At 40.1% G+C, this 72,089-nt stretch overlaps 5 protein-coding genes across 6 annotated transcripts; all 5 read left to right on the forward strand.

Moving 5' to 3' along the window:
* Positions 1-26,845: 26,845 nt before the first annotated feature.
* On the forward strand, positions 26,846-27,398 carry LOC122055127 (the record flags this gene model as incomplete). The annotated part of the gene is made up of 3 exons (XM_042616542.1): positions 26,846-27,079; positions 27,175-27,252; positions 27,351-27,398. Coding segments are annotated over 3 exons (360 nt in total), but the record flags the coding sequence as incomplete, so codon positions are not given.
* Positions 27,399-27,542: 144 nt separating this feature from the next.
* Positions 27,543-29,671, forward strand: LOC122038158 (protein NEDD1-like). The gene is made up of 5 exons (XM_042597789.1): positions 27,543-27,716; positions 28,644-28,901; positions 28,998-29,102; positions 29,210-29,275; positions 29,417-29,671. The coding sequence occupies exons 1-5, from the start codon at positions 27,543-27,545 to the stop codon at positions 29,663-29,665; spliced, it is 852 nt and encodes a 283-aa protein (XP_042453723.1). The 3' UTR covers positions 29,666-29,671.
* Positions 29,672-41,560: 11,889 nt separating this feature from the next.
* On the forward strand, positions 41,561-46,811 carry LOC122056062 (methyl-CpG-binding domain-containing protein 11-like). Of its 2 annotated transcripts, XM_042617843.1 has the most exons (4): positions 41,561-41,813; positions 45,562-45,712; positions 45,821-45,955; positions 46,139-46,811. In XM_042617843.1, exons 1-4 carry the CDS (start codon positions 41,703-41,705, stop codon positions 46,573-46,575), a joined length of 834 nt encoding a protein of 277 aa, XP_042473777.1. In that variant the 5' UTR covers positions 41,561-41,702; the 3' UTR covers positions 46,576-46,811. The 2 variants fall into 2 exon arrangements, with proteins under 2 accessions (XP_042473777.1, XP_042473769.1); XM_042617835.1 differs by having other exon boundaries at positions 41,563-41,813; positions 45,821-46,811.
* A 2,846-nt stretch (positions 46,812-49,657) lies between these two features.
* Positions 49,658-50,113, forward strand: LOC122038166. Its single transcript, XM_042597800.1, has one exon. It carries the CDS (start codon positions 49,658-49,660, stop codon positions 50,111-50,113), a length of 456 nt encoding a protein of 151 aa, XP_042453734.1.
* A 14,965-nt stretch (positions 50,114-65,078) lies between these two features.
* LOC122055226 (zinc finger protein GIS-like) lies at positions 65,079-66,301 on the forward strand. Its single transcript, XM_042616627.1, has 2 exons — positions 65,079-65,199; positions 65,350-66,301. The coding sequence occupies exon 2, from the start codon at positions 65,444-65,446 to the stop codon at positions 65,960-65,962; it is 519 nt and encodes a 172-aa protein (XP_042472561.1). The 5' UTR covers positions 65,079-65,199; positions 65,350-65,443; the 3' UTR covers positions 65,963-66,301.
* Positions 66,302-72,089: the final 5,788 nt, after the last annotated feature.

The following is a 72,089-nucleotide window of genomic DNA, read 5'->3' on the forward strand; positions in this document are numbered from 1 at the left end:
CGATTTCCTATTTGGAACTTTTTCGAATAATTATACCTTCATTTAAGGTAAATATGTATCTAGATTGGAACTTGGAATCATCCTTGTTCGTTTGAAAACTGGCATTAGTATACCCTCGTATAACCATATCACCTCCTCTATATACCAAGAATAAATCCTTTGCTTTTCTTAAGTATTTAAGGATTGTCTTGATAGCCACCCAATGATCCATACCTAGATTCGACTAATAATGGCTTATGACACTCAGAATGTTGAAGCATGTAGCAATTTGAACCAACTTTCTTTTCACCAAACCACCATCCAAAATAAAGTATCAAATAATGGCTTATCAAGTGTATGATACATTAGGTCTAGTATATAACATAGCATATATGATCAATCCTAAAGCTGATGCATACATGATTTGACTCATGCTCATCCTATCATCTTGTGTACTTAGCCACATAGACTTCAAATGGTGAATCTCATGTCTCATAGGAAGTAAATCTTTCTTGAATTCTTCCATGCTAAACTATGTTAACACATTATCTATATATGTAGACTGCGAAAGGCTAAGAAACCTTCTTTCTCTATCTCTATAGATCTTAATCCTAAAGCTATAGGCTACTTCTCCCATATCTTTTATGAAGAATATTTTTAACAATCAAAATTTAACTGACTGTAGAACAGGCACATCATTTCCTATAAGCAATATATCATCAATATATAACACTAGGAACACGACAACAATCTAACTAATCTTCATGTACACGTAGGTTTCATTTGAATTTTATGAGAAATCAAACTCTTTGATTATCTCATCAAAATAAATATTTCAACTCCTGGATGCTTGCTTCAATCTATAAATGAACTGTTGAAACTTGCATACTTTATTTTCGTTAACTTATGTGAAACCCTCGAATTGTATCATATATACATCCTCAAGTAGATTTCTGTTAAGGAAAGCCATTTTCATATTCATTTGCCATATCTCATAATCATGATAAGATGCTATGGTCAGGAGTATCCAAATGGATTTAAGCATGACTATTGGTGAGAATGTTTTGTCATAGTCAATATCATATTTTTTAACAATAGCCTTTCACTACCAATATCTTTTTATAGGTAATCAGATTACAATCCATGTTAGTTTTCTTCTTGAAGCCCCATTTGCACCCAATAGGTATTATACCTTCGGGTTGGTTTACAAAGTTTCAAACTTGGTTTTCATATATGGAATCTATTTTTAACTTCATGGCTTCTAACCATGTGTCCCTTTCTGAACTTTTTGTTGGACCGTGATCGTTCGATAGAGGGGGGGTGAATATCGATTCGAAAACTCGAGTCTAAAAGTACGCAGTGAAAAAGTAAATGAACATAATTGATTTTACTTCATTCGGAGCCTGTGACGACTCCTACTCGAAGGCCCGTGGTCCTTGACCACTTTCGTTGGGAAATCACTAGCAATTCGAATGTGATTACAAAAAGAGTACAAGAAATGCTAATGAAACAAAACACAAAGCTATACCGACAGAAGAGAAAGCTTAAAGAGCAAGGGCGCGTTGTCGGAGCTTTGTTAGCGTCGCTGGAGCACAGAGCAGCAAAGCAATCTGGGAATTCTGAGATGATATTGAAGCTCCACCCCTGGGGCTTCTTTTATATGCTGCTCCGGGCGCCTGGATCCCTTCCGGGCGCCCTGGTGTGACGTGGCAAGTCCAGTCAGGATGCTCCACGTGACGAGGCGACGCAGAGGATAAAAATTGACTCCGGGCGCCCGGATCCCTTCCGGGCGTTCGGACCTCTGGGCGCCCGGATCCCCTCCAGGCGCCCGGACCACCTTTTTCCAGAGATTCTTTCTCCTGCAAAACAAGGTTAGTCCGAGGCAAAATATATCCTGCAACACAGATTGTTAACACAATTTATAAAGTATGAATTAACAGAAAAAGTATGACTTAGATTCCGTCTTTCCGAGACCGGAATCTAGTCACGATCTCGACTTAGATATCCGAAATGGATCTAAGTCGGATCGACGCCTAATGTTCCCTTCCTGGGAACGCGTCCTCGCAGTCACTCCCCTCCAGTGACTTACCTCACTTACCTGCCAGACGTCCGGTCAGCCCGTCGACCCGTCTGAACTTCGTGCCAGCTATCCGGTCAGCCCGTCGACCTAGCTGGGCTTCGTGCCTAAGCGTCCGGTCAGCCCGTCGATCCGCTTGGACTTCGTGCCAGCTATCCGGTCAGCCTGTCGACCTAGCTGGGCTTCGTGCCAGACATCCGGTCAGCCCGTCGACCTGTCTGGACTTATCCTGCACACTCGATCAGAGTGTTAGATCAACAATAAACCTAACTTAACCTATTTGTCATTCATCAAAACCTAGGTTAGACCGTTAGTGCTACCCGCATCAACAATCTCCCCCTTTTTGATAGAATGACAACCTAGTTAAGTTAGTGAAAAGACGCAAAAATAATTAAAACAGGTACATGGTTTTTAAAGTTAGTTTTTAGTGTTTTCAATTTGGTTTAGCTAAATTTAACCACCTAACCCTCCCCCTTTGGCATTCATCAAAAATAGGCAAGGGTAAACAAGCATAGTGTAGAGTTACTGTAAAAATTCATTAAGAAACAGCTAATTTTGGAAAATATCTAAGTTTGATTCAAAATTCAAAGATACTGATAAAAGTACAATTTTTAAAAAGATAGTCAAGTTGACTTGGGGGAGTCAAGTTGAAAAAAGTATAAGTTTAAAGTGAATTTAACTTTTCAAACGTGTAAAATTTTCAAATCAGGTTTTTCAACTTTAGATTTTAAGTAACATTTACTTTTCAAAAGGTAAATTCTAATTTTCAAATTCTAATTTTCAAACACTAAGTTGAATCCAGTTTTTAAATTTGATTTTTCAAAACAAAGCAAAATTTTTAATTTTTCAAAAAACAAGTAAAATTTTAGCCAAAGTAAATTTGTTAAGGCTAATTTTATAAAAGCTAAGTTTGGAAAGTTTAATTTTCAAGCATATGTTACAAAACTGAATAAGTTTAAATTTGTAATAATTTTCAACTTTAAATTCAAGTTTAGAAATTAGGTGAGATTTTTAAACTTCCAATTTTTTAAACACTCAGTTAAATTTAATGTTTTGAAGATTGGTGTTCAAAAATGAGTTAGTTTTAAAATAGATGTACAAAAACATACAAAATTTTAATTAATTTCTCCCCCTGAACTTGACACTTAAAATTAAACAGCTGTCTAACCAATTAGGTACTAACTAACTATCAGAAGATAGTAGCTTTCACTTGGTTAGTCAGATTAAGTTGATTATAAGCAGTCAGTGTTTGACTTGACTGATGAACTAAATCTGATTAATGTCTGATTTGTATTTAACGTCCAGACTTATGTTGATGCACTGAAATAAGCATCTTAAGTCCAGACAGGTGGCCTATGCATCTCACCCCTTTCTATGTTTGTCAAACACAAGCAAGGTAAACCTAAGGTGTGGTGAGATGCTCAAAAACTAGTCCTATGGGTACATGCTTTCTAAGGATTCAAAACTAGTCTAAGGCCAAAACTGTTTTTGAAAATCTAAAAATGGAAAGTTTTGAAAACAAACAAGTTTAACTTATAATTTGAGAGAACCATTTTTGAAAATATTTTTGAACTATGAAACCCCTAGTCTATTAAGATTGAACATGATCAATTCATACCATAAGGAACACTAGGTAGATCAATAAGTATACTACAAGTGATGTAAATGTCTGAAATGTCACAACTAGAGTTACTGAGATGAGGAAGGGGGTGGTCCAGATCCCCAGGAACGGAGTAGTGTCATCAGCTCCGTGTGTCGAGTCTGTCCGGCAGCTCGTAACTCGGCAACCTCTCGTCGTATGTCCTGATGAAAATCAGAGTTCTCCTGCTGGAGACTCGCCATAGCTCTCTCTAGTCCGGTCATACGGTCGGCTAGAGTGCGGGGAGCGTGACGTGGTGCTCGAGCTGGGGGCGGTGGTGGAGCCGGTGCGGCTTCCTCTGGAAACAGTGCAAGCATGAACTCATCCCCCTCTGCGTCTGGATCGGGCTGGTGCTGTGCCCCCCTCCGCCAAGACATAGTCCCGTCATCCCTATCTACTTGGATACCAGCTAAGGAGAAGTTCCTAGCTGCTATAACATCGAACTCGGTCATATAGGCAATGTCTCCTCTAGTGACATCAATGTGCAACGAGGACTTATATGCTGTCAGAATGTGACAGAATGGCATGTGGACTCGTCTATCAGTCACGTATCTAGCCGAGTAGATAATGGTGGAGAAGATATGTAGGCTGATGTCAATATCTAACCGATGACTCAGGGCATAGAGTAAAAATGAATGGAATGGGCGCATCACAGCGATGTCCCGAGTAGTCAGTGGTAAAATGCAATAGACTAAGACCCTATAAAGAGCGTAGTCCTGGACTCGAAGTTCTACCGACCTAAACTGGGTCACAGTGGGATCTCGCTCTCCCCCAAAAAAATACGAGTAAATCGTATCGAGAGTAATATGTGAGTAGGGATCTCCGACTGGTAGATCCCTGGGAGGATAGCACAAGAAAGAACAAGTAGATGGACGTAACTCTAAAAACTCTCGGATAGTCGTAGGGGAAAACGTGATATCAGTACCCGCTGCCCTAGCGGTATAGGTGAGGTCGTCTACTTTCACTAGGTTATTGCAAAATTCAGCACACAGACTTATGTTTACTGGACTGGTACATTCGACAAGGTTCTTTAAGTTATAGTGGTTTATAACCTCTATAACGGGGGCACACGAACCTAGAAAGAACGATCTATTTATACATTTAGTCCTAATGGCCTTATAAATGGTTGACTCAAACTTAAGCCTTAGTTCATCTGTGGGAAACCTAGGGTCAGTGCTAGCATTAGAGGGTCCAGCACCAGTATTTGTTCGTTTCCTACTGTATATAAAAAAGATATTCTAAGAAAAAATGAGAAGACAAATTCTAATAAATTTTCAGATAGGGGAAGAAGTTTTACCGAGGAGCCATCGACAAATATAAATCTGACGACCTCGGTTGAATCGCAGCAGCGACTTCACCGCAAGAAAATTTTGATTTAAAATACTCTCGCACTGAGGTTCGGAGTGAACCTTGGCAAAAGTGAAGATTTTGTGGGGCAAGGGTTGGGGGCGCCCGCTGCCCCTTATTTATAGGGAGCTCCGGGCGCCTGGAGCCATTCCGGGCGCCCGGAGTTGATTTTAGGCGGGGCGCCCGGATTCCCTTCCGGGCGCCCCGGAAGTGAATACCAGGGGCGCCTTTTTTTTTTTCAAATTAATTAAGTTTTAAGTTTAAAATTAAAAGTTCGAAACTAATTTTTAAGTTTAAAGTTAAAATTTTAAAATTAATTTTTAAGTTTTAAAATTAAAATTTTGAAACTAACTTTTAAGTTTAACATTAAAATTTTGAAATTAAATTTTTAAGTTTAAAATTAAAATTTTGAAATTAATTTTTGAGTTTAACATTAAAATTTTGAAATTAATTTTTAAGTTTAAAATTAAAATTTTGAAATTAATTTTTAAGTTTAAAATTAAAATTTTAATTAAGCAAATTTAAGCCTTATTCATCTCACCCGATCTATATTATCAATCAGGGAATCCTACGATTTTATGAGATGAAATTATGGAGTCTTGGTTTAACTTGTATTAGATTTAGGTTTAGCTTTGGTCTCTACAGACAGGCATTCTTCGGATAAACTTCTAAGCTTGGTGAGTCACATGGACGTCATTAGAAGTAACCAACCTTTCGAGGTTTTCCGAATAGTCCTATCCACGGAGCTTAGTACTAAACCTTGGTCTAACTGGTTAGGATTCATTTAAGGGTAGCTTCGGTCAGTTCCACTTGTCCAAATGCACCAGATCGAAATCATATCTTTCTAGACATGCGATGCCCAAGTTTCCCTAACGTACTATCATCCAAAATTTTCACCAATACCATGATTCAAGTTAAACTTGGTCTCTAATCCTAATTACCCTGCCGGGTTAGTTTCTTTTAGGTTACCCTATCGGGTAAGTTAGTTTTGGAGGTGCCAGCTATTCTGGAGCCTCCCCCTGAATTATTGGCCATTAATTTAAATTTTGGTTTTAGGTTTGTGTCGATTCCTTTTATAGTTATAGTTAACTTGGTGATAATTTTGTTGATTTTTAAAGTGTTTAGATTTTGGATTTTGGTTTGGTTTATTCAATTTTATATAATGTATTTTTTCTTTAGGTATATAATATTGATTAAGTCCTATTTGCGTGGTTAAGCACGCTTTCGGAACCCAAGCTAGATTGGTTGATTTGTATTGGGTTATTAATGATTTGAAGGTTTTATTTGAATTCGACTTATATCCTAGTCCGGTTTTATTATAGCATGCTTTTTGATTATTTAGGATTAAGTCTAGATTTTTTGATCTTGTTGTGAATTTTTCTAACATTTCTTTTAAATTGTTAATCTCATTTTTTAATGATAAATTCTCCTCCTCAAGTGTTAGATCTTGAGTTGGATTTGAATTTTTGATTTGTTCTTTGAGGTTTTGATTTTCCTCAAGAAGTGATTTGTTTTCATTTTCTATTTTAATTAATTTACTATTTAAACAGGAAATAATTCTAAAAAAAATTTTGTTTAAATTAAAATCTACCTCATTCGGGCCTTCTGAAACGAGTACAGACTCGTGACTTGTTTCGGGTTCAGACCCGTCTTCATCTTCCGACTCGTCTTCGCGGGCCATCAGTGCGAGGTGGCTCTGATGTTTCTGCTCTTCTTCCTCCGATTCGTCCGAGGAGTCATCCCACGTTGCTTTGAGGGCCTTCTTTTTGGTTGGCTTCGGTTTGTCGAACTTCAGTTTTGGGCATTCGTTCTTGTAGTGTCCCTTTTTATTGCAGCCGAAGCAAGTCACGTTCTTTTGTTCTGAGGGAGAACTGATCTTTTGAAGGTCCTTTTTGCTGAAGCTCCTTTTTCTCCCGGTGAACATTTTTCTTACCAAGTTCACCAGGTGTTCTTCGTCTTCGGAGTCTTGGTCGGAATCTTCTTCATATTCAGGCTTGCCCTTCTTTTCTTTGGAGGAACCTGCAAATAAAGCTATACCTTTCTCGGCTCCAGTATTAGTTTGTTCATGTAATTCTAATTCACAGAAAAGCTCATCTAATTTTAACTTGGAAAGATTTTTAGAAATTTTGTAGGCATCTACGATTGATGACCACAAACTATTACGTGGAAAAGCATTTAATGCGTACCTTATTAAGTCTCTATTTTCCATCTGGTGGCCTATCGCATGAAGCCCGTTGAGGATGTCCTTGATCCTTGCGTGGAGCTGATTCACTGTTTCACCTTCTTGCATTTTTATATTAAAAATTTTATTTAAAAGCAGGTCTCATTTTGTTACCTTGGCGTCGCTCGTTCCCTCGTGCAGCTCGATCAATTTGTCCCACAGCTCTTTAGCGTTTTTGTGTGGACCGACTCTGTTCAGTTCTTCTCTTGTTAATCCGCACTGTAGAGTGTTGATCGCTTTATTTTCTGTTGACATCTTTTTCTTCAAATCTGCTGTCCAATCTTCAGGATCTAGTATTTTCCCGGAGGTGTCCTCTGGAATTTTATAGGGTCTCGTAACGCTCATCCACTGGTCGAAGTCTGTTTTGAGGTAAACCTCCATGTGCTTCTTCCAGTACAGAAAATCGTCCCCGTTGAAGAGTGGAGGTCGTACCATGCTGAATCCTTCTGTCTGAGACATTTTAGTCCTGCGCACAGAAGAAAGGAAAGAAAAAAAATCCCAAGACTTGGTCTTGGATTAGTAGTGCGGAAGAAAAAATAATAGAAGTATCTAAATTGGTGTTGCACCAATTTAGATTTAATTGCAAAAAAAATTCAAAACAGGTAATAATACCAATTTGAAATTAAACGTAAAACTGAAAACTGGAAAAAAAATTAATTTTTCACCCCCTGTCTGATTGGTGGTTGCACCAAATCAGAGCGGTACCTGCTCTGATACCACTTGTTGGACCGTGATCGTTCGATAGAGGGGGGGTGAATATCGATTCGAAAACTCGAGTGTAAAAGTACGCAGCGGAAAAGTAAATGAACACAATTGATTTTACTTCGTTCGGAGCCTGTGACGACTCTTACTCGAAGGCCCGTGGTCCTTGACCACTTTCGTTGAGCAATCACTAGCAATTCGAATGTGATTACAAAAAGAGTACAAGAAATGCTAATGAAACAAAACACAAAGCTATACCGACAGAAGAGAAAGCTTAAAGAGCAAGGGCGCGTTGTCGGAGCTTTGTTAGTGTCGCTGGAGCACAGAGCAACAAAGCAATCTGGGAATTCTGAGATGATATTGAAGCTCCACCCCTGGGGCTTCTTTTATATGCTGCTCCGGGCGCCTGGATCCCTTCCGGGCGCCCTGGTGCGACGTGGCAAGTCCAGTCAGGATGCTCCACGTGACGAGGCGACGCAAAGGATAAAAATTGCCTCCGGGCGCCCGGACCACCTTTTTCCATAGATTCCTTCTCCTGCAAAACAAGGTTAGTCCGAGGCAAAATATATCCTGCAACACAGATTGTTAACACAATTTATAAAGTATGAATTAACAGAAAAAGTATGATTTAGATTCCGTCTTTCCGAGACCGGAATCTAATCACGATCTCGACTTAGATATCCGAAATGGATCTCAGCCGGATCGATGCCTAATGTTCCCTTCCTGGGAACGCGTCCTCGCAGTCACTCCCCTCCAGTGACTTACCTCACTTACCTGCCAGACGTCCGGTCAGCCCATTGACCCGTCTGGACTTCGTGCCAGCTATCCGGTCAGCCCGTCGACCTAGCTGGGCTTCGTGCCTAAGCGTCCGGTCAGCCCGTCGACCCGCTTGGACTTCGTACCAGCTATCCGGTCAGCCCGTCGACCTAGCTGGGCTTCGTGCCAGACATCCGGTCAGCCCGTCGACCTGTCTGGACTTATCCTGCACACTCGATCATAGTGTTAGATCAACAATAAACCTAACTTAACCTATTTGTCATTCATCAAAACCTAGGTTAGACCGTTAGTGCTACCCGCACCAACACTTTTCAGAACTTCTTCATAGTCAGTAGACTCCTTATCCTTAATGAGCAACACATCTTTTGATTCACTTATGAGAAATTCATATCTCTCAAGAATTTGGCGTGTTCTATTAGACTTACATAGAGGTGGTGTAACAACAGGTTTAGTCGTTATCTCATCTTCATGAGTAATTGGTTGTGGTTCATGATTAGGCACCTCTTTTATGCCTACTGGAGTTTCTTGAACTGCACTAGGTTCAACCTTATCCCATTGTTTTCTTGTAAGAGAAACTCTTTCTCCGGAAATACAACATACCTTGAAACAAACACCTTTTGTTCCAAGGGATGATATAATTGGTAACCCCTAGTTTTCTTAGGGTAACTAATAAATATATACTTACATCTAGCTTATCTGATAGTTCTCTTTACATAAGCAGGACAACTCCATATCCTCAAATAAGACAAATGAGGCTTCTTACCAATCCATATCTCATATGGAGTAATAGAGGCTGCCTTAGTTAGAACCTTATTTAGCACGTAAACAGTTGTCTTGAGTGCATTGGCTCAAAATAATTTGGGAAGACTTGCATGATTCATCATTGACCTAGCCATGTCCAACAAGATTCAGATCATCTTTCTAACACACTATTGTGTTGTGGTGTGTAAGACAGAGTCTATTGAAACAATATGTGATTGTCTCTGAGATAATCTTGAAACTCTTAGCTTATGTATGCACTACTTTGCTCTGATCAAAGTGTTTTGATATTTTTAGCTAGTTGTTTCTCTACTTCATGTCTATAGGTCTTTGAACTTTTCAAATGCCTTAGACTTATATCTCAAAAGATACACATACCCAAATCATGAGTGATTATCGGTGAATGTAATGAAGTAGCTATAACCTCCTTATGCATGAGTTGACATAGATCTACATACATTAGTATGTATAAGGGCTAAAACATCATTCTTTTGTTCACCATTTCCCTTAAAAGGCAACTTAGTCATCTTGCCTTTTAAGAATGAAGCGCATGTATCGAATGAATCCAATTTAAAAGATTCCATAATGTCAACTTGTTACGAAGCCACAAGTACATGGCTACATCATTAGTAATAAAAAGATATTGATCCTATAAGGATTGGATATAAGCTCTAGAGATTTAACACAATAAATTAGCTAAACGATCAATATTTGTGAATTTTTACACTTAAAGTATAGAGAAATAAGAGAAGAGAGAGAGAGAGAGAGAGAGAGAGAGAGAGAGAGAGAGCAAGCAAGGAGAGTTGGTTGAGGAAGCTTGGTCGAGGAAAGCGTTCTAGGAGTTTAGTTTTATTATGATGCTAATCAATGTATTAAAAATTATTTATTACCCATCTTCTATCCCTATGCGCATCTAGGAAGTTTAATTCAATACTAACACTACCCCACGACGGTCATGACATAGTGCTATCTTTATTAGTATCAAATGCTACTGAGTAGAAGTGGTCCCTAGGAAGTTCGATTAAAGGGATACCCTTGCCACTAGAGCCCCCCGGTCATACGTTTACTAGGGTACACAAGACACTTGATAACATAGATCTAGAAATAACTCATTAAGTCTAATTCAATGCTTTCTTGTAGAGAATCATCCTCCCTTTCAAGGTGATACTCTAGAAGTCCGGTTAATGGGATACCTTTCTCACTAGGGCCCCCCAGTTATACGTTCTAGAGCATCCCCTTTATAGGGTGAACAAAACAATATAATTATTTAATCAAATATAAGATTTAAGCACAAAAATAGCATACACATATAAGATCAAATGAATACAAGGTATAAACATGTCATATGAATATGAAATTGGCAAATCCAAAGAGTATACATCAATTACACATCACAATTACTCCCTTAATCTTAGAACAAAGAGATCTATTCCATGACAAGAAGAGATGAATCCAAAGACATTGAAATTGCAAGCTTAAAACCCAATCTAAAGAAAAGAGGGAGAAAGACTTATCCAAGATGTCAAGAGGTCCTCAGATCCAATCTTATGCTTCTGAGTCAAAGGGATAGAGAATATAGCTTCGAATCTTCAATTGGGGTGCAAAAAAGATATAGATCTGACCAAGATGGCTCTCCCAAGAGAGAGAACCTTCATCCCTTGGAAATGAGAAGAACTCCCCTTTTATAGAGCAGGGCAAGGCCCCAAGGCATGACTCGTGTTACGATTGTGCCTTTTGGCATGATCGGGGCTTGAAGCGACTCTAGAAAGTAGCATGGTAGTGCCTTTTAGCATGGCTAGGGTATAAAGTAATTCAGGTGGAGAAGCATGACTGTGCCAATTGGCATGACCACCCCTTGATTTGGCTCTGGATAATTGGCATGGCTGGGCTTTTTGGCACGACTCGACCTTGCTTCAACTCTAGAAATTTGGCATGGCTATGTGAAATCACATGACCTAGGCCTGCTTGTACTCTAGTGGAGTGGCACGACCATACCCCTTTGGCACGACTGGGGCATTCTTGCCCACGGTGTGGAGCCACGACCATGTGAAACCACACGACCAGGCTCTACTCTTCTTCCTGGATCGCTCTAAAGCCGGTCTCAACTCCATTTTCGCTATGAAAATATATCTTGTCATCAGCAAAGAAAACAAAGAGTAGATCTTCGATAAAGGAAATAATTATACTGAAAATATGACGAGGAGTGAAATAACATAGAATATACTTAAATAAAACAAGTGATTGTGCAGCAAAGTATGCATAAAAGTGTATGTGCAGTCTATGAACATCACAACCTTTTAAAATTCAGTCATTCATTTCTTGCTTATATAACCAAGGTGACAATGCCATATGTAGAAAATTAATTGATCATTTCATTTAGCATATTTACTACTCATTTTGATATTGAAAATGTCATTAAATATATCTAGTGCATAGATACCATTATATAATGTTCTAGTTGCATAAAGAACACCATTTAAAGTTATGTAACAATAACTATTCTAAAAGTTAAATGAAACCTTTTCTATTTAAGGAATAGATAGAAATAATGTTCTTTATTAAAAAAACATAATAACAATTATCCAACTCCAAAATTAGTCTACTAGGGAGCTTTAACAAATAAGTTCCTATGGCTATAGCTACAACTTTTGCCGTATTACTAACTCGTAAATTTATTGTTGGTGTGGTTAGCACTAACGGTCTAACTCAGGTTTTGATAAATGACAAATTATGTTAAGTTAGGTTTGTCGTTGTCTAACACTCTGATCGAGTGTGCAGGCGAAGTCCAGACAGGTCGACAGGCTGACCGGATGTCTGGCACGAAGCCCAACTAGGTCAACGGGCCGACCGGATAGCTGGTACGAAGTCCAAATGGGTTGACGGGCTCATCGGACGTTTGGCACGAAGTCCATCTAGGTTGACGGGCTGACCGGATAGCTGGCACGAAGTCCAGATGGGTTGAAGGGTTGACGGGACGTCTGGCAGGTAAGTGAAGGTAAGTCACTGGAGGGGAGTGGCTGTGAGGACGCGTTCCCAGGAAGGGAACTTAGGCGTCAATCCAACTTAGATCCATTTCAGAAATCTAAGTTGAGATCGTGACTAGATTCCAGTCTCGAAAAGACGGAATCTAATTCATACTCTTTATGTTAAAATTATAAACTGTGCTAATACTTTATTTTGCAGGATATACATTATATATTTGTCTCGGACTAACCTTGTCTTGCAGGAGAAGGAGTTTCTGGAGAAAGGTGGTCAGGGCGCCCGGAACAGGTCCAAGTGCCCGGAGGTCCGAGCGGCCGAAGGAAAATTTTATCCTGATCGTGGCGTCGACACGCGGAACTCTCTAGTTGGGCCTGCTACGTCACACCAGGGCGCTCGGAAGGGATCCGGAGCACCCCGAGCCTCCTATATAAGGAGGGTCAAAGGCGGAGCTCAAAAAAACAACTCAGAATTGACAATCTGCTTCCTCGTGCTCCTGCGACGCTGTGATCTCCGACAAGCTTTCCTTTTCTGTTCTAATTCTTTTTATTGTCGGTAATTTTCTTTATTAGCTATCTTGTACTGGATTTGTAATCTATATTCTAATTGCTAGTGGATTGTCCAACGAAAGTACTCAACAAGTACGAGCCTTGGAGTAGGAGTCGACACATGCTCCAAACCAAGTAAAAAGGTTCTGTGTTAGCGTTGCATTTACTTTTCCACTGTGCTCACTCTTTTCGAAAGATTTCGATATTCACCCCCCCCCCCCTCTATCGACTTTCACGATCCAACATTTATTTCTACCTTGACTATTCTTCTGCTATTTTTCTTAGCCCCTATATGTCATTACATATATGTGTGGCATACTGGTATCCAATACCTAAGTGTTTGAAGAAATAGTAGGGCATTTAATAACGAAGATAGCTTCTTGAGGTGGGACATTGAATGCCCTCTTCTTCTTGACGGACTCAAGATAAACCTTACAATTTCTTCTCTAATGTCCTATTTTACCGCAGTGGTAACATAGACCCTTAGGAGTTGGTACTTTTTGTTAGTGCAGTTGACACTAATAATTAAAATGTAGTTTTGATGAACGAAAAGTGGTTAAAGTTAGATTCTATGTGATATGATATTTTTACTGAATGTACAAGAATTTACGGGTCTAGAGGACCTAATACCAGGCTGAAGCCTAGTTAGGTCTGAGGACCTGATAATTCGTATGAAGTCTAGATAGATCAAGGTATGACCTGATATCTGGCAAAAAGTCCAGTTGGGTCTGTGGGACTTGATAGTTGGCTGAAGTCCAGTTGGGTCTATAAACCTAACAACTAGCAAGAAGATCTGGTGGATCAAGAGGCAAGTCAAGTGACTACTGTTGGATCGTAGAAGTCGCTAGAGGGGGGCATAGCGATCGAAAATTCGAAGAGAGTAAGAAGCAGAAAATAAAAACAAAACACAACACTAACACGAATCAATTTTACTTGGTTCGGAGCCTTCGTCGACTCCTACTTCAAAGCCCGCACTCGTCGAGTGCTTTCGTTGAGAAATTACTAATAGTTCACAAACAGGATTACAATAGTAAGTACAGGAACTATTAAAAAGAAAATACTGACAACAATAAAGAGAACTTGAGCCACAGGTTGTTGGAGAAGTGTCGTCTATCGCAGGAGTAGAGCGCAATAGAGCAGTCGTAGGAAGCAGTTATTTTTGATGCTCCATGGAGGCCTTTTATAGACATGCTCTGGGCACCCATATCCCTTCCGAGCGCTTAGATCGTGACATAGGTCCGGCTAATCAGCGTGCTCCATATCTGCGACGAGATAAGTTTTGCCTTCTGGGCACCCGGATCCCTTCTGGGCGCCCAGATCCCTTCCGGGCGCCCAGACCACCATTTTCTAGAAATTCATTTTCCTACAAGAAAATGTTAGTCCAAAGTAAAATAAAGATTAAGCTACCTTGCAAAACAAAAGTTAACACAAATATAATAGAACAGGGTAATAATTAGATTCCTTCTTACCGAGACCGGAATCTAGTCACAATTTCAACTTAGATTCCTGAAATGGTTCTAAGTTGGATTGACGCCTAAGTTCCCTAACTGGGAATACGTCCTCACCAAGTCACTCCCCTCCAGTGACTTACCTTAACTTACCTGCCAAACGTCCGATCAGCCCGTCGACCCGTCTAGACTTCGTTCCAGCTATCAGGTCAGCCCGTCGACCTAGCTAGACTTCATGCTAGACATCCGGTCAGCCCGTCGACCAGTCTAGACTTCGTGTCAGCTATCAGGTCAGCCCGTCGACCTAGCTGGGCTTCGTGCCAGCTATCCGGTCGGCCCATCGACCTAGCTGGGTTTCGTGCCAGCTATCCGGTCGGCCCGTCGACCTAGCTGGACTTCTCCTGCACACTTCAGCAAAGTGTTAGATCACAACGAAACTAATTTAACCTATTTTGTCATTCATCAAAACCCGAGTTAGACCCTCAATGCTAACCGCACCAACAATCTCCCCCTTTTTGATGCAATGACAACCTGGGTTAAGTTAGTGAAAAAATATGCAAAACATAAGCAATTATAAGAAATGACATGGTTTTTAAGTTAGCCTTGTTTTATGTTTGGTATTTTGTTGCTAACTAACTTAAACCACCTACCCGTCCCCCTTTGATATTCATCAAAAATAACAAGCATAGATAAGTAAAGAAAAATATCAAAGAAAAAGAAAACAAATTTGATAAAATAAAATTTTGATAAAATTTTCTGGTTGACTGGGGGAGTTAACTTTGAAAAATAAGTTAGGGGAAATTTTTTTGAAAAAGTCGTTTAAGGCAAAAATGTAAGCTAAAATAAATAATTTTCAAAATAAAATTTTCTAAGATAATTTTGCAAAATAATAAGGTAAAAATTGACTAACTTTATAAGTTAAAATAAGTTTGCAACATTAAATTAATTTTCAGAGTAATTTTCAAAAAACAAGCATGCACAATTAATGCAATTTTCAAAAATAGGTTTATAAAAGTCAATTTTCAAAAATAAGTTTGTAAAATTAAAGTAATTTTAAAATAATTTTGCTAAAGTATTTTCAAGGAAATGAAAAACACTTTTCAAAAATAATTTTGTAACATATTTTCAAAGAAGAGAAAATAATTTTGTTACAAATAGGTTTACTAAGTATGAAACCAATTTAAATTAATCCTCCCCCTGAATCTGACATTATTTTTGAAATAAGACTTTTAAAAACATTTGCAAAAACAATTAATGTAAGATTTTCAAAATATTTTTTTTTTAAAAAAAGTGAAGTAGGATTTTCAAAAAAAAAACTGAAAAAGAAATTTGATAAGGAGTAATTAAAAAAGAATTCCCCAAAAAACTTAAGGAAAGAATTTTTTAAGTAAATATAAAAAAATTTGATACTCCCATTGAATTTATTACTCCCCTGAATTTATTACTTCTCCTTAATTTATTACTTCCCCTTAAATTATTACTCCCCCTTAATTTATACTAGGGTTTAAGTATGTTAAAATGTGTAACATATTTTTAAGGTCCTTGCACCCCCTTAACCTAACACTTTCTAGTTATCTTTGTTAGCAGCAAGGTTTTTTTTTAAAAATAATTTTTAAAGGATTTTTTTAAAATAACTATTAAAAGATTTAAAATAATTTTAAAAGATTTTTAACTTAATTTTTAAATGAATTTTAGAATAATATTTAAAGGAATTTTAAAAGATTTTTAAAGTAATTTTTAAAGGATGTTTAGAATAATATTTAAAGGATTTTTAAAATAACTTTAAAAGATTTTTAAATTAATGTTTAAAGGATAATTTTTAAAAGATTTTTAAAATAATGTTTAAAGGATTTTTAAAAGAATTTTTAAATAATGTTTAAAGGATTTTTAAAATAATTTTTAAAATATATTTAAAATAACTTTTAAAGATTTTTTAAAATAACTTTTTAATAGATTAATTAATCTGTTAAATAATGTAGGAGATAGGTAGGTTAGGGTTTTTTTTAAATTAAGATTAGGAATTAAATAATTTGTTAAATTACGTTGAAATTTAAGTAACATAGATTAGAATTAATTTTAATTTTAATTTTAATTTTAATTTTAATTGTAAGTTTAGATTTAATTTAAGTTTAACTTAATTTAAATTTAACTTTAATTTAAATTTAACTTTAATTTAAATTTAAAGTTTAATTTTAATTTTAACCTGAAGTTTTATTTTTAACATAATTTAAGTTTTAAGTTTAACATAATTTAATTTAATTTTTCGTTTAGTTAATTTTAAATTTTAGTTTTAGTTTTGATTAAGTTAGTTTAAAATAATTTTTAAAATAATTTTTCAGTTAAACTAATTTAAAAATAATTTTAAAATTAATAATTTTTAAAATAGATTTTTAAATTAATTTAAAATAATTTTTAAATTAATTTAAAATAATTTTTAAAATAAAATTTGAAGTTAATTTTAAAATAATTTTAGAAATATATTTTTAATTTACTTTCTAAAATAAATTTTTAATTTAAAATATTTTTTTAATTTTAAGATAATTTTAAAATAATTTTTGTTTAAAACATTTTTTTGTCAATTTTTTTAAAAATAATTTTTAGCAAAATATTTTTTTGGAAATAATTTTTAGAATAATTTTTAAAATAATTTTTTAGTTTAAAATAATTTTTAATATAATTTTTTAATTAAAATAGTTTTTAAGTTAAGAATAAATTTTAAAATAAATCTTAAGTTAAAATATTTTTTTTAATTAATTTTTATGTTAAAATAATTTTTAGGTTAAAATAATTTTTAACTTAAAATAGTTTTTAAGTTAAAAATAATTTTTAAGTTTTAAGTTTTAGGTTTTAATTTTAATTTTAATTTTAGGTTTAAGTTTTAATTTATGTTTTATGTTTTAATTTTTAGTTTTAAGTTCTAAGTTTTATGTTTTATGTTTTATGTTTTATGTTTTAAGTTTTAAGTTTTAGTTTTAATTTAAGTTAATTAAGGTTTAATTTAATTTTTTTTGTTAAGTTGAATTTTATGTAAATTTGATTAAGCTAGTTTTTAATTTTAATATAAGTTTTTTACATTAAGTTAAATTTTTAATTTGATTTTTAACATTAATTTTTAGAGTTAAAATTTAAAGTTTAAGTTTTGAATTTTCAAAATAATTTATAAGTTAAATTAATTTTTAAAATAATTTTTAAGTTTAAATATATTTTAAAAAAATATTATTTTTTTAAATTAAAATAATTTGTTTTAAGAATAATTTTTAAAGTAATTTAATTTAGTTTGATTTTAACTTAGGTTTAATTTTAATTTAGTTTTGGTTTCAATTTAATTTTAATTTTAATTTAATTTAATTTAATTTAATTTTTATTTTATTTTATTTATTTTAAATTTAATTTATTTTTAGTTTAACTTTAAGTTTTAATTTTATGTTGAGTTTTAGATTTCAAGTTTAAGTTTAAGTTTAAAGTTTTATGTTTTAAGTTTAAGTTTTAGTTTAAGTTTTAAATTTATGTTTTAAATTTTGATGTAATTTAATTTGAATTTAATTTAATATTAATTTTAAGTTCTTAGTCATCTCACCTGATTTATATTTTCAATCAGATAATCCTATAATTTTTGTGAGATGAAGTTAAGTTCAATTTTTAGAGTTTGGTTTAACTTTGTGTTAGATTTAGGTTTAGCTTTGGGCTAAATAAACATGCATTATTTGGATAAACTTCTGGATTATGGTGAGTCACATGGACATCATTAGAGTAATCATATCTTTGAAGTTTTCCAAATAGTCCTATCCGCTGAACTTAATACAAAACCTTAGTTTAACAAGTTAGGATCCATAAGGGGTAGCTTCAGTTAGCTTCACTCAGCCAAATACACCAAGTCAAAGTCATATCTTTCTAGACATGCATAGACTGAGTTTCCCTAACCTACTATCATCCAAAACTTCACCAGTACCGTAGGTCAAATTAAACTTTGTCCCTTTTTATGCTAATCCTAATTACCCTACTGAGTAAGTTATTTTTGGAGGTGCCAACTATTCTGGAGCCTCCCCCTAAATTATTGATTTTCCTTTTAAGATTTAATTTATAATTGAGAAATAAATAGATTTGTTATCCTGAAGTAACTCCTCCATGACCGGGTGAGACTGAGACATACATAATCTACCTCAGAAATAAACAATACCCTCGTCATCTCGTGTAAACTCGGTCTGCTGTCCGGAAGCTATCTGACTGCCAATGAACTGTAAATGCTGATCTCCGGCCTGGGCCTCTCGAATCCTCATCCTGATCGACGACTGAGTAACCATAGTAACAAGAATACCCTGCTCTGTCCGTCCCTGCTCCTCACGACCCAACTCGGAGAATCCCTGAATCAAGTCCGTGACTAAAACTCGGTGACAAGCTAAAGTCCCTCTGGACTTCCTGCTAAGTGCATCAGCAACCACATTAGCTTTACCCGGATGGTAGCTAATAGTACAATCATAGTCCTTCAGGAACTCCATCCATCTCCTCTGTCGGAGATTGAGTTTCTTCTGTGTGAAAATATATTTGAGATTCTTATGATTAGTAAGAATCTCAAAAGTAATACCATAAAGATGATGTCGCCAAATCTTCAAAGCAAAGATAATAGCGGCTAGCTCTAAATCATGTACCGGGTAGTTCTTCGCATGCTCCTTCAACTAACAAGAAGCATAGGAGACTACCCACCATGCTGCATCAACACAGCGCCCAAGCCCTGAAGAGATGCGTCTGTGTAAAGTACGAATCCGTCATCACCAGAAGGTAAAACCAAAACTGGTGCTGATACTAATCTCCGCTTCAGCTCCGGGAAGCAGGTCTCGCAAGCCTCTGACAACGTGAACTTCACGTCTTTCCTAGTCAAACGTGTCAACGACATAGCAATACTGGAGAAACCCTCAACGAATCGTCTGTAATATCTAGCTAGTCCCAAGAAACTGCGGATCTCCTGGACTGACTTCAGCTGCTCCCAGCTAGTGATAGCCTCTATCTTCTGAGGATCTACTGAAATACCTCGACTTGACACCACGTGTCCCAGAAAACCAACTGAAGATAGCCAAAATGCACACTTGATGAACTTCGCATACAGATGATGTCGTCGTAGAGTCTCCAAGACTATGCAAAGATGCTGTGCATGTTCCTCCTCGGAACGCGAATAGATCAATATGTCATCGATAAAGTTTTTCTATTGCTGGAGAAATGGTGTAGACTTCAAGAAAGTTTTTCTACAATTTCTCCAGCAATAAGAGGTATCATAAGACTCCTTGGAGTCTATTTTCAATTAAACAAGCATCCAAAGAGTCCATCCGATCCTACATCAAAAGGTTCAATCAGGTAGCTATCGATGTACCTATTGCTACCACTGAAATTCTAGTAAGCGCTTTCTCTCAGGGTTTAAATAATAATGACTTCTTTAAAGACTTAGTGAGAAATCCTCCTGTTAATTTTGATTCCTTGATTGAGCGTGATACTGAATTCATTAATGTGGAAGAAGCTCAAGTCGCCCGTAGAAAGGAAGGTGTTACCTCTTCTCCTATCCAGGTTAAGGAGAAAGCTCCGGCCCCTGTTCCTCCACCAAGAGGGTCTAGAGCAACTCATACCCCTCACCGACAACCAGAATATCGTCCACAAGCCGTACAACACGTGGAAATACAGCCAGAGGCACCAAGGAGATGGTGCACTTATCATAAAACTAGCAGTCATCATACTGAACACTGTTTTGTTTTAAGAAATAAACGAGCTAATAGGGAGCGTTATTAGAAGCAGAATTATTATCGACGACAGTACCCCAGGCAGCAAAGCCCGCTCAAACTGGAATATCGCCTGGTTGAGCCTCGTCAGGACACATTGCCGACCCCGGCCGGTATAAGCCAAGTGTCGGAAAAAGCTCCTTCTGAAGCCATGACGACTCGACAGGAAGAAAACAGGAGTAATGCTGCTTGGGGCAATATCAATATGATTGCGGGCGAACCCATAGATGGGGATTCTAATAGGGCCAGGAAAGCACATGCCTGAAGATTGGAAATTTATGTCGTGGGATGTAGCATGGAGCGAGCAGCCGGTCCTGAGATAAGTTTTGGGCCTAGGGATCTCGAAGGGGTAGAAATACCTCATGATGATGTCCTAATCATTAAAGCAGTAATAGCCAACTACGCTATTTCTCGTACCTTCATAGACACGGGCAGTTCTGTTAATATTATATTCAAGAAGGCTTTCGATCAATTACAGATTGACCCGAGTGAACTTCAACAGATGGTCACTTCTCTATATGGATTCACATGCAATAAAGTGCAACCACTGGGACAAATAAAGTTAGTCATATCTCTAGGAGAGGAGCCTCTGATGAGAACAAGGAGATCTTATTTCATGGTGGTAGACGCTCCATCCTCTTATAATGTGATACTGGGTCGGCCTGCCTTAAACGAGTTTAGGGCAGTCGTTTCTACTTTTTGTCAAAAAATTAAATTTCCTGGGGATAACCAAGTCGAGGTGATCAGAAGACAGCCCGAAAATGTTATGTAGAAATAGTTCAGGCTGAAGCTAACACTGCCCGAAAAATTCAAAAAATGGAAGTTAATGTCATTCAGGAGAAGCAGCCTGCTCTGGTTTATGAAGAAAAGGAAGAGGTTCAAATCCAGACCGGTTGGCCTGAAGCTACTACGTATATTGCAGCTGATCTTGATCCCACTCTGAAAGACGAACTAGTACAGTGCCTGAAGAAGAACAATGATGTGTTTGCCTGGATGCCCAAAGAAGTCTCGGGCGTTTCTCCTGCAATCATGGAGCATGCCTTACATGTCTTCCCAGATGCCCGCCCGGTCATGCAAAGAAAGAGGAATTTTAGCGTAGAACAGAACCAAATCATCAAGGAAGAAATAACTAAACTTATGGAGGCTAGTTACATCAGGGAGGTACAATTCCCTAGCTGGTTAGCTAATGTGGCGTTAGTCTCTAAGCCGGGAAACAAATGGCGAGTGTGTATTGATTCCCGGGATCTCAACAAGGCTTGCCCAAAAGATTATTATCCATTACCCAGGATCGATCAATTGGTAGACTCCACTGTTGGATACGAGTACATCTCTATGCTAGACACTTATCAAGGCTATCATCAAATTCCCTTAGCTAAAGAAGATCAAGAAAAGGGACGTAGAGGAGACCTGCAAGACATTGAGATAATATGGGCTCAAGTTAAATCCGAGCAAATGTTTATTCGGCGTGAAAGGGGGAAAATTCCTGGGATATATGGTGTCCGAACAGGGAATAGAAGCCAATCCGAGCAAAGTCAAGGCACTTCAGAACATGGAGCCACCGCGCAACATGAGAGAAGCTCAAAAACTGACTGGCCGGATTACAACCTTGTCTAGGTTCATTTCTAGGTCTGCCGATCATAGTTTCCATTTCTTTAAAATACTCAGAAAGGCCAATAAATTTCAGTGGAATGAGGAATGTGATAAGGCTTTCCAAGAATTAAAAGATTATTTGTCTACTCTCCCTGTATTAGCTAAGCCTATAGTAGGAGAAACTCTTTGGGTTTATTTGTCGGCTAATGAAAACACTGTGGGCTCTGTATTAGTCAGACAAGAAGGAAAGAAACAACAACCTGTATATTTTTCTAGTTATTTATTAAAAGGAGCTGAGTGTAGATATACTACACTAGAGAAATTGGCCTATGCACTAGTCTTGACCGCTCGGAGGTTGCGCCCATATTTCTTAGCACATGAAATTATTGTATTAACCAACAATACTCTCGGACGGGTGTTACTCAACCCAGAGGCATCAGGTCGGCTGATCAAATGGACAACTGAACTTGGAGAATATGACATTCAATATCAACCTCGCTCAGCCATCAAAGCACAAGCTCTAGCAGACTTCATTATAGAAGTTCAAGGCCCTGAGGAAGAAAACATTTGGAAAGTTTATGTAGATGGCTCCTCAACTAGACAAGGCAGCGGAATTGATGTTCTTCTTATATCTCCAAGGGAAGATAAACTTCAACTCTCTATTAGATTGAATTATAGAGCTACTAACAATGAAGCAGAGTATGAAGCTTTGATAGCAGGATTGCAGGCTGCTCGGCATATAGGGGCAGCTCGAGTCCTCATCTATTCTGATTCTCAATTGGTAGCCCAACAACTATCAGGTAATTTTGAAATTAATAATGACAGACTCAGGTTATATGCTGAGGCATTTGATAAGTTGAAGTCTCAGTTTCAAGAAGTAAATATATGAAAGGTTCCTCGATCTGAGAATCAGGTAGCAGATGAATTCGCTAAGTTGGCCTCTACTATAGTACCATGGAGTCTAGATCGGCCCGTAGAACAAACTCTGTTAATATCCTGTATCGAAAGACAAGCTGAAGCAGAAATTCAAGGTGACTGGAGGGCTCAAATCATATTGTATTTACAGCAAGGTATTCTTCCAAGTAATACAGAACATGCAAGAGTATTTAAGAAGAGAGCTGCTCAGTACACTATGATAGGAGAGCAGTTATATAAAAGAGCTTTTTCTAGACCTTTGCTCAAGTGTATTGGTACATAAGATATACAATTTATTTTACAGGAAGTTCATCAAGGTTCATGTGGTAGTCATATAGGAGGGAGATCCTTGGCCCGTAAAATCTTATTAGCAGGATATTTCTGGCCTACTCTACACGAAGACGCCAACAAATTGGTAAGAACTTGTATGTCCTGTCAGAAACATCAAAATATTTCGCATCATCCCACACAGTTGTTGAAAACCTCTATAGTCTCATGTCCCTTTGATCAATGGGGCATGGACATAGTAGGCCCATTTCCTATAGCGACTGCACAAAGAAGGTTTTTATTGGTGGCAGTAGATTATTTTTCCAAATGGGTAGAAGCAGAACCACTTGCCCGGATTACTGAAGATGCAGTTATTAAATTTCTGTGGAAAAATATCATATGCAGATTTGACATTCCTCATAAATTAGTCTCTGATAATGGAAGGCAATTTCAAGGGGATAGAATTCTAGCTTGGTGCAAAAGTTATGGTATTACTCAAGTCTTTACCTCTGTGGCTTATCCGCAAAGTAATGGTCAAGCGGAAGTAACCAATAGAGAAATTATAAGAGGTTTAAAAAACAAACTGGATCATGTCGGGGGTAGTTGGGTAGATGAATTACCCAGCTTTCTTTGGGCATACCGTACCACACCTCGAGAAGCTACAGGAATCACACCATTTCAATTAGTCTAAGGGGGAGAGGCAATAGTTCCCATTGAGGTGGGGATAGAATCTGATAGAAGACAATTATATGATGCAGACAATGAGGGTCGACGACTCATGGAGCTGGATTTGATAGAGGAAATTAGAGATAAAGCTGTTGCTCGTCTGGTATCATACCGGCAACGAATGAGACAAAATTACAACAAAAGGGTCATCCCCAGATTTTTCCAAGTAGGAGATTTAGTATGGAAGCGTGTTAAACCTATCAGAGATGTTAGTAAGTTGGCACCGCAATGGGGAGGACCCTACAAAGTGGTGGAAAGCTTGCATTAGGTTCCTATTATCTCCAAGATGCTGAAGGAAGAATACTGGAACGTCCCTGGAGTGCAAATCATTTACAACCTTACCGGAGTTAACAAAGATCATGCTACTTATGTCAAAAGGAACAAACCATGATTATCTGAAGTAAGTTTCCAATGAAAAGAAGACAAGTATTCTTACAATTCATGTACTCCCTTTCTTTCAATAAATGCAATGCAAGGCAAATACCGCCAAGAAAATAAATGTGGCTCAAACAGATTGACAAGTATTGATAGAACTTTTATAATCTATGTTTGAGCAATCAACAGTGGGGAATCTTAAAGACCTATTCGGCCCCCCCTTTTTTTTGAGAAATCCAGAAATTTTAATCATCATAAGGTCAGTGTAGTCATAATTTTTTAACATAGTCGATCAGGAAATCTCATGAAGTAACTCGGACGGGTCTTCATGGGAGGAACCGGAGACTTTAAACCACCATAGAACATAGTAGATCGGGAAATCTCATGAAATAACTCGGACGGATCTTCATGGGAGGAACCGGAGACTTTAAACCTTCACAAAACATAGTCAATCGGGAAATCTCATGAAGTAACTCGGACGGATCTTCATGAGAGGAACCGGAGACTTTAAACCACCATAGAACATAGTCAATCGGGAAATCTCATGAAGTAACTCGAATGGATCTTCATGGGAGGAACCGAAGACTTTAAACATTCACAGAACATAGTCGATCGGGAAATCTCATGAAGTAACTCGGACGGGTCTTCATGGGAGGAACCGAAGACTTTAAACCTTCACAGAACATGGTCGATCGGGAAATCTCATGAAGTAACTCAGACTGGTCTTCATGGTAGGAACCGGAGACTTTAAACCATCACAGAACATGGTCGATCGGGAAATCTCATGAAGTAACTCGGACGGGTCTTCATGGGAGGAACCGAAGACTTTAAACCTTCACAGAACATAGTCGATTGGGAAATCTCATGAAGTAACTCAGACGGGTCTTCATGGGAGGAATCGGAGACTTTAAACCACCATAGAACATAGTCGATCGGGAAATCTCATGAAGTAACGCGGACGGGTTTTCATGGGGGGAACCGGAGACTTTAAATCATCATAGAACATAGTCAATCAGGAAATCCCATGAAGTAACGTGGATGGGCCTTCATGGGAGGAACCGGAAACTTCAGAGCCTAACCAACCGGGATTACATTGGCATGGTAAATACAAAGTTATATGGATTTATGCACGAAATCGGTTGACATTTTACACTGGATCAGAAGCCAGGATTCAAGGGGAATTCTATACATATAGCACATTTTCTACCTGGAGGTCCATTCATATGAAAATCTTTATTTAAAAATCGCCCGGGGTATTATACTCAGCTCGGAACTCAGAAGTTTTATACAGTTCCTTATCTAAAATTACTCGGGATTATTCATTCTTTTGAAATATGGAGCACACTAGATATTATCTGCAGAAGGATTCATCAAGACACTACAACAAAATCTCTCATAGACATCAGTGGAACAACAACGATTTTAGGCTAAAACCGATGTCTTTGAGTATTTTACACCGGTTTTTCTAAAAATCGGCGTCTATGACCGCAGATTTTAGCTCATAGACATCGGTTTTTTATGTGATGTCTATGAGCGCCCTTTTTTCGTTAATATACACCAATTTTAACATCGGTTTTTAAAATCCGATGTTAATGAACCAAAATAAAATATTTTAATTTCCCCACAAGCCAAAATCTGCACACTGTGAAGTTCCCTCCAAACCTGAATCTTTATCCCGCCCCTTCCTCCGCGCGACCATCTCTCTCGCGTAAACCTAAACCGAGACATCTCTCTCAGCCTAAACCTAAACCTCCGACCATCTCTCTCAGCCTCATCTCCCTCTTCCCCCTTCCTAGATCCTTTCCCGATCAGGATCAAGACACGACGAACTTGCTTCTCCGTCCAACCACACCGCATCTCCTCGAACTCCTCCATTTGGTTGAGAAGAGGAGGCCTTCTTCGCATTCCGGTAGTCCATACTTTATCTTTTCCTTTCTACTTCCTCCTGTTTTTGTGTTCGGTTCTGCTCCCTTCCCATGAGGCTGCTTTCCTCTCGGAGTTGCCCAACCTCGTCACTATCTCCTTTGAGGAAGGCTACACCCAACTGTTCGAAGACTCCAACCTCATGCTTCACGGCGACGGCCGGACTGTCCACCTCTCCCTCTACCAACGAATAGGTTCTGTTAAAAGATTTTTTTTAAAAAAAGAAAGGGGCATCTTTGAACCTACCTTGTTCTGTGATCAGGTGATGCATTTGCGTCGCAAGATCTCTACCTCCATGGATTCTTTAGTGCCTCCATTAAACTGCCCTCCGATTACGTGGCTGGAGTGGTGGTTGCTTTCTATGTATGCTTCTTTACTCTCGAGTTTAGATTTTGCAGCACTTTCCTTTACCTGTTTGAAAGAAGAAGAAGAAGAAGAAGAAGAAGAAGATGGAGGAGGAAAAAACAAAAACAATCTCTCCTCCGCCGCGATGGGCTCTGCAACGGTCCTCGCATCACTCTGCAATGGGGGTGCCGCAAGCGCCTCCGCTGCATCAAGGTCAGGGACAAAGGATCCGCCGCAAAATCTGGCGTCCAGAGGGGAATCGCGTCTCGGAATGTCCGCCGCATCGCAGATCAAGAGTCCCCCCTGCACCCGCCTCTTTATCCCCTCAGGTAATAGATCGGAGGTTGATCCGGAAAAGTTAGGGTTTGATCTAGTTTGAGGTGTCAGCGGTGAGATATGGAAGTAACCACTGCTCGGATTTATCCACAGGAGGTCGGAATCGGCCGGGAGCGAGAACCATAACTCCCGATCTGTCTTGTCGTCGCCGGATAAGGATGACCGTTGCTACACGACCAGGGGATCGGCAGCGTTGGTATGCGAGGGCGAGAACGCCAACGAAAGAGCCTCGGCAGCCTCTCTACCTCGATTCTTCGTTTCACTGTCGAACAAGGAGAAGGAGGAGGACTTCATGGTGATGAAGGGGTCCAAGCTGCCGCAGCGACCCAAGAAGAGATCCAAATTCGTCCAAAAATGCATACTCGTACGCTTCCATTCCCTCCAAAAATCCGATTTTTAAGATCAAACAGTCGAAAAAACTAATTTTTTCCTCTAATTTCTTTGACAAACTCGATCTAGTTGGTGAGTCCTGGAGCATGGCTGTCAAATCTCTCACAGGAGAGGTATGTAGTTAGGGAGAAGAAGGGATCAAGAAAGGTAGAAATTCTCTCTCTACCTTCGACTAATTTGCTCGTCTCGTTCCTGCATCCCATTCACATCTCATGTTCTTTTGTTTCTTGTTCCATAATTCGCAGAGGAGAAGAGGATTAAAGGCCATGTCCATGGAGAGTGATTCAGAATGAAGCAAAAGGGAGAGGTAATACTAATTGCTATCATTGATTATGATCGAATTGGAATTTTTCTGTCAAAATTTAATTTTCCCATGACTCATCATTCAAATTTATTTTGTATCTTGTATAACTTAGTTAATTTTGTTAATCTAGCGGATGGTGGCTGACTTTTACGGTGGGAAAATCTTACTAAAGGTTAATCTTTATGTTCGTGCAGACCTAGTGGTTGCTAGTGCTGGTGACGATAAAAAGATATCACTTTGGAATAAAAATGGCCAAAGTATGGGATCCTTTCCTTCTCACGGCAGCAACCTTGCTGATGACATTGAGGTAGCTCATTGTTTGCTCATTAATTTGTTCTATTGTGATCAATACATCTGGTTTTCTGGAAATTTACAAATGCCCGGATGCCATTCAAATCATTGCCTGCATTTTTTTCCCCCCTGTCTCTCTGTCTCTCTTGGAGGAAAAGCACTGGAACTGTTGGCACGATAGAAATTGCCACCTTCTTGCTATGTTGTGTCTGGGTATTTTCTTCCATCAATATTTTCTTCGAACAATGGTGATTGTTCGTTTGACTCCCTTATGAATTTTAGCATACATGTTGAACAAATAAGAAGAAAATAGCTAGCATATCTCTTTTGCTAGGTAGGTTATTTCTTTTCATCTAATTGTACAGCAATGTCTGCCAATATAGCAAAGTCTGACTTTGACTTTTACAGTTGATGACTTTGCAAAAATTGCTTATTCTGATGTTACACATTGAAGAAATAAGAGACTTAAAAGCTAGATTTTCTCCTTTTCCAGGTAGTTTTTTTTTTCTTTGCGTTTGAGTGCAGAGCATGGAAAATGTTGCTTGTAAACATAGAATGAGTACAACTTGATTATTCTGCAAGTTTTCACTTGATGGTAAAAATTAAGAGAAATTTTATGACTGTGCCGTGTTTCGATATTTGCAATTGTAATAATATGAATCCTTTACGTTATTTTTGTATGTTTCATTGTAATGCTAAGTACCGCTCCTGAGCCTTGTTTCCCCTTGTTGTGATTAGGGACAAATTAGTGCATACTCGCAGTCTGGGTGACTATACCTGTATTTTTTTAGTAAGCTTACCGATTCTGATTGATGCCTAACAGGACCTAAATGACAATATGGCCATGGGTTTAAGTAATAAAAACACTTCTTATCTGTGTAATTATGAGTGCATAATATATCAAACATTTTAAAGATTTTTTTTACTTTTCTCTATTTTGTAGGAATCCATAAATTGTATCAGCTTTAGTAATAAAAGTTCTAGATATCTTTGCTCTGGAGGAAGTGGGCATATTGTCAAAATATGGGACCTGCAGAGGAAAAGGTGCATCAAACGGTTGAGTGGTCATATTGACACAATTACAGGTGTAATGTACAACTGCAAAGATGAACATTTAGCATCCATCAACGAGAAGGGGGATCTCATACTTCATTATCTTGCTTCCGGAACACGGGCTGAACTCAAGGATCCAAATGGGCAGGTTATTGGCTGTCAAATATTTTGAAAATTCCAAACTTTCGCTCTACTAACATCTTTTTTGGTTTAACATGAATCTGTATCGGTGATGCGATTTCAGGTACTAAGAGTACTTGATTATTCTCGATTTAGTCGACATCTTTTGTCAACAGCTGGGGATGATGGATCTGTTCATATTTGGGATACAACTGGTCGCAGACCAAAGGTTAGTAAAATAATATTTCTTAATCTGCTAAAATGAAGGAGAAATTGTATTTGTTCCCTGCATTCACTAAAAAATTGATCTCCATTCACTCTGGCTCTTGGTGTCAGGTTTCTTGGTTGAAACAACATTCTGCCCCAACAACTGGTATTTGCTTCTCTCCATCAAGTGACAAGGTATTATCTTCCTAGGAATCTATTAAATGATTTGGATTTCTGGTGGATAATTATACATGGTTTGGCTAGTTTTGTTGGATGGGAGGTGCTTGTTCTATAGAAAATCAATGGCCATTATATCCTGACTTGTTTTCCCTGTAGATTATTGTTACAGTTGGTCTTGATAAAAAGTTGTATATGTTTGATTCTGGAACAAAAAGACCCTCATATTGCATGCCTTTTGAGGCACCCTTCTCATCGCTGGCATACTGTGATGATGGTAATCTATTGGCTGCTGGGACAAATAATGGACGTGTAGTATTCTATGATGTTCGAGGGAAACCTCAACCTTTCACAGTTCTTCGTGCATACAGTAGTTCAGAGGTAAGATATCTTATCTGCCAAGAATAGCATGTATTTCATAGTCATCTTGATTCTTTTTTTCACTGCTTCATTAAATAGTCTATTTATATGCTGATGATAGCATGCCTTTCATAGTCATGTTTGTTCTTTTTATGCTAAACAATCCTGTCAGGTCATGCAGAACATGCAAGCATATAGATGCTGCAAAGGTTTTTATTAGTTTATTTGATCTCATATGACAAATTTAGATTCAATTTCATCAAGTAATCTGAGAAAATCACACGTTTGGGTTTTAGATTATTAGATCACAGGCAGTGCACATAGATAAAAAAAATCTATCTTTTTAAATAAAGATTGATTGAAAATTACATCTGTGCTAGTTTATTGATACCTGTTATGATGCTTGATTAGCCTTGTGAAACAAATTATAAGTGAGAACAGATACAATATATTTCTGTGATATTTAAAGAAGTGTTTTCACTGTGATTTTGGGTATTCATCAAAAGTTTAATAAATAAAGAAATCATTTTTTCCCCGTCTCTCTGGTTTACATCTTTTCTTCAGTTCAACCACTGTTAATGATTATTCTAGAGTGACCTGCGTGTCTTTGGTTTACATCTCTGATTCAATTCAATAATTGTTAGTGAATTGATTTCTACTAGATGATTGCTCTGCAACCACAGTATGTCTTTTCTGTAAGTCTTATGCATGTCTCACCTTGGGTGTTGTTTCCCACAGTTCTAAAACACAACTAATTTACTTGATGTATTCATGAGAAGGAAAAATACAACTGAGTTCTAAAGCAATTGATGCTTCTGTTAAAGTTGCAAAAGAATTACTAAAATTTGATGATGTTCTTGGCAGACTAATAACATGTGTGAATAATTTGAATACCACTGCTTTATATGTTAATAAATTTGAAGAAATATAACCACGGCTGGCTATACATAGTATAATCTCATCTTTTGCTATTTGATGTTTTCCTTCAAATATGTCCTAAGCATTTATTTATTTCGGCTTAAACCTACAAACATTGTTTATGTCCTACAAACATACATTCAACAATGGTAGAAGATTTTATAGAAGTTGACTAAAAATGACAACACTGCTCCCTGCAATTATAAGCTTCATCAGAGGTAGCTTTGCTCTTCTATGCTTCACTGGATTTGTTGTGTAGTCATATTTCTTTGTTCAACCATTATCATGCCTAGTAAGTTATTGTATTATGCCTAGTAAGTTGTTGTATGATGCCTACTAATATATTATTTATGTGTTTTTACAGTTTACAAATCTCAAGTACTCCATAGTTGAAATTGATGAAATGCGGTTCGAGTGGGCTGAATGCATGCTAGATTACATTTGAAGTGCGGTTCTACCTTGATGTGTTGTTAAAAGAATGTTCTACCTTGATGTTGATATCTATTAGCTAGCTTTTGATGTAAAAAGAATGTTTGGGTATTTTATGGATACTGTTGTAAGAAGATTATTTATATAAATTGTGAATATTTGTGTATTTTATGGATATTGTTGAATGAAGAATATTTGTATAATTTGTGAATATTTGTGTATTTTTTTTATTATTGTCGGTTTTTCATTGTTTCGGAAATTAAATTTGTGTTGTTAAAAAATATACATATTACATCGGTTTTCCACCGTTGCAAAACTGGTGTTGTTAAATAATATTACATTGGTCATTTACCGCTGCCAAAACTGGTGTTATTAACATACAATATTACATCGGTTTTACACCATTGATGAAACGATGTCGTTAAGTGATACTACACCGGTTAATAACCGATTCGAAGACCGGTGTCGTTAAGTGATACTACACCGGTTTTAACCCGATGTCTAAAATGGCAGACTTTTAACATCGGCTTCATAGACATCGGTCGAAAATGAAATAGACACCGGTGGAAAACCGATGTCTATGAGGATTTTTGTTGTAGTGAGACAAGGTTTAACTTCAAAAGATGAGCAAGGAATTCTCGAATAAAATTTATACCTAATGCTCGGAAGCATTGCAAAAGAGGCATTCTCAAACCAGCACAATAAAGAAACAGGTAAGTATCAAAAATTTCCTATACATCGCAATCACTTAATTATCAAGTTTTGGTTACACTTCTTTTCATTATCAGGTTTTCCATTACAAGACTTTTATGGACAATCTTTTTAGATACATAGACATGATTAATTAAAAGGACCTTTTAAATCTGCGGACAATTCCTCGTTAAGCCTGCGTCGACTTATGAAAGAAGGGGGAGGTTCCTTGGGTAGATAACCACCCTCTTTTAACTGTCGAAGAACTCCTGATACAGAATGATTTAAAGCACCCACTATCCTACGGACAAATTCTTGGGCAAACGCCGAAGACTTCAAATAAGCCAGACGCCACTCTTCCCATCGACTTTTCTCTTGTTCCTTATAGCTTTGAAAATCAGCTTGCAATTTTGTGTGTTGATCTTTTAAAACAACCTTTTCTGATTTAAGCTGCTCCAATTCCTTCTGAAGTAGTGACAACTCAACATCTTGAGCTTTCCTTTACTCTTGTTCCTGTAGGATAGTGAAATCATGAGAGGCTAGGTCTTGAGCTTGGTCAGAAAGACAGACATTATGAAGCTTCTCTACTTTCTCTAAAATAAGACTTTTATGAGAAGCATCTAAAAGAGTTTTCTCCTTTAAAGCAATTTCCAGTCAAAGACCAGAATGTAGCCGATCCACCTGTAATTCCAAAGTTCTTCTTGCAAGCTCTTTATCTTTTAATAATTGCTGGGACTCCTCCAATTCTTGTTTCAAGGTCCCCAATTGTTGATTTTGTAAGGCCACTTTCTCTTGCAACTGAACCAGGTCGCTATTAGAAGAAGGTAAAGTAGCCTTCAATGTCTCCAATTGAGCTTTTAATTTGTTGTTCTCCTGGTCCTTAGCCATAAGTAGCGGGTCGATATACAGACTTGAGGCAAGGAACTAAACAAAAGGATGATATAATTAAAGATAAGGATACAAAGTCGACAACATATAACTAGAAATACTTACAACTACTGTCTGACGACTATGGCGGTCGGCCCGATGTGGAAGACTAAGGCCTCTTAAATTAAGTTAGATTAAATTAAAATAAAATTAAAATGAAATGTAATTAAAATTATTTTAAATTAAATTAAAATTATATTAAATTGATATTAAAAATCTAATTAATCCATAAATTTAATAATCAATTAATCAGTCTTAATCTAAGTAATTCTAAATTAATTAATCAACCTAATTAATCTAAAATTAAATAATTAATTAATCAATCTGAATTTAATTAATCAATTAATTCAAATTCAATAAATCAATGTCTTAATCCGAATTATAATTAATATGAAATATGAAAATAGTTAATGTTTGACTTAAGCTAATTAATCCAAATCAATTTCATTTCAATTAATTAAAATTAATGCATTTAATTCAAAATAATAATTTAAAAGTAATAGCCAATTAACTTAATCTTAATTTAATTAATAATAAACTAATAACTAATCAGTATTAATTAATCTGAAATTAACAATTAACCAATCAGTTGCAATTCAATCCTAAATTAATTTAAACAATTTTAATTTAAACCATAATTAATTAATGATTAATTTAAACAATTTTATTTTAACTAAATTATTATGAAATAAATTGATCAAACTTAATTCTAAGTTAATTAAAAATTCTAATTTTAAATAATCCAAATTTAATTCTAACTCCAAACTTCATTCTAACCAAAATTAATAAACAATTTTAAATAACCCCAAATTAATTAAAAATCAAACTAATTCTACCTTAGACAAATCATTCATCTCTCAAAACACATAAAGCTACCATATTTATTTAAAATGGGTAAGATTCTAGGAGAAATAAATGAAAATAATTTTTAATAAAATTTATAAATTTATTTTCTTAAAATTATTTCTAAAACTCTGATGTTTAATTAATAATTGATTTAATGCAATTATCTATATACCTTTCAAAAATCAATACATTTCTTGAAAGTGATTATTAACCAACAATCTGATCCTTCAAGTCAATCATGAACTTCTAGGCCTCCAAACATATAGGTATATCTTGATTATGGTTAATAAGGGTTTCCTAAGTAAATGTAAAAAAGTTCAATCTAAAATATTTTTAAAAATAGTGAAAATTTTATCTTCAAAAGAGTTTGAAAAATTTTATCTTTGATTTTTTTTTTAAAAAAAATAATTTCTTCTCAAAACTCTTTAGAAAGCATTTTCAAAATTATGTTTAGAAAATAGTATCTTTAAAACTTTATTTTTTGAAAGATTTCAAAATAGAAATATTTTGTTTTGAAAATTAATATTTTTTGAAAAATAATTATTTCATAAACTCTTCTTTTGAAAAATATTTTTAAAATCTTTGGAAAATATTTTGAAAGCACTCTTTTAAAAATATGCTCAAAATATTTCTTTTAAAAAATAGATTTTAAGTTAGCATATTTTTGTAAAAATCTTAAAAACTCTTTTGAAAAACTGCTTTTGAAAAAACATTATCATCTTAAAAAAAATTGAAATAATACATCTTGATAAAAAATTTAAAAAGTATTTTTTATTTTTTAAAATGTATTATAATCTTGAAAATATTTTTAAAAATATATTTTCCTGAAAGTATGTGTGCACTCTTATCCTTGAAAATATATTTTTAATTTAGAAATATACATCATTTGTTTCCGATATAGTTAGGCTTTGAAAATTGTGAACATTAATATCATTTTTTTTTTATGTATGTCAAATGGGCAGAAATGAGGGTTAAAAGTTAAGTTTTGAAATGTTTTGTGTTCTTAAAAATAGGGGGAGAGTTTAATTTGAGGGAGAGATATTTTAAGAAGAAGTTGTTATCATTTTACTTAATTTTAACTAAATTGCCAAGCATTAAAAAGGAGAAGATTATCGATGCAGAGAGCACCAGAATTGAGCTTACATTTTGATGTTGTCAAAGGTTCAAAGTTAAGTCCTGTTGTAATTTAATATATTGACTAAGTGTGCAGGCTAAAAGACTTGACGAGTCTAGAGGACCAAACACCATGATGAAGTACAGCTAAGTCAGAAGGACCATATAACTAGTAGAAATCCCAGATATATCAGACGGGATCAGATGTCTGGCAGAAAGTCCAGTTAAGTCAGCAGAACTAAACAACTGCTAAAGTCCAGATGAGATATCTAGCTAGAAGACTTAGTGGGTTAGGAGATTAGACATCAAAGTAATTCTACAAATGGTAAGTCAAGTAAGTAATTGGAGAAGAGAGATCCAGTGAGGATGAGTCCCAGTGGGATTGTAACTATTGGTCCAAGTTATATCTAACTTGAAAATCTAAGTTGAGACTAAGATAAAATCCTAGTATTAGTTAGACATGATCTAATTCACAATTTATACATTTGTGCTAACTCTGTTTTGCATGTAGTTTTATTATTTAGACTAACATGCTTTGCAAGTGCTTGAAATGAAAAGTCAAGTTGGGATAAACAGTACTCTAGGTGCCTTAAGTAAAGGAGGGAGACATGAAGTGAAGCACTGGAGGCACCTCGGATGATTGGAACCGCCCTAGAGTAGATAATATGCGAGGATAGAACTTCAACGCTGGAGATGCCTCAGATTATTGGAGGCACCTCAGCATGAATCACTAGAGACACCCTAGATCAATGAGGGAGCCCTCAAAAGGATAAGTGCCAAAATTCTAGAATCAAATAAGCATGTATGGGGGGCCTCGGATGAACAGAGACACCCCAATGCCCTATAAAAGAACTCATTGATCACAGCTCAAGTACATCAATTCTCTCTCATTTCTACAGTCTGCAATGTCTCCTTGCTGTAGGATCGTTACATACGTGAGAGGGGATGAATCACATGATTTTAAAAACTTTCCTTTTTATTTTGAAATCAAAAGTATGCAGCGGAATTAAATACAGAAATATAAATCAAAAATACAATTACACAAACTCGATTGATTTTACTTGGTTCAGAGCCTTCGGTGACTCCTACTCCAAGATCTAGGTCCCACGGACCTATCGATGGGTAATCTACTAAAGACTTCTTCCAAAACCGCTGAAAGATGGGATCAAGTACAATAAAAAGAATAGGAAAAATGTAACAAGCTACACTTTTATTTAAGTAGTAATTAAGTATACAAGGAAACTTTGTTACCCAACACTTATAGTTTTAACGGATCAAGTTCAGTGTTGGATGACTTCTCAGCAGTAGTCGGGCGCAGTAGTGTCATAGCAGAGCAGCAACACAAGGTTGTAATAGTCAGAAAGTTGAATGAACACGTAGAAGCTTGTAGAAGAGTTGTGTGTAAAGTCTTAGTCAAATAGCCCTTTTAAAGGGGATGGAAGGCGCCTTCAACACCACTGAAGGCCCCTTCAATACCAACTCTTATCCCCCCAAAACTAGATCTTATCGTCGTCGAGGTCTTCTGCGTTATCCAACTGAAGGTGCCTTCCAAGGTCTCGAAGGCGCCTTCCATAGCCTACTCAAGGCACCCTCCTTTGCATGGAAGGCGCCTCGGATATTGTTCGCCCAAGGTTTTTTATGCTCTTTTCGTCCTACAAAATGTGTTAGTCCAACAAACCATAGTATACCCTACAAGATGAAATTAGTACAATAAAAAATAAGTAGTTTAGTAATTGGATCCTATCTCTTTGATACTAGAATCTAATTAGGATCTCAATTTAAGTTTCTGAAATAGACCTAAATTGGACCTACACCTAAAGTCCTCAAATAAGACTCATCCTCTCTAGAACACTCTCCTCCAGTGACTTACTATACTTACCATATAGAATCACTTGACTCTTTATGGTCCACCAGGTCTCCTCGATAGTTATCAGGTCCGTAGACCCAACTGGACTTCGGCCAGCTGTCAAGTCCCATGGACCTAGCTGGACTTTCTGTCAGATATCAAGTCACTCCTTGAGCTATTTAGACTTCTACACTAGCTATTATGTCCTCCAAACTTAGCTGGATTTTAGCCTGGTGTCAAACCAGTTAAGTCCTGTATACTTAATAGAAAGGGTTAGATCACAACACATCAAACTTTAACTTATTTGTCATTCATCAAACTCAGGTTTGATCATTAGTGCCAACTGCACTAACACTTGCAACTGCTGTACTATGACCTTACTACTCCAAATTGATGCTCAAGCAAGCTTCTATAGCGAGAATGATAACTACATCGAGCTACAAGTGTCGGTATAAAATTTAATGTTATTTACTATTATTATTGCATAAGAAAGTGTAGGTTGTTTCACTTTCTTCATCTGAGTATTCGATATCTTTGTCCAAAGTTTTATCGAATGAGAGTTTTAGCGACTTGCCCATCAGAAACATCCCAAGGGGGTGTGGACCTTGAAGTAGTAGTTGCTGGACTGCGAACCAAGTAATCAATTATGTATTATTCTTATTTTATTTTATTTTTCCACTGTGAACTTGATTTTCAACGAGTCTTTTAAAATTGAAAAAAGAGAAGTTTTAAAATTACGTGTGATTACCCCTCTCTCATGTACAAATAATCCTACAAGCACAAAGGTATCCAGCTTACACCGACTAATCCTGAGGTGACTGACCCGGCTCCACATGTAACACCCGTAAATTTTCTCTGTTCAAAAAGGCAAAAAGAACTAGAAGAAGAGAAAAAGAAATTAAAAAAATAGATTTAAAAATGGCCTTGGGTAGGATTGAATCCAAGACCTCTTATATATGATTGGTTAGATTTTCCATTAAGGTGGTGGTAAAGCATCACACTAGCAATAGGAAACAATTCCTTATAAGCAGATTTTGGGAGAAGAGATGCTTCAACTTCCACTTAGTATAAAATGTGAGGGATGAGATCAAAACCTAAATCTCTTCATTTTCCCTTCTCTCATACCTAGCCGAAACTCCTTCCCTCTTCTTCTCTTGTAGTTTTGGCCAAGAACTCTAGGGTTCCAAGGTTCTAGGTTCTTCAAGAAGAGAATCTAGAGGGGAGTTTTCATCAGGATTTGTACGTACGAGGTGGGTGGTTTGGAGATCAAGACATACAAAAGAGAGTGTTGCTTTTCTTACACCCTATAAGAGTAAGATTTAGCGAAAGGAGGTAAGTACTCCTCACCTACAGTATAAGTTGTTTCGATTATGCATGGAGGAACCTATTTGTGGTAGATTTGTATGATTGTATGCATGATTAAGAAATTTCATGTAAAGTGTATGTTAAAGAAGATATAATACATGATATGTAAAGATGTCCCTCTAAGTTTTGGGATTAAGAGCATGTGAGTACTTTGATTTGTTTCCCATTAAGTTTCTGGGACTAAGAAGCAAAATCAAGTGCCCTAAGATGCTTCCCAATAGGTGTGGAGGATTAAGTGCACATAAAGTGTTTGTCGAAATGACAACAAGTGCAATTATAAGAAAGTACTGAGTAGAAGAAAGTATTTTACTTTAAAATGGCATGTACTGGACACAAGGTCCATGGGATGGGCTCCTAGATTGACCCTAGGATTAAGTTCGCCTAGTAGTACCTTAATAGGTTCGAGATTAGCTACCTCGGATTTTATTAAGGATGCGCGCAAGTGGTACATTGTCGGGCCCAAGAAAGTTGATTATTATGTTCACTAATATGTATGATAAAGTTTTCAAAGTGCATTGGTTGTTGAAATGAAACCATCATTAAGTGGAGAACTTGAGTTATAAAGTGTAGTGTTGGGGAACTCTATAATATGCTAGGATTTCTGTTCCATTACATTACTAGCAAGGTTTAAGTTGGTGTTTAGCATTTTAAAACTGTTTAAAAATACATATCATGTGCATATTTACAAAGCATATGTTTTAGCGTGAACTATTCTCAAGTGCATATTTGTTGTTCTCTTTCCAAGCAATTTTACAATAAAAAGGCGTGTTCTCTTTAATGCGTAGTTTTGTGAGTAGATGGTACTTACTAAGCCTTTGCTTATAGTTTGCATTTCCTTATATTGCAGATAAAGGTAAGGGAAAGCTGGAGTAAGAAGGGGCAACAGGAGCAATGTTTAATGGTAGGGGTGACGGAACAGTGGGAAGCGATCCTGGAATTTGCTAGTATCTTACCATGTTAGATTTTTTGTGCTGATGGACATATGTTCTTATCTCCACTTAGTGTAAAAGTACTATTAAGAATAGTGTACAATGAATTTGCGGTTTGGTAGTAGTTGAAGTGTCAAATATTCTCCCTAAGGTTGTGGGATAAAATGATAAGTCAAGAAGGAGTACAAAGGGGGAGAACCACTCCTTTATGGGTGCAGGGCGTGACCCCCACACGGTCGTGACACGGCCATGTGGAGTCACATGACCCCAACACTCTCCCTCTCGGCCAGGGTTGCACGGCCATGTGCCACACACAACCATGCAAGGTTTAGTCTCTGGAAAAGTTGCACGGCCGTGTGCCGCACACGGCCATGCAAGGTTTAGTCTCTGGAAAAGTTGCACGACCGTGTGCCACACACGGCCATGTAAGGCTTAGTCTCTGGAAAGGTTGCACGGCCGTGTGTCACACACGGGCATGCACCTCTCCTCCTCGGACAAAATGACATGGCCGTGTGGATTCACACGGCCGTGCACCCCTTTGACTCAGCCGAGGTGACACGGCTGTGTGAGCCACACGGCCATGCCCCTCTTCGTTACGGCCAAGGTGACACGGCCGTGTGGAAGCCACACGGTCGTGCCCTACTCCAGCAGGGAGGGCCTTACACGACCGTGTGGGACACACGGTCGTGCCCAAACGCTTAGTAAGGTTACACGGTCGGTCATCACCACACGGCCCAGATTCTCAAGCAGTTCTAAACTTCATCTTAGCTCTATTTCGCTCCTAAACACGACTTAACAGTCGAAACAAATTCAGAGTAGATCTCTGAACCCAACAGTGTACATACAATAATGTCCTTAGTAGTATGAAAGGAGTAACGCCCATGGCTTGAGTCAGGGTTAAGAAGTGCGGTCGTTACACCACAAAAGTTTCCTACTGGCCACCGGTGTAAATCAGGAAGTGCTTGCAATAAGCGGCCCATCAGCCCAACATTTTTAGGTCAACCGTCCATTAAGATAAATCCATCCGTTAATTTGCTCAAAAATGTGAACTCGTCATCATAAGGGGTAAATCACGGGGGCAGACTTATTCAGCCTTAACTAAGCGATTTTTCTAGATAAGGGACACGAAATAATCCGAAGTAGTATTTGTATCTATCAAGAATCAAACCATACATCTCTGATAACAAATCCTACTCAAGTACCAACTCAACTACACAGACCGTTGTAAGACCTTTAAAATTAAAATGTGATTATACATTTATACTTACAATGTAAATTAATTATTTAATTTATATAACATAAATATTAAACTTCCAAGGTAAAGTATGTCAACATATAGCTCCCCGTTGGTTAAAGAGTGACAAATTTATTATAATAGATAGAGATTAAATTTTAGTGGGCACATGTCCTCGGAAAAATTCCTCTCACTCCTAGTCATTTGACGGTCTACTATAAGGTGATCCCATAATTTATCTTTCTTCGTATAATCTATAAATGGACAGTAAAAAAATATCTAAAATAAATATAATCACCTTTACTATGGTCAACACAAAGCTAACGAGTGTGCCAACTCCGAATATTGGTTTTGAGTGTCCAAGAGGCCCCATGCTCAAGTCTTAATGAGAAAATCTCATGCCAATTGAGTTATCCCTATTTATTTATGGCCTCCATATCTATATCATCAATTAAATATCTTATTTTTTAAATATCCTAAATTTTACAATCAAATATTTCATAAATTAAATATTGATGAGCCCATCTATTAAATACCTAACTTTCAAATATTCTAAATTCCATCATTAAATATATTTTTTTAATTTTTTTATTATAAAAATAAAGAGAGAAAGAAATCATCTAATATAATTTTATGTCTAATGATTTCAAATCTTCTCTCTAATATTTTTTTTAAATAGGAAATATTTGAGATTAAAAATATTTAGAGAAATATTTCTGCTAAATATCCCTATTATGGCTCTAATATTTTTTTTAAAATAGGAAATATTTGAGATTAAAAATATTTAGAGAAATATTTCTGCTAAATATCCCTATTATGGCACTATTATAGAATTACTAGCAGGTATGCTCGAGTCTTATTAATATTTCTGCTAAAGAGAGAAAGAAATCATCTAATATAATTTTATGTCTAATGATTTCAAATCTTCTCTCTAATATTTTTTTAAAAATAGGAAATATTTGAGATTAAAAATATTTAGAGAAATATTTCTGCTAAATATCCCTATTATGGCTCTAATATTTTTTTAAAAATAGGAAATATTTGAGATTAAAAATATTTAGAGAAATATTTCTGCTAAATATCCCTATTATGGTACTATTATAGAATTACTAGCAGGTATGCTCGAGTCTTATTAATTTATTTCCACGTGGGATACTCTGATTCCACAAAGTGGGAAGGTGTGACTGGTTTGGTATCGTATCGTTTAATTTTCCCTTTTTATTGAGCGGATAATGTTAGACATCGAAGCCCTTCGCACTTGGCATATCCCGCAACAGATACACGCGCATCGCCACGTGGCATCAGCCACCCCAACTAACGCCGTCAAACTGACCACCAACCCGCTCGTGCCGACTTCCCACCTCATCCGTCATCCTCACCCAATCACTTCCTTCCACGTGCACACCCAATGCCGTCCTCCCGATCCCCTGCTCGAATCTCTTTGCGGATCGTGTATCTCCTCCACTTTATTGGCATCCGCTGTGGTCCCCGTATTCGTTAACCAATGGTATGTCTAATTTACAAGGAACGTCCCAGTGGAAGGACAGGAGTCGTAACATCGGACGCCAGGGCTCAAGTTCCAATTCAACTGGGCGCATCCGTCCAAGTTCCGCCGTTCACTCGACGCCGTTTGGACTTTTGGGTAAGCGAGAGTCGAGGCTCGAGAGGCGGTGCACGTTCGCTCTCTATTAATTCGCCCCCTTTTCCTGTTTTTCTCTGTTTATTTCTTGCTTTCTGCTCGTCGTCGCCAATTCGTCGGCGAATCCGAGAGCTGGAAGAAGGATAGTGATGGCGGAGCAGGAGGAGATAAAGGGCGTACAGGTCACGCCGGAGAAGGCTGCGGGCGAGACGGAGCCCGACGCCGTCGAGCTCACGGCGCCCGCGGGTTGGACCAAGAAGGTTCTTTTTCTAAGGATTCCCCATTCTCTTCTCAGCGTTTGTGTTCTTATTTACAATTTTTCGATTTTTTGTGTCCTTAATTTGTTCTGTTTCTGGCTGCTAATTGCAATTCTGAGTTTAGGTACTTGGTTGTTTCTGTGGTGTGTGCATTCTAGGGTTTGTTGGCTTCATGGTTGCTTGCTTATTTGTAGTAACAGCGAAGGGAGCATGGCACTCCATTAGGGTTGTGTACTGGTGTTTAAGCAGGGTGAATATACTGCAATCAGCTCTGAAATTTTTTTCTTATTTATGAAAGTTCATATGACTTATTGGAAGGAGCATTGTCAAGAGAATGATGACTTTAGGTTTATCGTTAAAAAAGAGGTCCTTTTCCTGCCAAACTCAATTAGGTACTGCAGTTTCTTTGCTAAGCAGTGAGATCTCTTTCTAACCTACCCTTTGGTTTTTCTGTAGCATTAATCACAGATGCATGATGAAACGTGTGGTTCGACATAACTTCTTCTTAGGCATACTTTAATTTTATAAAGCATTTAATGCATTGTATTCAGAAAATAAATGCTTTCTAATTTGTGATTATTGATGGCATCTTTATCTTTTGCATATGGATCTAATATATACATGCATGGCAGATGTTTTATTCAATTTACAATGGTATTCTATATATACTATTGTAAAAATTTGCCACCCTTTAATATGAACAATGAGATTGCCATGCAAAGTATATAGCACTTGTCAATTGAGGACTGACATACATATTCTATTTTTGAATGTGTACTGGACTTTTTGATTAATTAAGATGTATTCTATTTCTGTGAGGATAGGCGCTATCCTATAGCCAATAAGATAGAGCTGGTCCCTATGATAATCTGTATAAAAATTCATCTTTATATTTGTAGTTATTCTCTAAAGGAAAATTCTAGACTGAATATTCAAGATAAATAAGTATGTGTTTCATATCTTTTCTCAAACGCATAGTTTCCTACCTTCCATGCCTTTTCGATCATGCCATTTATTTCTTTTATGTTTTCTGTCTAAGATTGTTGATGTGAAATGCAATTAAAAGAAAACACTTCTGTGCTGGAGTTCTACTTTCTGTTGGCAGATGCAAATCTGTCGTTATATTCCTTTGATTTTATCCCATTTATTACTGTTCAAAGATATATTTATTAGCTAGACAAGTTGAATAGATTGGAGTTGAAGATGTGACAGATAGACTGTGATCAAATAAAATTCTAAACATAATTGAAAGCAATATAAAAGATCTGGATATAACTTGCAACATTGTCTGATCCTAAATAGCTGAATAGGTCATAACCTTTTTTTTTCCCCTTCATTGGGCTTCATGAATAGATAGGTCTTCGAATAGATAAATAACTTTGGTGCATCATTTTAAATAAATATGTTTATAATTAGAGTCCTTTTAATTGTCCAATTATATTTGATCTCTAAACACTATCATCTCTTTTCTTTACCTTCAAATATTTTCTTGTCTTTTGTAATATTTTGTTTGTATATATCCACTAAATGGAATATTGTCTAGAGTTCCTACTGTATACCAGCTCTCGTTGATTAGGGATAATAACTAATTGAATTATGTTTTCTTGCATAGTAATAAACTAATTTTCTTTTTCTTTTTAAATTCCACTTTCCATGTTCCTACTATATGCATTTAAGACATAGGTTACTGATTGTCATTGTGGACAGTAGATTTGCATTATCTCTGGTTTCTGATTCCCTAGAAAGCATAGCAATCAATTGTGGCTTTTTGGTTCTTCGTTACTGAACTGAGTACCTGCTGACTCTTTATTTATGTCAGTTTTAAAATAGTTGGCTTGTACCCTTTTGTTGAAGACTTGAAGCGCCATGAATTTGATGTTTAAAGATCTATTTTAAAACAAATTGAAGATGGTTGTCTGTTGTTCTAACCTATTTTAAAATGTAATGATATACAACCCAGTTCCTGCCTGTTAGTTTAACCTTCTGCTTTCATTCAGTAGGCTGAAAGTTAATTTCATCTTTGCTGTTTTTTCTCTCCAAACAGTTGAATGTTATATATATTATTTATCAATGTTGAACTGAGTGAGCTCTCTATCATGTAAGTTGTTGGTACCCATATATGCCTTTTGCTGGACCTGTTTGTGCGTAAGGCAAAAAGACAGATGCAAGTTGAGTTCCTTAATAGAAAGGAAGAAAGAAAATAACATCAACAACCCAACTAATTGTGAGTTCATTGTTTGGCTCTTGCCATAAAGTCATGAAGATAATCTGCCATTGAACATCCCATTGAATTTCCTGCAAACCCATATCACTACTTATTAATCTGGATCTTTAAGCTACTCTTGTGTCAAATGTTGTTTTCTTCGGTCTCTCTACCCTTTATTCTTTTGACTTTAAATGATTCAACTAACTAATTATACAATTGATCATTTTTTGAATGAATTCATATGTTATTAATCAATTTTCTTATTTCTATTCTATTGGAGTCACACCTACCAACTTCCTGAAAACATTTCTTGTTACTCATGTATTTTTAGTATTTTCATCTCTTCTGCATTATCTTGGGCATTTCTTGAATTCCCCTCCATCCTTCACCAAAAGGTTGGTTTATTTGTACCCTATTATAATTTTTTTCTTTAGCCTAAGAGGCACATGACAATCATAAGATTCTGGAAGTTAGTTTCTGAAATGTATAAAAACCATGCACAAATTTTTCTCCCGTTCTTGATATTTCTATATTAATCATCTTATTAAATAATTGGCATTTACAGTTGACCTTCTAGGGAAATTGATTTTCAGAAATTTTACCTCTTATTCTTCTTTCTGTCATCATCTTCCATAATTTCATTGTCTCAGTTAACTTATCTCTTAATAATTAAAACAGTATTGTATGCCAGTCCTAGGCCATAAGGAATTATACCCTTATCTACCTTTATTTTCAAGATGAATTTTAGCTCATTGCATTAGCCTGTTGTAACATTATCTTATTATTTAAACTTCTATACTTAAAGCTTCTTCGTCCCAAGTTTAGTCCTTTATACTTGTTCAGATTTTTTTATATACATCCTTCTCCACCAGTTGGGTTTGCCTTTTAAAACTCTACTTTTGAACTCTCCAAGAACTAAGCTTGTCCTAATTTTCTTTGTGGTTGAAGTCACCTAACATTTAATAGAAAAAAATGTTAAAATTTTTAAGACATTTATATTGGTTAAACATTTTACATCACAACTTCGTGAATCTGCACATAGTTTTATCTATTTTTTCTTGTAAGGAAAATATGTAATGAGTGTTTTTTTTTTTACCTTGAAGAGGGAATAGCAGCTTGTTTTTGTTCGAACTCTTCCTAGTAGAGGGCTGCTAGTGCTTTGTGATTTATATAGCCTTTGGATCTACTAATAGGTTACTTTGCTTTGCTGCACTTTGGAGATTAGAAGCTCTAACACTTCAAGAATATCCTTTGACACCCGTCAAGATTTCTTTTCCCATAGCATTCACACTGAATTTGCTATCATATGGTTTTTTTTTGGCTCATAAACCATGTGCACTGCTTTGTAAAATATGAATGTTTTTTTTCTTTGATGGGTGATAGTGCTGCATGGATTTATTATCCTAATGTTGGGTAATATTTTTCATTTAGTTCGCCTTAATTTCTACAGCGTGCAATATCATCAATGTAGCTGGATCATTCAACACTTCCAAGCTCATTCCATTTTGGATACGTTAGTAATATGTTTGTTGTGTATGCTAATAGTTTGTGCTGAATGAGGATGGTACACCAAGAAGGAATGAGATCCTCTTCATATCACCAACTGGTGAGGAGATTAAAAGCAGGAGACAATTACAACAATACTTGAAGGCACACCCTGGCAGCCCATCTTCAGCTGAATTTGACTGGAGAACTGGTACTCTCATACCCTCACGCATTGTGCCAAGAGCACATACACAGTTTCATATTTAATCCATACAAGTCCTGCATGAATCAGCATCCGCTTATTTTAATTAATCGTCAGGTGACACCCCAAGACGCTCAGCAAGAATCAGGGAAAAAGCCAAGGCTGTGGAGGTCCCAGAAGATGAAAAGCCTAAGAAGCGAGAAAGAAAAGCAAGCTCAAAGAAAGAAACCAAGGAGAAGGCTACTGAAGGAGATGAAGCTTCTCCAGTGAAAGAGGACATCACCACAGAAGTTAAAGAGGATGTTTCGATGCAAGAAGTTGCTGATGTTGAAACTAAAGTTGATGATGATGCAAATAAAGCCATAGAGGAGGGTGTTGCAGTTGGGGAATCACTTAATGAAAAGAAAGAAACCAAGGAGAAGGCTACTGAAGGAGATGAAGCTTCTCCAGTGAAAGAGGACATCACCACAGAAGTTAAAGAGGATGTTTCGATGCAGGAAGTTGCTGATGTTGCAACTAAAGTTGATGATGATGCAAATAAAGCCATAGAGGAGGGTGTTGCAGTTGGGGAATCACTTAATGAAAAGAAAGATCCTGTCCTGGAAAGCAACGGAAGCGATGAAAATAAAACTGAGGCAAGTTCAGAGAATAAAGAAGAAGCAACACCTAGAGCTGAACCTATTGTATCTTTGCCAGCGGATGACAAAAACAGCAAACACAACTCTGAGGAGGCTTTTACAGGAAAGGAGAAACATGATGGAGATATTTCAACAGATAATAGCAAACACGAGGATGCAGTCCTGAAGGAACTCCCTTCAGCTAGTTGTGGCGATGCACAGCATCTGCCGAAAGCTTCTCCAGTTAATTGTTAAAACGGTAGATGTTCAGCTATACTGTGGCCTGTGGCACTGCCCTCATCATTCCTTAGCATATGATGAACAATGAACTATTTTTTCCTCTTTAGTATGAACTTATTTAGTGACAGCTAGAGTTTAGTAGTCTAGCTGCTTCCAATAATGTATGTTGGACCCTGAAAAGGCAACATCTGAACAGGTTGTTGTATCATGCACCACTAATATAGAACCTAATCCTTGAAAGATTTGTTAGATGTCAGGTAACGTCATTTTTAGCGTTTATGTTCAAATTTTGTTGTCCTTTTTAGCATTAAGCTGTGAGAAAAGAAAAAATAATATAAAGGATGGATGATCTCCAGTTCATTACATGCTTATGTAACCTGCAAAATTGTTCACTCTAGAAAATTCTCTTGACACTAGTTAGCATTGTCATTGGCTAAAATAAAATTAATTATAATAATATAACAATGAATTTTTTATATATTATTGAATTTTATTCTTTATTATATAATTATTTATGTTTAAATAAATTTTGTTTTATTTTATCATTACTAATTAAATCTCTTTTTTCTCGTTTGATATCAAATTAACTATGTGAACTGTTTTTCCTCATTCCACATAGATCATTTGGAGCGCTAGTGAAATTTAGTGCATTAGTGCCCCTTGTGTCAATTTTCAAAATGAAGCAAAATGAGCTTACAGAACTTGGTGAACGTGACAAGAAGGTTCACCAGCAAGCCAAACAAGCAAGATGAACTTATACAAGGAAGGTGAACCAAGTTCTAACTGATATTACACTGAGAAAGAAGCATTTCATTGCATACCAGTTAAGCCTTTGAGAGCAATGGAGGGAAGAATCATATTCAGAATGATTCTGATTGATACGGTGTCTGATCGTGGGGTTGGAGAGATGATATGGTCGGAAGTCAAAACCACGGGATGGTCAAAAGTCAAGCTCACGTGAAGGTCAGACGGCAAGCTCACGTGGCGGTCAGAAGTTAGGCCTACGTGGTGGTCAGAAGTTTGGCTTAGCTGGAGGTCAAGAATCAAGCCAACGTGGCATTCAAAGAACCAGGTTAAAAGATAGTCCTGGTCGAGTATAAGTGGAAATCTGAGGATAGACCGGCGCGTCGAGTAGTAACTCGGAAGCAAGGATACAGGTCAGGACTTATAGCCTTGTGGCGCAGGTCAATGAACAAAAGCGTACAGGTCGGAATGTATCAGCCAAGGTCAATGGACAAAAGCGTACAGGTCAGGACTTATAGTCTTATGGTGCAGGACACATAGACAGAAGCGTACAGGTCGGGATATGCTAGCCAAGGATACAGGTCAGAACTTATAGCCTTGCGACACAAGTCAATGGACAAAAGCGTATAGGTCGGGATGTGCCAGCCAAAGATACAAGTCAAGACGCAAGACACACGGACAAAAGCGTACAGGTCGGAATGTACCAGCCAAGGTCAATGGACAAAAGCGTACAGGTCAGGACTTATACCCTTATGGTGCAGGACACATGGACAAAAGCGTATAGGTCGGGATATGCCAGCCAAGGATACAGGTCAGGACGCAGGACACATGGACAAAAGCGTACATGTCGGAATGTACCAGCCAAGGATACAGGTCGGGACTTATAGCCTTACGACTTAAGCAGTACACATGGACCAAAGCGTACAGGTCGGGACTCAGGATAAGCAGAAGCAGACTGACAGGTCGGGACTCAGGATAAGTGGAAACAGACGGAGACGTGCAGGTCGGGATTCAGGATAAGAAGAACCATATTAAAGCTTAACGGGTCGCGACTTACAACGTAAGGCAGGTCGGGAGCTCACAGAACAGGTCACACAGGACAGGGATGGATACACAGGTCTGAAATTGTGAAGCGGCAAATGCAGGTAAGGAAAGGTAAGTCTACATCCGCAGGTCGAGGCCGGCAGATACAGGGACCCAGTCTAGGGTTAACAGGTCGGGGCAGGCATACACTACACGACAAGCAAGCCAGGGAATCGTAACAACCTGTCAGGGAATAATCACTGCCTGTCAGAGAAAATGCTTATGGTCTGGTGCTCACCGCCCGCTGATTCCTTCCCAGACCTATAGGAGAACGCCACGTGTCATTCACCGCCAGACAAAGCCTAACATCCGACATTCCCTGACACCTGTCAGACTCCAGAAGCATCAATCACAGTATAAAAAGGGATGTTTTGTCCCTTATGTAGGTACGCTCACTCGTCTATTGGCACTCGTCTTTTACTTTTCATCCTTTCTCTGTGTTTCTGGGAAAAAAGTACCTGACTTGAGCGTAGGAGGGCCTGACCCGGGGATGTTTTTCCTGGTTTCTGGTCTCTAACGACACGTGGGCTCGTCTAAGTGTGCGCAGAGTCCTTGCTTCACCATCTCCGTCATCACCCCTCATCATCTGCCCATGTAATCCCTTCTTGCGGGTGCCAGATCGACCAGGCTTCGCGACGACTTTCCGTCAACACCAACTCCAGCACTGCCCGCCTCTGTCCGACTCAGCTTTCGGACGGGATCAAATTTGGCACCGTCTGTGGGAACACAATTACCTATTCCGGAACGTGACGATGGAGGACTCGGGACGAATCAATGTGACCATGACTACGGGAGAATAAGAGCTCTTCAAGGAGGCCAAGAAGCGAGCGGCTTCGGAAAAACAACAAACTACCGCCTCCCGACCAAAAAAGTTACTTGAGGTTTCTAAGGAACCAACTCATGCCTCGGATCGAGGTTCTAAGAGAAAACAGCCTATAGAGTTTCCTCCTGCTTTCTACAGGGAGCCGGGCCAGGGTTACTATCAACCCGAGCCTGGATATTACAGCCACAAGGAGCGACCCCAAGTTTCTGTGGCTCAAAGTTCGTTGCCTAAAGATTCCAAGAAGGGGAAGGCTACTATCCCGCACGACGAACGCCGGTCAGAACCGGAAGAGAAAGTGCCCTTCTCTTCCAAGATCTTGGAGGAAAAGCTACCGAAAGGATATAGACCCCCTGCTATTGGGGAATATGATGGAAGTAAAGATCCTAAGGATCATCTCCGCAAGTTTAGGAACGCGGCCCTGCTACACCAGTACAGCGACACCGTTAAATGTCGCGTGTTCTGAACACTGTGTCGGGCTCTGCCCAAAAATGGCTCGATGGGCTGCCACACGGGTCCATCACCTGCTTCTCCGACTTTAAGATTGCTTTCCTACGTCATTTTGCTAGCAGCAGGAAGTATCAAAAAACTGACCACTGCTTGTTTGCTCTCAAGCAAGGGTCTGTTGAGCCGTTAAGAAGCTACATCAAGCGTTTTAATCAAGTGGCCCAAGACGTTCCCTCGGCCACATCTGAAATACTTATGAGCGCCTTCTCCCATGGGCTGACCGAGGGAGAGTTCTTTAGGGATTTCATTAGAAATCCTGTAAAGAACTTCAACGAGATGCTGGAGAAGGTGGCCAACTACATCAATGTAGAGGAAGCACAGGCGGCTCGAAGGAAGGCAGACAAACCGCCTCCCTCCACTAACAGACCTGAAAGAAGAGCACCTCAACTGCCTGCTTAACCTCTCCCTCGTGCTCGGGACGCCCGACCGACTTTCCACCCCGATCAGGATGCCCGACCGGTTCCACGCATAGCTACAGTTCAGGTCCCTCGACCTGGGCCTTGGGGACCGCGTTATTGCACATACCATAGGTCCCACACGCACGCCACCAACGATTGCTTCCAATTTTCCCATGATTCTTGGCGCCCTGCTGAGCTAGGCTTGCCACCCCCTGAGCTGGCTCCTCAAGTCCAGCAAATGATGGAAGAGCGGCGTAATGCAGCGGGGCCAACCGGCCGACCCCGAGCAGATCAGGGAGGCCCTAGCATGCCGCAGCAAGGACACACCGAGGAGCCAGGAGAGGCTCGCGAGATCGAGAATAGAGGCACCGCGGCCATCCGAGACCTAGGCATGATCTCTGGAGGTCCTACTGATGGAGATTCAGGCCGGGCGCGCAAGTCCCATGAGCGCCGGTTAGAGATTCACACCGTCGGATGTAGCCAAGAGCAGGTTGTCGGCCCGATCATCAACTTTGGTCCACAAGACCTGGAAGGACTGGAGCTACCCCATGATGACACCCTCATCATCAAGGCTATTATAGCCAACAACCGAGTGGCCAGAGTCTTTGTAGATACTGGCAGCTCTGTAAATGTCTTATTCAGGTCAGCTTTCGGAGAAATGCAGATTGACACCAGTGAGCTCCAGTCGGTGGCTACTTCTCTATATGGCTTTACTGGTAATGAAGTAAGGCTCATGGGTCAGATCAAGCTGGCCATATCCTTGGGAAGCGAGCCATTAGTTAGAACCAGGAGGAACACCTTCCTTGTGGTGGACTCGCCCTCTTCTTACAACGTCATTCTAGGTCGACTAGCCTTGAATGAATTCCGAGCGGCAGTTTCTACATTTCATCAGAAGATCAAATTCCCGGTCGGGGATCAGGTAGGGGAAGTTCGGGGGGAGCAGAGGGTCTCTAGACGATGCTACATTGACATGGTCAAAGTAGAAGCTCGTAAAGCGTAAAGAACTCAGGATAGGGTTGTGCACGCCATCCAAGAAGAACCCCTGCCTATAGCTGAAGAACCCATTCCCTGGGAGGAAGTCCAGCTATATCCTGAACGTCCAGAGAGTCTTACTCGGATAGCCGGTGATTTACCTCCCGAGCTCAAAGAAGAACTGATCCAGTGCCTGACCCGCAATAGAGATATCTTCGCTTGGTCTACCGAAGAATTACCAGGAGTCAAGCCTGAAGTGGTGGAGCATAAGTTGCATCTCCTGCCAGATGCCAGACCTGTAAAGCAAAAGAAGAGAAATTTCTCGACTGACCAGAATAAAATTATCAGAGCTGAAGTAGACCAGCTCAGGAAAGTCGGACATGTCCGAGAAGTACAATTCCCGTCTTGGCTTTCCAATGTTGTCTTGGTAGCAAAACCTAATAATAAGAGGAGGGTCTGCATAGATTTCCGAGATCTCAACCGAGCCATCTCTGAAGATTGCTATCCCCTGCGTAGAATTGACCAGCTGGTAGATTCAACTGCGGGTTGCGAAAGAATCTGTATGCTAGACGCGTATCAGGGGTATCATCAAATCCCCCTGACCGTGGAAAATCAAGAGAAGGTCAGTTCCATTACGGCTGATGGTACTTTCTGTTATACTATCATGCCCTTCGGGCTTAGGAATGCTGGCGCCACATACCAACGGATGATGGACAAAATCTTCCGAGAGCAGGCCAAGCACAATGTAGAAGTCTATGTAGATGATATACTCATCAAGTCTGCCTTGGCTGCGAATTTGATAACTGATGTAGAGGAGACCTGTGGCACCCTGCGACAATATGGGTTGAAATTAAATCCCTTGAAGTGTATATTTGGAGCTAAAGGAGGGAAGTTCTTGGGTTATCTCGTCACTGAGCGAGGAATCGAAGCCAACCCGAAGAATGTCCGAGCACTACAGGACATGAAAGCTCCCCAGAACCTGAAGGAGGCTCAGAAGCTGGTCGGCCAGATAACAGCTCTGTCCCGATTTATCTCCCACTCGACGGATAAAGCGGCGCCCTTCTTCAAAGTTCTCCGGAAAGCTTCTAAGTTCCAGTGGGACGAGGAGTGCACGCGGGCTTTCGAAGAGTTGAAGAAATATTTGGAGACCTTGCCCTCTTTGTTCAAGCCTGTCACAGGAGAATCGCTTTGGATCTATCTATCAACCACCCCTGAGGTCGTGGGGGCGGTGTTACTGAAAGAGCAAGACAATGTACAGTGGCCAGTGTATTTTTTCAATCATTTATTAAAAGGATCTGAGTCACGATACACAACTCTGGAAAAGTTGGTTTATGGACTAGTGTTTATGGCTCGGCGTTTAAGGTCTTACTTTCTGGCGCATCCCATTACGGTCCTGACCAACAGTACTATGGGCAAAGCTCTAACCAACGTTGAAGTCGTTGGTCGGCTCATCAAGTGGGCGATCGAACTAGGAGAATACAATATCACCTATCAACCTCGGACAGCTATTAAGGCACAGACCTTGGCTGATTTCCTGACCGAAGTTCATCAAACTGACTCAGAGGAAACCTGGAAAGTATATGTAGATGGGTCAGCCACACGTCAGGGGAGTGGTGTCGGAGTTCTTTTGATATCTCCTCAAGAAGACATCTTGTAGTTGGTCGTGCGGCTGAACTTCAGAGCCACTAATAATGAAGCAGAGTATGAAGCTCTATTGGCAAGCTTGCAGGCAGCCCGGCATGTAGGAGCTGCCCGAGTCATCATTTATTCAGATTCCCAATTAGTAACTCAGCAAGTAACGGGTAACTTTGAGATCAACTGCGACAAGTTGCAAGTATATCGGGAGACTTATGAGAAGATGAAAGAAGGGTTCAAGGGGGTCACGATCAGCAAGATTCCTCGAGCAAATAATGGCAGGGTTGACGAGTTAGCCAAAATGGTCAGCTCCTTGACCACATGGGTACTGGACAAATAGATAGCACAGACCTTCCTCATAGCTCAGATAGACCTGCAAAATAACATGGGTGGGGTTATTGACTGGCGAGCACCAATGATTAGTTATCTTCAACAAGGTACCTTACCGACAGACCTGGAGTAGGCACGACTGGTCAGGAGAAAGGCCCATGCCTACACCATGGTAGGAGATCAACTATACAAGCGGGCGTTCTCCAGGTCTTTACTCAAATGTATAAGCATAGAGGAAGCAGATCAGGTCCTGCAAGAGATGCATCTGGGGTGTTGTGGCAATCATACCGGAGGTCGAACATTAGCTCGTAAGGTGTTGTTGGCTGGATATTTTTGGCCCACTCTATAGAGGGATGCTCAGCCGCTGGTGAACACTTGCCTGCCCTATCAGAAACATCAAAATCTGACACATGCCGACCTCATTGTTAAAGACATCTGTAGTTTCTTGCCCCTTCGATTAGTGGAGTATAGACATTGTCGGACCCTTCCCTATGGCATCCGGTCAAAGGCGATTCTTGCTGGTAGCTGTGGACTACTTTTCTAAGTGGGTGGAAGCCGAAGCTCTGGCCAAGATTACCGAGGGAGCAGTTATTCAATTTTTATGGAGGAACATTTTATGCAGATTCGGCATACCCCATAAGTTGGTCTCAGATAATGGAAGTCAGTTTCAAGGTCGGAAGATCCAGGCCTGATGTCAGGGGTTCAGTATTATTCAGGCCTTCACCTCTGTAGCATATCCGTAAAGTAATGGGCAGACCGAGGTGATCAATCAAGAAATTGTACGAGGACTTAAAGTAAAGTTGGATCATGTCGGAGGAGATTGGGTGGATGAGTTGCAAAGTGTTTTCTGGACATACCGTACGACACCCCGGGAAAGCACAGGTCTTACTCCATTCCACTTGGTCTACGGTAGTGAAGCAGTGGTACCCGTGGAGATCAGGGTGCCCTCAACTAGAAGAATGTTATATGACGAAGAGAGCGCCGAGCGACGACTGGCAGAGCTGGATCTCATTATCGAAACTCGTGAACAAACAACAGTCCGGCTATTTGCTTATCGACAAAGGATGAGGCAGAATTATGACAGGAAGGTGGTTCCTCGCTTCTTCGGAGAAGGAGACCTGGTCTGGAAGTGAGTGAAACCCGTGGGAGATGTAGCCAAGCTAGCACCTCAATGGGATGAGCCCTACAAAGTTATTAAAAAGTTAGCATCAGACGCATACTACTTGCAGGATGACCGAGGTAGGAATCTAGAGCGGCCATGGAGCGCTAATTACCTTCGGTCTTATCGCACCTAGACAACTACATGGTCGGCAAAACCTGGTTCCTATAAGTGCAGGGCTGAGGAAGAGTAGGGCAGGTCAGGAATACATTAATTAGCCGGTAAAATTGTTTGCCCGGTCAAGATTGTAACATCCTTATCTTTTGTAAATCATTGATTTCAAAGTAGATGATCAGAAGCAAAATGCAACATTCATTATAGAAGAATAGTTCAATTTACATAATGCACAAGTACAAACTACTTGAAAGCAGAAAAAACTTCATCAGGCATCTCGTCCAAGATGTGATGATGATCCAAAAAGTATGCCGGAGGGGAGGACTTGAGATATCCTTATTCATATAGTTGCCGCACAGCCCCTGCCGCACCAGAAGATACAGAGACCACGAAGCGATCTCCTACCTGAACGCCAAATTCTGGAGAATGGAGGTAGGCTTCCCGACTCTGCCTGCAGCGTTCATCTTCTCCTGCTTTGTATATTTCTAAAGCTGAGGTAACTCCAAAAAGGCCAGAGCAGGCCTGGGATAGTTCATTCTTCAGGGCAACTAATTCGGCAACCTGGGATTCCAGGGTCTGGCTCTGTTCTTGCAGGAGGGCCTCTTTAGACTTCAGTTCTTGGGCCAGCTAATCCATTGTCTACTTATGGAGACTCTCAGCCTGACTTTTTTCTTCGCGAAGGGTCTGGAGCTCCTGGTTGGCCGTCCGTAGAGCTTGGCAATGTTGAGTGTTGTCCCTCTTCAAGGCCTCAATTTCAGCTCTTTGAGTACGACCAGCCGCAGCCGGATCATTCAGTTGCAACTCTAGTTCAGCTACCCTATCCGATAACACCTTAGTTCAGTGATAATTAAGGTGGAACGTTTGATTTATCATCATCGATTCAGCATGAGCCTGAACCAAGAAAGAAAGAGTTAAGAAGGGAGAAGAAGTTTTGTCACATGAATAGGTAGAGCTCACCTGGACAAACAACTCAGAAAACCTATCCATCCTGTCGGGTACGGATATATTCTCCATCAGCTGAAAGCTTTGCTCCCAACAAGTGACTAGTTCACCTCTCAGAGTAAGATGGCTGGTGGGAGCATCCTGTTGTCGCCTCAACCCTACATCAGAAGGCTTAGTAGAATAATATCGGTGGTACGAAAGGCCCTACGGCTGTGAAGCTGAGGCCGTTGGGTGTGCAGGAGGAGGAGAAGCCGGGTGAGATGGTCTCGGTCATGATTCATCCGGTAGGGAGGTAGCTGAAGGACCGGACGTATCACCGGGAACTTGGGAAGGAATATTGGCAGGAGAGGAAGGTGCAGCCTGTTCCTGAGCACGCGTGGCAGGAGAAACTGCAGCAGCCGTAGGACTGGAGGCCGACACGAGGAGAATGGGAGACCTGGGAACTACATCAGCAGATGGCCAGCCAGCGCCCCCAATACCCAGGTCTGGTTCTGGTTGAACGCGCCTTCTACGGAATCTCAAGGGTTGGTCATCCGAGTTTGAGTCTCCATGAGGAGAGCGAGATCGTCGGGCTAAAGGGGCAGTCGTTCTGGTGGGATCAGTAGCAAGGCGTGCCTGCCAGGATGCCCGCGAAGCTGCTCGAAAGGAAGGACTAGCGGGGGGAATATCAGTTAATCCTGAAGGAGGTCGAGGGGTTGGTCGGATGGAGGGTCCTAAAACTGTGCGGGAGGTAGACGGGGTAGTTGATTGAGAGGACTGAGTGGCGGTGGCAGTTGTTCCTAGCCGGGCAGGAGCAGAATGGGGGAGAGGTCTCCTATCTAGTATGATTCGGCTCCTGTGCATTATTTCTTGCTTGCTAAGGGGGAGAGGATGGACTTCTGAAGCGTGAAGCAGGGTGGTGGCTGTAAGAGAAAAGTAAAGTTGTAGCGACCACGTCAGAAAACAGAGCAAAATAATTCAAGGTCAAGCAAAATTTACCTAAAGAACGAGACAACTCAAAAGAAGAGGTACGGCTCAGCTTGAAGAAGGACAATACGTCCTTAGATAGTAGCCTTGTCAAATCCAATCGCCAGCATCTCAGATGAGCCAGAGCGTCTATGAAGAGGGGATCATTGATGAAGTCCCCCACATAAGGCAACACAGGGAGGATTCGTTGCCATCGACTAGGCCACTCCACAGCGGAAGGAAACTTGAGAAAGAAATATTTATCTTTCCAAGTAGGTTCAGATGAAGGGATGGGACAGAAGAAGGTGGTTTGGGTGCAACCCTGAAAGCGAAACAGACCCTCACTATGTTGGCGCGGAGTAAAGAAATAGTGAAACAGGCGGGCCGACCAGGAAAGTTCGCAAACTTCACATAGAACCACGAAGCCACATAGAATCCTTATGGAATTGGAAGTCAGCTGGCCTAAAGGGATTTGGAAATGACGGCTTACGTCATAAAAGAAAGGATGAATGGGGAACCTAAGACCTGCCACCAATTGTTCCTTATAGAAGGTGACATAGCCTGTCAGAGGAGCAGAAACTTGGTGCAGTGTAGTGGGAATGGTGATATGCATGTCTCTGGAGATTTCGTAGGTATAGCGAAGATCATCCAGATCCATGCCATCAAAAGTGGAAACTCCAGGAAGGTAAATGATGTTGGGGAAGGCCATGGGGAAAACTTAAGTGGAAGCCAGGAACAAAAGGATGAAGCAGAGAGCAGAGGGCACAAGGAAGCAAGAAGGTGGAAAGAGCACAGAGCGATAACAGAGGAAGCGCAGAGGAAAAAGTTCCATGAAGTGGCGGCGGTGACCTATTTATAGCCGAAACTCACAAGGACAAAACGGTCAAACTACCATCCAACGGCCCGTAATAAAAGCGGTACAGAATATCGAAAAAAGATGAGTCGTCAGATCATTACAGAAAACGAGGCTACTGTAGATGGTCCGATGTATGAGGGTCATCATGTGTTACCTTGGGAAAGAACGGTGTTGCATGGCAAGGCGGTAGGGGTTCCTTGGTAAGAGGTGTTTTTACTTTCGTAAGGAATGAATCCAGCTTGGGAGCCCGTTTCGTTAAGGAATGAATCCAGCTCGGGAGCCAGTTTCGTTAAGGAATGAATCCAGCTCGGGAGCAGTTTCATTAAGGGATGAATCCAGCTCGGGACATTGAGAGAGCAGAGTCTCAGGGCAAAGGCACTAGTCGGAACATCATCAAGCTCACAATAAATCCCAGATCAGGGAAATAACCATATCGCAGGTCAGGGAGTGAGCCGATCGGAGGTCGGGAAATGGAAAGATTCCAGGTCGGGAAACAAACAAATCCCAAGACGAGAAACAAACAGATCCCAGGACGAAGAACAAGTAGATCTGGGAAATGGATCCCAGGATGAAAAACAAGTAACTCTGAGATCAGGGAATACACAACCGAGAATTCTCAAAACCAAGGTGCTCGCTAAAGAATTTCCTAAGTTTATGCCAGTTTAGACAAACATAGATCGAGGGATTTCATAAGTAAGTTTTAACACCTTTAAGCACACGAGCGGGTCTGTCAAATCTCAAATTTACACATTAAGAGGATTACATTAAGGTTGAGAGCCTGGAGGAAGGTCTGGAGGAAGCACATCACTCAGGAGAGGAGCTGGAAGAGTCAAAAAGTCATTATCTGCGGCGAAGGACAGGAAAGCTGCATCGGGAACTTCTTGCAGCAAGCGCTCCCTGTCCAGGAAGTTAGCTGGGGGCGGAGCGAAGAAGTCTTTACTCGAACAGTTGGCGCACTGCGCCGACACCCCCGTAGCAGAGCATCCGGTCGGCGAAATCAGCGATCTTCTTCTAGAACAAGGGAGACTTGATATAAGAAATTTGATAAGCTTCGAGACGCTCGCCTTCGCCTGATCTATACTCCACCAGTTCCACCTTCACTTTCTCTGTAGAGGCCAGGGCCAGTGTCTTCTCTTTCTTTAAGGTGGAAGCCTCCGTCTGTGCTTTGTGGAGATCTGCCTGAAGGGACTTAATGGTGGCCTGATCCTGATCCTATTGAGCCTTAAAAATCTTCTCCCGGTCGGTGTTGGTGGCCAGGTTTGCTTGGATAACCTCCAGGTCTTTTTGCAGGGCTTTATGAGACTCCTGGAGTGCCTTCAGATCAGCAGAAAGAGCGGCCAGCTTGGAGTCTTTCTCTTTCAGCTCAGTCACTAACTGACAACGACGCTGCCCCTCTGAATTCAGCCTAGAATCGCTGGTCTGTAGGGCCACTTGTAGCTCTTTTATCTTTTCGGTAGATTCCTGAGCCAGGTTGCGAGCAGACTGAGCAGACTCCCCAACCGCGTGCAGATAAGAGTCCAAAGGGTCAAACGGATCACAGAGAGTTAGCAGTAACTCCAATTCCCGGAGGCGAGCCTTCAAGGAATCTATTTCTCAGAGCAGGTCAGCGGCAAAATTGGTTAGGCACAGGCCACTGGAGCAGGCCTACTCGGTAACAAGAAGAAAATCAACAATAATGTTAGAGTTAAGTTGAGAAAAGGAGAACTCACCAATATAATATGTTGGGCGGCCAGATCCAGACTCTCCCACCGAGAGCTTCCACAGAATTGCTCAGTGGCGGATCACCAAAGGGTGGCTAGGTCACCGTGCAGAGAAATTTTACCACGGACTGGAGGGACGTCTGGCTCCGCTGAAGTCCCCACCGGGTCTGATTCTAATTCGGTCACAGAGGGCAGGCACCAAGAGGCTGTGAAATCCCGCTCGTTCCTCTGAGGTCGTGCCTGGGTATGTGCGGCTGATGGGGAGGAGGTGGCTGGGAGAGCAGAGGGGATCGCAGAGCTCCCGGGCTGGTCTCCGACATCTCCAGCAGAAGGAATGGCCTGCTCAGGAGCCAGGACCTGGACAGGAGTAGGAGCCGGGATCTCTGCCACTCGTGGAGACTCTTGAGTAGAAGCTCCGGTTGTTTGTGGTTGTACCCGGGGAACCTTGGAAGTCTGTCCGAGGGGAGGAAGCGGAGAAGGCGAGGCCGCGGGAGCGACTCTCTTACGCTTGCGCTTAAGTCACAGGCGTTTGTCTGGAGGAGGAGAGGGAGCCCGCTCTTCCTCGATGGGCTCCAGAGCTACAGGGATAGCTTCAGAAGGACCCCCTAGCAGAAACAGCGGGGTGGAGGATGCTGAAGGTTCTTCCGCTGTCTCATGAGAGAAGTAGCCGAAGGGGCAGCCAGACCCTTCTCAACCTCATCACCCACAGCCTTCAGAAGGTCACTGGGCATTCGGGCGGATCCCTTGGAGTAGGCCCGAAACATAGCAGTCTCTGCAAGGCAAGAAGAAAATACCTCAATTAGCGAAGACTAACGGAAGGAAAGAAAAATCTTACCAAATAGAGCTCCTATATTTGTTGGGACCGGGCTAAGTCCGAAGAAGTGCAAAAAACCTTCTCGCAGTATCACAGAGAGGAGAAGTTGTACCCCTTGTAGTTTCTCTAAGGCCATATAACAAGCAGGATGATGGGTATGGTCGCGCAACTCGAAGGGGGAAGGAAGAGCGGAGCGCCATTGGGTCGGCCAGGTCACTAACTCAGGTAGTCGGATAAAGGAAAAATGAGACTTCCAACCTTTGTTGGAGGAAGGCATATCGGAGAAGAATTTACATCCAACCCGGGACTGCACCATGAACACGCCCGGCTCGGATCGTTTAAGCAAAAATAAATGATGGAAGAGTTCTGCGGTTAAAGGAATCTGGTACACCCTACAGAGGATGACCATGCCGCAGACAGCACGAATGACTTTCGACGCAAATTGTGAAAGTGGTATCCTAAAGTACTGACTCAAAGAAGAGACAATGGGATGGAGAGGAAAGAAGAGACCTCCCAAGAGTTGGTCCTTGAAGAAGGTTACAAAGCCCTTGGGAGGGGAAGAAGGGTGCTCAGTCGATCGGGGAGCACGCAGTTGGTAATCAGCCGTGAGGTGTAAGCTTTCCTGAATCTAGGCTAGGTCGCTACCATCTAAGTCGGAAATGTAATACGAATACCAGGGTACCATGTTACCTTCCGCCATTGGAGAATAAGAAGGAGGACGAAGACGAAGAGAAGAAGCGGTTGCAAGTAACAATCAGGGAAGAACATAGGAGAAAGAGTAAGAAATGACAACGCCAAAGGCCAACAGCAAGATGATAAGGTGACGGCGGATGGCCTTTAGGGTTTATAAAGAGAAGCCCCTCGGAAACATCGAAAGGAGAGGGGAAGGCACAATAACTTGAGTCGTCGGACCTAGGGTCGCGTGCTAAAAGGCGTTGATCGGCTATAGTGGCGGTATAGGGTCGTGGGACACGTGTCGCTTCTCTAGGAAAGACATTAAAAAGGTCTTAATGATGGATGTGACAAGGAAATCATGAAAAGGGATTTTTGTACGGCATCATTCCAGCGCGCGAAGACCGTACGTATGCAAGAAAGGCAGCCATGCGGTTACCTTGGAAAAAGCAAGACCATGCGTCATGATTATAAAACCACCTCGGGAAAGAGGAAGGAAAACAAAGGGACACAAGGGTTTGAATTTGGCACTTTTTAAGATTAAAAGTAAACAAATGTTGTTCTAATTAAAATTTGCTTGAGATGTGTGCAGGAAATATCATAAGTAGCGCATAGCCGACCAGACATCTATAGTATATCACTCGGGCAGGAATTTCAGGAACGATCTACAGGCCGGTCTGCAACTATTAATCTGATTCCTGGACTAGCCAAGAAGAGTTTTCTCACGGCTTCCAGGTCTGGTCCCAGACTCTTGCCCCAACTTCCCAGACTCTCGCCCCAACGTGAGTTATAAGTGAGCATGCTCTCACGCCCAACAACCGTCCAGGTCGGTGTCCCAGACTCTCGCCCCAGCGCGAGTTATAAGTGAGCATGCTCTCACGCCCAACGACCATCCAGGTCGGTGTCCCAGACTCTCGCCTCAGCGCGAGTTATAAGTGAGCATGCTCTCACACCCAACGACCATCCAGATCGGTGCCCCAGACTCTCGCCCCAGCGCGAGTTATAAGTGAGCATGCTCTCACGCTCAACGACCGTCCAGGTCGGTGTTCCAGACTCTTGCCCCAGTGTGAGTTATAAGTAAGCATGCTCTCACGCCCAACGACCGTCCAGATCGGTGTCCCAGACTCTCGCCCCAGTGCGAGTTACAAGTGAGCATGCTCTCACGCCCAACGACTGTCCAAGTCGGTGTCCCAAACTCTCGCCCCAGTGCGAGTTATAAGTGAGCATGCTCTCACACCCAACCACCGTCCAGGTCGGTGTCCCAAACTCTCGCCCCAATGCGAGTTATAAGTGAGAATGCCCTCACAATCAACGACTCTCGGTCAGTGTCTCTTCCTGTCACCTCAATATGAATCTGCACGGTATATTTTCGTGTTCGACAGATCTACAGCCATATCGTTAGCGCCAATACGAGATGCAGACAGGCAAGTCTGTATGAACTACTCTTTTCCAGCCCTTTTTGGTAAGAAAAATGTTTGGTAAGTAAATTATTCTTTCTTAATTATCTTTCCTTGAAAATATTCTTGGGAAACATGGGCTTATAAGCAGAGTAATAGAAAGAAACAAGGAAATACAGACCCACAACCTCAGAGGTAGATAATGCAAGAAATATTATTTAATAAAAGTTGAAATACAGACCCACAACTTTGAAGGCAGATAATGCAAGGAATGTTATGTAATAAAAGTGGAAGAGCATTTTTCAATTCACATTATCATTGTGAGATCCAGATCCAGAAGCTTGATCCCTCTTGGCCAGATGAACCTGAGCTCGAGCTAGATCTTCCTTGATAAGCTCGATGGTGTGCTTCAGTTGGCCAATAGTTTCATCCTTTATTCGCCCTTCTTCTTTCAGGAGAGCCACCTCGTCCTCGTGTTTCATCTTAAGGTAAATAATATAATGAACCTGACTCTGGAAGTCCAATTGAGCCTTAAGCTTGAGAGCTACTTCGGCCCGAGTTCGTGATTTGGCCGCCATCCAGAGTCCTTCCATTTCACGAGTGAGAGAAACTTGAAGATCTCTGCTTTCAGTCATCTCCAGTAAGGCCTCATCCTTCCTGGCCAGTAATTCCGTCAGATGGACAATCTGTTGATGCAAAGAAGAGGGGTCACCATATTTCATCACAGGTTCCAAGGGGTGGCTTGAAGAAAGAAAATAGTTGAAAGGGAGGTAAAAGAGTACACGTCCCTTTTAAAGGGGAGGAGAAGGTGAAGGGATTACCTCGAAACCTGAAACGACGTTTGGGAAACAGTGGGGTATTTATAAGACAGGGGCATGATCGGAAATCGAAGAGTCAGCGCGCATACAGTAAAATCCAGCCTATCTTTTAGAAAAGGTGATAAATTCTAAGCGGGGCATTGGGAAAAGGGTCAGCCAGTAGGCAGATGCAGGAGCCAGGGAGCCAGATCGGGTGACAACGAGACTTAGGTCTAGTCAGTCAGACTAGATCCTCCTTCGACTAGACTTGAGGGGGAGGCTTGTGATACGGTGCCTGATCGTGGGGTTGGAGAGATGATGTGGTCGGAAGTCAAGACCACGGGATGGTCAAAAGCCAAGCTCACGTGGAGGTCAGACGTCAAGCTCACGTGGCGGTCAGAAGTTAGGCCTACGTAGTGGTCAGAAGTCTGGCTTACCTGGAGGTCAAGAATCAGGCCAACGTGACATTCAAAGGACCAGGTTAGAAGATGGTGCTGGTCGAGTATAAGTGGAAATCTGAGGATAGATCGGCACGTCGAGTAGTAACTCGGAAGCAAGGATATAGGTCAGGACTTATAACCTTGTGGCGCAGGTCAATGAACGAAAGCATACAGGTCGGAATGTACCAGCCAAGGTCAATGGACAAAAGTGTACATGTCAGGACTTATAGTCTTATGGTGCAAGACACATGGACAGAAGCGTACAGGTCTGAATATGCCAGCCAAGGATACAGGTAAGGACTTATAGCCCTGCGACACAGGTCAATGGACAAAAGCGTACAGGTCGAGATGTGTCAGCCAAGGATACAGGTCAAGACGCAGGACACACGGACAAAAGCGTACAAGTCAGAATGTACTAGCCAAGGTCAATGGATAAAAATGTACAGGTCAGGACTTATAGCCTTATGGTGCATGACACATGGACAGAAGCGTACATGTCGGGATGTGCCAGCCAAGGATACAGGTCAAGACGCAGGACACACGGACAAAAGCGTATAGGTCGAAATGTACTAGCCAAGGATACAGGTCGAGACTTATAGCCTTACGGCTTAAGCAGGACACATGGACCAAAGCGTACAGGTCGGGACTTAGGATAAGCGGAAGCAGACTGACAAGTCAGGACTCAAGATAAGCGGAAACAGACGGAGACGTGCAAGTAGGGATTCAGGATAAGAAGAACCATATTAAAGCTTAACGGGTCGCGACTTACAACGTAAGGCAGGTCGGGAGCTCACAGAACAGGTCACACAGGACAGGGATGGACACACAGGTCTAGAATTGTGAAGCGGAAAATGCAGGTCAGGAAAGGTAAGTCTATATCCAGTCTAGGGTTAACATGTCGGGACATGCATACACTACACGACAAGCAAGGCAGGGAATCGTAACAACCTGTCAGGAAATAATTACTGCCTGTCAGAGAATATGCTTATGGTCTAGTGCTCACCACCCGCTGATTCCTTCCCAGACCTATAGGAGAACGCCACGTGTCATTCACCACCAGACAAAGCCTGACATCTGACATTCCCTGACACCCGTCAGACTCCAGAAGCATCCATCGCAGTATAAAAAGGGATGCTTTGTCCCTTACGCAGGTACGCTCACTCGTCTATTCGCACTCGGCTTTTACTTTTCGTCATTTCTCTGTGTTTCTGGGGAAAAAGTACCTGATTTGAGCGTCAGAGGACCTGACCCGGGGACTTTTTCCCTGGTTTCTAGTCTCTAACGACTTGTGAGTTCGTCTGAGTGTGCGCAGAGTCCTTGCTTCACCGTCTACGTCATCACCCCTCGTCATTTGCCCGTGTAAGCCCTTCTTGTAGGTGCCAGATCGACCAGGCTTCGCGACGACTTTCTGTCAACACCGACTCCAACACTGTCAGACTCTGTCCGACTCAGCTTCCGGACGAGATCACTGATAATTTCCAAAAAATAGAACGCAAATAAGAGATTGGATCAATCAAATCTGATAACTGTAAACAAAGATGATCATAAACAAGTTCAAGCCCAAGCAGTTTCAGCAAAGATGCTAGCAGTCCTTTTCAATTATGCTGTGAATGGAAAAGTTCTAGCCATTCCTGAATGCAACAATGAATAGCAAGGTTTCTTTGTTCTAGCAAGTCTGCTGCCAAAGAAGATACAAGCAGTGTTGTCTGGTGCACTGCGCGTGGAAACAAGCTAAGCTAGTCAAAGGCAACTGCCTGCTCATCTCTGTGCAGAATGCTCCTGAATTGACAACACAGTTCTTCTCAAACTGGTTTTCGTTCGTTTTCCTAGCAAAGACGTCAAGAATTATCATTCCCAAAGTTGGAACCAAGATTTACTGTACTCTGTTCCTTGTCTCTTCCCTGATGCAGTATGTTTAGGCACGGTACCACCTGAAAGGTGGATAGTTTGAGTTTATCTTTCCAGATCAGACTGCCTTTCAATGTCTATCTAGCAACTCACAAAAGATCAAGATCCCACCTCATTATTGCCCAAGTAGTACCTCACTTTTCACTAGAAAATGATTTTCCTACAGCCTTTTTGCTATTTTGTCCTATCAGACTACTTTTGTTGTGAGTTAGACGTGTTACATGACCAAACCAATCTGTTCAATTCCTAGTTTAAATTTCTGAAGAGTCTGTTACTCTGTTCACTATGAGTTTGTCTCGCGGTCCTCTCTCTTTCTTGTGTCACTGCAGCTCTTGCAAACAGCTCTGGATTTTGCTGTCGCCTGAGGATTCTAACGTCCTCCTCAAGAGGGCAGCTTTCTTGCTCGGTATTTTTTTTTTCCTTAAAAACAAAATCTCCATGATCACTTTTCCTTGAACTCACTTCTCAGGGGAACACTCCAATTCAATCCTTTCACGTCAATTGCCATTTCCATGTGTTTGTTAGCGGTTGGCTCCACCATTAGTTTTATTGACAGGATTGACGTTCTGCCGTTGTCTTCCCACAAATCTCTTCTCCTTAAGAAGAGAGAAGAAGGAGGTGGAGGAGGAACAGGAGACGGTAAGCCTGCGATGGAATCTTCTGCCTCAGAACCAACAGATCATTCATGGCTACTGTCGCCGTCACAAAGTGTGGATCTATCCCTCACGTTGGGACTGTCCTCGGCCGTCACGGCCAGCAGCCGCGAAAGCAGCTGCCGCAGGCTCTTCCCCTGCCTCTTCTGCAACAAGAAGTTCTTCAAGTCTCAGGCCCTCGGCGGCCACCAGAATGCGCACAAGAAGGAGAGGAGCGTCGGCTGGAACTCCGATCGCCACCACCTTCACCCCTCGTCCTCCGCTCCCTTCCCCATCGCATCGCACTCGTGCAAGCCTGTCCCCTGCGCGGCAGGCCTTCCGGCCAGCAGAAGCGCCGCACCTTGTTTCGACAGCTGGTTCTTGGCGAGCAGAGAGAAGGCTGACCTCCTGAATCGCCGACGGGAGCCCGTCCTTCTCAGCTTGGACGCTGCTAGTGCTGCTGCTACTGCTGGTTCCTCGGCCGGCGAAGGTAGGTGCAACCTCGATCTCGCCCTGAAGCTCTCTTCTACGCGTTGAAAATCTCCAGCTCGATCGATGCTATTCGGTGTGCCGTAGACTTGTTCAGATGCTTTAGATCCCCTGACTTCAAATGGGCATTCATTTCCGGCGTGATAATTAACATTATGTATATGTTTAAAGCCATTGACGAGCTCAGAAATGGATTCAGCTTCTTCTGAAGCTGAAACAATTCGCAGAGTGTTCCATGCGATGAGTTCTACGGGGGCATCGTCTAAGAAGAACAAAACGATAGAAATCATAGATTTGTTGTGTCGCTCTCGCCTATTATTGTATCTTCTTGTGTATTGATTGCAAATAGGATAGGTTGCCCTGAAACGATATCTCTCTCGATATACATAGATACACACTTGCTGCGCGATGCTACAGTACATAACTGTGCACGTCGCCTAACAAATCAGTTTTATTTTTTTTATTTTTAATTAAATAATTAAGATTTCTCAATTGAGTTATAATTTTTAAAGTACTTTTTTTTTAATGGTTTTACCTCAAGTTCATGTTTTTAAATTAGGTTATAGTACTCTCAGGGTGTAATATACACGGTGGGTGTATGACATCTCTGACGTAATGGTCAAGGGTCGATTCTCAAGAACTGACGACCTGAGGTTTACCCGACCATGCGTCTGACGCCTGTGTACCTACATGTACCTCCCTCTATGTCTGTGAGACCGGTGCTAAGGAACCGTTAATGTAGCGGATCTACTTTTTTTATAAAAAAATTGGATTATAGTCTTTAGTTAAAAGAAAAAACTTAAAAATGAAACAAATTTAAGTATTTATGGAATATTGTAATAGGTTTAGGGGATATATTAATGTATTAGGAATTTATATAAGGAAATGTTGATTTTTTTAAATTTAAAATATAAAAAAACATCATCTTCGTTCTTTTTTTTATTATTTTTTTAATTTTAAATTAGAAAAAAAATTAAAATATTTTTTTAAGTTTTTATTTCTAGATTCAGACTTTTCAATTGAGTTACAATATTCAAACTATTTTTTTTTTAAAGATTTTACCTTTATGGTTCAGGCTTCCCAATTAGATTACAATATTTAGTTAAAAGAAAAATTTAAATGAAATAAATTTAAATATTTATGGAGTATTGTAATGTATTTAGGAGATATATTAATGTATTTGAGATTTATATAAGGAAATGTTGATTTTTTCATTCAAAATTTTAAAAAAAAATCAAACAAAAAAAAAGAAGAAGAAAATGACACTAATGTCCTGCGCGTGCACAGTCACATACTGTACGGTGCGCAGGATATCAACACTATATATATATATATATATATATATATATATATATACCATCCAAAAGCTAAGTCAGATGAAGGTTGACAAATATGGCATCAATGTTGATGGAGCGGTGACTTTGACACACCCTATATGTGTGCATCGGAAACTTGGATTCCCACGTGGAACCAGAGGTCTGTGGTAATGGAAATGGTGGTACTTGGGTCTTGCACATACTCAGACAAGTACATGGAGCGTTAGAAATCAAAAACCAAGGAAAAGGTCCCTGGCGCAGGCCCTCTGACGCTCAAGTCAGGTCCTTTTTCTGGTGAAACAATGTATGAAGGAAGGAAAAAAGACCTGTTGAAGATGTGTGCGGATGTGCGCATACCTAGACACTGAAGAGGACCTCTTTTTTTATACGACTCTGCCTACCCTTTGAGCCTACACACTGTCGGAGAATGTCGGGTGTCAGAGCATGCCGAGTGAGGGAGGATATCTGGCGACCTCCCATTGGTAGGAGGAAGGTTCTACTCTTAATATGTGGTAGAACATTAGAATATTCCCTGACTCACGGTAGTTATTCTCTGACAGGAGGTTAAATTCTCTAATACTGTTATCGCTTAGTGTTATCCGTCCTGCCCAGGTTAACCCGTAGACAGATTGAGATGATTGCTCAAATACGATGCAAACACTGATCCTGGATGCCCTGACCCATGTGTCATCGGCCAGGGGTTATCAAGGGACTACGCCTGATCAAGATGAAGATAATGAGTTGTGCAGAATAGACCGGGAATCACCTAAGACTGTGATCGAGATCTAATCCTGCATGACCCGATCGGGGTAGAGCCGATCAGGGATTGTCTAACATATATGTCAAGGCCATACATAGAGACTGAGCTACTTGAGCTTGGATAACCTGAACAGTTGTCACGCACCCAAAGGAGTCCCTACCGAAAAATTTCGATAGCATCTCCCTTGTACCGGTGACAATCTGAGGCATACATACAAAATACATCAGCCACATGTGGCTGGAATATACACACAACCATGTAGTTAATAATGCAGCCCACACGGCTGAAACATAGCATAACCACACAGTTAATAATGCAGTTCACTCGGCTGAAGCATAGCACAGCGAAAATCACAAAGTAACGAACATGAAACGAACAAAACAACTAACTGCGAGCCGGCTAGGCTTGACACAATATTATCAAACCAATACAAGATACCATAAGACAAAACTCCAAGTTGACATCAAATTATTACAAAATAAAGATCACAAAACCAAAACACAAATAGCAAAGGAAACCAAAACCAAAAGATCATCCTCAGATGTGACGTGGGACTGATGGACAGGACCTTCAAGCGACTCCATAAATCCTTTACCTGCTACCTAGCGAAATAAACCAGTTTACGGGGTGGTAAGTACTAATACTCAACGGGTAATAGACAGATAGTGCAGGAATATAATAAAGAACTAGAGATGCAAAGGTATACAGTCTCGAAGGGATGAATAGCAAATACTACAGTGATATCATAATAAGTGTCCATACCTGAAACCATATCCTAAGCTAGTAATAGAAGGTCAGGTGTAGCAAAGACCTGCTATAATACTGCTCATAACTACATGGGTAACATGTGAGGTATATACTTATTAATAATAAGTAAGTCAGTGTCTAAACACATACCACAGGTATATAACTCAACATAAGTAAGCATATCTAACATATAGATATACTAATGTCATAGCATAAGTAAGCAACATCAGAATAAGTATGCAACAACAACATAAGTAAGCAACAGCAGCATAAGTATAATAACAACAGCGTATGCACGGATGGTCACCCCACCCACCCCTCTACACCACGACCCATATATGGTCGAGAGGTCGGATCGATGATAACTGTACGACACTCCAGCCGCCACTGCTCTCGAGTGACCGAGTGGACAATTTGCATAGCAGCTATCTAGCTACATAGCAATAAGGTCCCTGCTGCTCGCAACTCCATCCTCCACTACCCATGAATGGTCGAGTGCGATACGACAGGACAAGAGGCACACTCTAGCTACCACTACTCATGAGTGGCCGAGCGTGCGGCCCTGGCCAACGACCCTCTCAACCACAAGGGAGACATGGTCGCCGACATGCATGCAATGCCATGATGCGTAAAGTATAGTAGTCATCATATATATATAAACAGAAAACAGGTATGCTACATGAATTCAACATGCTCAATAAGGTATGTAAACATGCAGCATTCAAAGTAAGTAAATATGGTATCCAGTATCCATATATCCAATATCTACTATCTAATATTTGGTATCTGGTATACGATATCTGTATATCCAGTATCTAGTATCTAGTATCTGGTGTCTGGTATCAGTTAAATATCATAGATAGCAACGAGAGATTGTATAGATACAGAAACAAGTAGCTCAAAGATTAAGTGGAAGTATCAAACATAGGAAAAATAAGAGTGGAGTCAAGATGAATACAGTAACTATCTAAACATTTAGCTCGTGCACCAAGATCAATGTTCTAAAGAGATAAAGCAAGAAATACCCACCTTTATCAGTCGATCGTGCTAAATAATCCCATGTCGAGATGCTCATCTCTAATCGAAGTCCTGTAAATCACAAAATGTATAGTTTAGCAAATTACATATGACATTAACTAGCTAAACTAAATCCCAACCCCAAATAGATATGTCTACTTCATTTAATCTTCCAATCATAATCTACAATCCATTAGATCGACCACAATTAAAACTATATTATTCCTTCACATTTCTTCTTTTTAATCCAAGATATGAATCAATAACCCATAGGATCCTCTAACAACATAGATCATCTACAATATGAATCAAAGGGAAAAATATACTAATTGACTCCGAAAAATCTGAAAATACCACGAAAAAATTATTTTGAATGGTAGTTGTACCGATTCAAAACAACCCCGCTCTGATATCAATTGTTGGATCGAGACGCGCTAGAGGGGGGTGAATAGCGCTCGTGGTTATTTCATTCGATTCGTAAAACTATCGGAGTTAAAACAGTCGAGTAAATAAATGCAGCGGAATAAAAACAAACACACAGACACAGGAGATTTACTTCGTTCGGAGCTTGTAGCGACTCCTACTCGAAGGCCCGCGATCCTTGATCGCTTTCCGTGGGCAACAACTATAAGCACGAAATTATTACAAGCTAAAGACAATTTAAAACAGTAATTAAAAATACCAACGACACTTTAGGAAATATCATATTTGGAGCACTGGGTCATCGGGAAGTAGTCGTAACACTTCTAGATCGTTTCGTTGACAGCACGTTGAAGAAAGGTTGCTTAGAATTCATTGTTTTGAACTGCTGGTCGAACCCCCCTTATAAAGGGTGTTCAAGGCGCCTTGAAAGCCATTCAAGGCGCCTCCATGCTGCCGAGTCGCACGCGTGGATCAGCACAGACCTGGTCGAACTCTATCTGGTTCAAGGCGCCTTCAGCCTTCGGTCCAAGGCGCCTTGAGCTTCATTCAAGGCGCCTCCAGTCTGCTGCGCTGGCTTTTCCTGGCTCGCACCCGAAGCGCCTCCAAGCTCCATGGAGACGCCTCGGACACTGTTCATCCGAGGTTAACTTGTACTCCTTTGGTCCTGTAAAAGTGTTAGTCCCAAACACATACCCTGCAAAACAAAGTTAGCACAAAACAATAGTAAATATGATAACAGAATATAATGACAGTCTCCGGACTGTCCGGGTCTGACTTCGGATTTCCAACCGGAAACCCTAGGTCGACCCGACGCCTACTGTTCCCTCTACGGGGAACGCGTCCTCACCTACTCCACTCAGGAGATTTACCTGATGCCAGTGCGATCCTCCAGATCGACTGGACTTTTGCTCGGTGCTCGATGCTTCCGGACTTTCTGTTGGACTTCCGCTTCCCGGCTGGTCCTCACCTGGTTCGCGACACCAGGACTTTCCACCTAGGGTTACCCCCCTAGGACTTTTGCCTGAAGCACTCGACCCACCAAGACTTTCCGCATAGGGTTACCACCCCCTAGGGTTTTCACCTGCCTAACCACAGTTAGGATTTTCCTGAAACACTTAGTCAAGCATGTTAGATCATAACACACCTTAACTTTGAATCCTTTGCCATTATCAAAACTCAGGTTCGATCGTCGGATGCTTCCTGCACCAACACCTCTATCGCTACGAATTATTTTAATTCGTTTATCAAGTTGATTTTCAACTTCTTTTTTATAGGTTCTGAATGTTTCTAAGGCTTCATCTTTATTTCTTAAAAGACAGGCATAACAAAATCTTATGCAGTCATCGATAAAAGTAGCAAAATACTTTTTACCTCCTCTAGTTTGCACGAATTTTAAGTCACATAGATCACTATGTATTAACTCTAAAGGAGTTGTTGACCTTTCCACTGAATGAAAAGGTAGTCTCGTCATTTTTGCTTCAACGCACACTTCACATTTGTATGTTTCATCAATATTGACGTTTGACAATAAATTTAACTTGACGAGATGTTTCAGAGTTTTATTATTGACATGCCCAAGTCGACCATGCCATAAATTAAAACACTCAATAACATAGCTGGAAGCTTTTATTTTATTACCATTAAATTCACGGTGTGTAGTTATTACAATGATTTTGAACAGACTCTGTTCTAAGTACCCCTTACCTATGAAGACATCATTCTTCGTAAGTACAAAGTTGTTGGACTGGAACACTAGTCTGAAACCGGCTTTAACAAGTGTTGATCCAGAAACTAGGTTCTTCCTGATGTCGGGAACATGGACCACATCAATGAGTGTTAGCTCCTTCCCAGATGTCATTTTCAGAACTACTTTCCCGAGTCCGATGATCAGGGATGTCGTGGAATTGGTCAT

The sequence above is a fragment of the Zingiber officinale genome, chromosome 1B (genome assembly GCF_018446385.1).
Source record: "Zingiber officinale cultivar Zhangliang chromosome 1B, Zo_v1.1, whole genome shotgun sequence".
NCBI lineage: Eukaryota > Viridiplantae > Streptophyta > Magnoliopsida > Zingiberales > Zingiberaceae > Zingiber > Zingiber officinale.

Coding starts and splice junctions, on each gene's coding strand:
- LOC122038158 (XM_042597789.1), top strand. CDS start 27,543: ATGGTGGCTGACTTTTACGGTGGGAAAATCTTACTAAAGGTTAATCTT. Junction 28,902..28,997: donor TCAAGGATCCAAATGGGCAG/GTTATTGGCTGT, acceptor ATGCGATTTCAG/GTACTAAGAGTACTTGATTA. Junction 29,103..29,209: donor CAACTGGTCGCAGACCAAAG/GTTAGTAAAATA, acceptor TCTTGGTGTCAG/GTTTCTTGGTTGAAACAACA.
- LOC122056062 (XM_042617835.1), top strand. CDS start 41,703: ATGGCGGAGCAGGAGGAGATAAAGGGCGTACAGGTCACGCCGGAGAAG. Junction 41,814..45,561: donor CCGCGGGTTGGACCAAGAAG/GTTCTTTTTCTA, acceptor GTATGCTAATAG/TTTGTGCTGAATGAGGATGG. Junction 45,713..45,820: donor TGAATTTGACTGGAGAACTG/GTACTCTCATAC, acceptor ATTAATCGTCAG/GTGACACCCCAAGACGCTCA.
- LOC122038166 (XM_042597800.1), top strand. CDS start 49,658: ATGTCGCGTGTTCTGAACACTGTGTCGGGCTCTGCCCAAAAATGGCTC.
- LOC122055226 (XM_042616627.1), top strand. CDS start 65,444: ATGGAATCTTCTGCCTCAGAACCAACAGATCATTCATGGCTACTGTCG.